The sequence below is a fragment of the Gastrolobium bilobum genome, unplaced genomic scaffold (genome assembly GCF_033153095.1).
Source record: "Gastrolobium bilobum isolate Gb01-03AN ecotype WA unplaced genomic scaffold, APGP_CSIRO_Gbil_v1 utg11595, whole genome shotgun sequence".
NCBI lineage: Eukaryota > Viridiplantae > Streptophyta > Magnoliopsida > Fabales > Fabaceae > Gastrolobium > Gastrolobium bilobum.
The window spans coordinates 288,720-348,859 of NW_026898316.1; the positions used below are offsets into that span (position 1 = coordinate 288,720).

The 60,140-nt window shown below is 32.2% G+C and overlaps 4 protein-coding genes and 1 long non-coding RNA gene across 10 annotated transcripts; 2 read left to right on the forward strand and 3 right to left on the reverse strand.

Moving 5' to 3' along the window:
* The first annotated feature begins 7,574 nt into the window (after positions 1–7,574).
* Positions 7,575–8,869, forward strand: LOC133314833 (protein UNIFOLIATA-like). The gene is made up of 2 exons (XM_061516360.1): positions 7,575–7,991; positions 8,504–8,869. Exons 1-2 carry the CDS (start codon positions 7,575–7,577, stop codon positions 8,867–8,869), a joined length of 783 nt encoding a protein of 260 aa, XP_061372344.1.
* A 6,766-nt stretch (positions 8,870–15,635) lies between these two features.
* LOC133314821 (ethylene-responsive transcription factor ERF113-like) lies at positions 15,636–18,325 on the reverse strand. 2 transcript variants are annotated; one of them, XM_061516351.1, is made up of 3 exons: positions 17,787–18,325; positions 16,259–16,627; positions 15,636–16,177 (listed from the first exon to the last, which is right to left on the reverse strand). In XM_061516351.1, the coding sequence occupies exons 1-3, from the start codon at positions 18,121–18,123 to the stop codon at positions 16,038–16,040; spliced, it is 846 nt and encodes a 281-aa protein (XP_061372335.1). In that variant the 5' UTR covers positions 18,124–18,325; the 3' UTR covers positions 15,636–16,037. The 2 variants fall into 2 exon arrangements, with proteins under 2 accessions (XP_061372335.1, XP_061372334.1); XM_061516350.1 differs by having other exon boundaries at positions 15,636–16,627.
* On the forward strand, positions 16,297–17,886 carry LOC133314822 (uncharacterized). 2 transcript variants are annotated; one of them, XR_009752011.1, is made up of 3 exons: positions 16,297–16,403; positions 16,808–16,853; positions 17,608–17,886. It is a non-coding gene; the product is annotated as an uncharacterized LOC133314822 (long non-coding RNA). The 2 variants fall into 2 exon arrangements; XR_009752012.1 differs by having other exon boundaries at positions 17,763–17,866.
* Positions 18,326–20,919: 2,594 nt separating the features above from the next.
* LOC133314806 (protein BONZAI 1-like) lies at positions 20,920–31,032 on the reverse strand. Of its 2 annotated transcripts, none has more exons than XM_061516328.1 (16): positions 30,791–31,032; positions 30,643–30,690; positions 30,307–30,455; positions 30,163–30,211; positions 29,263–29,319; positions 28,600–28,785; positions 28,370–28,504; positions 24,756–24,817; positions 24,578–24,656; positions 24,363–24,477; positions 22,948–23,024; positions 22,736–22,873; positions 22,489–22,653; positions 21,587–21,700; positions 21,368–21,464; positions 20,920–21,287 (listed from the first exon to the last, which is right to left on the reverse strand). In XM_061516328.1, the coding sequence occupies exons 1-16, from the start codon at positions 30,938–30,940 to the stop codon at positions 21,193–21,195; spliced, it is 1,716 nt and encodes a 571-aa protein (XP_061372312.1). In that variant the 5' UTR covers positions 30,941–31,032; the 3' UTR covers positions 20,920–21,192. The 2 variants fall into 2 exon arrangements, with proteins under 2 accessions (XP_061372312.1, XP_061372311.1); XM_061516327.1 differs by having other exon boundaries at positions 24,557–24,656.
* A 13,579-nt stretch (positions 31,033–44,611) lies between these two features.
* On the reverse strand, positions 44,612–53,680 carry LOC133314803 (protein MEI2-like 4). Of its 3 annotated transcripts, XM_061516321.1 has the most exons (16): positions 53,295–53,680; positions 53,089–53,185; positions 52,166–52,335; positions 51,902–51,953; positions 50,608–50,937; positions 49,861–50,273; positions 49,594–49,752; positions 49,287–49,403; positions 49,052–49,188; positions 48,638–48,720; positions 48,150–48,557; positions 47,048–47,681; positions 46,551–46,635; positions 46,392–46,460; positions 46,079–46,258; positions 44,612–45,277 (listed from the first exon to the last, which is right to left on the reverse strand). In XM_061516321.1, the coding sequence occupies exons 3-16, from the start codon at positions 52,241–52,243 to the stop codon at positions 45,131–45,133; spliced, it is 2,892 nt and encodes a 963-aa protein (XP_061372305.1). In that variant the 5' UTR covers positions 52,244–52,335; positions 53,089–53,185; positions 53,295–53,680; the 3' UTR covers positions 44,612–45,130. The 3 variants fall into 3 exon arrangements, with proteins under 3 accessions (XP_061372305.1, XP_061372306.1, XP_061372304.1); XM_061516322.1 differs by having other exon boundaries at positions 48,150–48,551; positions 53,089–53,680; XM_061516320.1 differs by having other exon boundaries at positions 53,089–53,680.
* Between the last annotated feature and the right edge of the window lie 6,460 nt (positions 53,681–60,140).

Sequence of the window (60,140 nt, forward strand, 5' to 3'; positions counted from 1 at the left end):
ACAAAATGGCGCCGTTGCCGGGGAACGGTGTTTGATTTAGTTTCTTTTTAAAATTCTGTCTTTTAGTTCTTGAATTGGTTCTCTTTCATTTTCATTTTTAATTTTTCTTGAACTTACATTTTCCTTGTAGATTTTGCAGATCAATAATTTTTTACTATGAAAACAGATTGATACACTTAGCATTCTGCCAAATCTAAAAAAAAAAAAAAAAAAAAAAGTTTGGTTGTTAAACACTCTACAGGGGGATCACAATGGCATTGGCAGCTCAACTCAGCTTTGCATAACACAATAAAGGATTTGGTCATGGTTACGGAAGAATCCAAGCAACCAGCACCTACTCCAATAGTTGCTATAGCACCTATATGCTCACTTTGCTATGGTGCTCATGCCTTTGAAGAATGTCCCAGCAACCCAACATCTGTTCGTTATGTGGGTGGCTTCAACTACAATTACAACAACCCCAACCAATTTGATCAGCAAGGATGGCTGAACCAAGAATGTAATTTTGCCCAAAATCAAGGCCAAAGTTACCTATATCAGCAGCCTTATCATGGATGGCAACAATCATTTGAACCGGATGAACCTTACTCACCTTGTTTTGTGCAGTCTCTTTTTGTTGAACAGCTAGAGCAACATGTTGCAGAAGCTCAACCTCCAAATGAGCAGTGGATGAATCAAATGCTACAAAACCATGAAGCTATGCTTCAAAGTCATGGAGCTATCTTGAAGAGCCTTGAGAGACAAATGGGACAGCTTGTTTCTTCCCTTAGTAGCAAATCATTGGAGGCACTACCAAATGACACTCAGATACTAAGAGTGGAAGGAATGGAAGCTAGTAAGACTCTCCAATTGAGGAATGGCAGAGAAGTTGATCAACTTGAGCCTGTTATAAGGCCATCTACTATGAGAAAATTAATGGAGAAAGAAGGGAAACAAGAGGAAGATGCACCTTCAACCGAACCATCGACCATTCAAACTTCACATCAAGAAGAAGAAAAAGAAGAGGAAAACACTGCTGAACCATTAAGGGCAGCATTGAAATCAAATGGATTAGACAAGCCTATGCACAACATTGAGGCTCATCAACCTAAATCAAAGGCAAGACAGATCCAGTTTCCTCAAAGACTCCAAGAGCAGCAACAAGAGCATTGTTTCTCCAACAATTTGCCACCCAAATTGCAAAATCCAGGTTCTTCTTTAATTTCAAGTGCATTATTAGATAGGTCACTTGCACACCATGATGGAAAATTAGAGAACAAATCAGTGCAAATTTATAGGTTTATTTTTCTTACAAATTTCATAATAGTTGATTTTGAAGCTGACAAGGATGTGCCTATTATGTTGGATAGGCCATTCTTAGTTAAAGAGGATGCTATAATTGAATTTAAAACAGGAGAATTAACCATGGGAGTTAATAAGGAAAAGATGACTTTTAATGTCTTGAAGGTCATGGATGAGGATTCTAATAATTGTTCTGCTATTTCTGTTTGGGATCATCTTGTTAATGATCATGTGTTTTTAAATAGAGAAAATACCAACTTAGAAGAAGGCAGCTTCAATCATATAGAGACTAAACCAGACAATCCACTCTTGAAAGATTTGATTCAAAAGAAAATAATCAAATGGTTGGATACAGGACAAATTGTTCTAAATTTGAAGATAAGAATCAAATTATTTCCAAGTAAGGTTAAATGGCTGAAGCACTACTGGACAAGGCATGTGAATAAAGAGAAGATTTTCATTTCTTTACTAGATGCTGGGTGAAATAAAAAAGGAGTTTAATTGATTAGTTAGTTAGTATATGTACTTGTAGATGTTGTAGCTTAGGTTAGTTTAGTGTGTGTAACTGTTGATATGTTTAGTTTTAAATTTATGAGTAATTTTCAACTTGTTGTGGTGTACATGCTACGTAGGAGTCTAATATTTTTTCCACTGTCATATGTTAGTGTTGTCTTCTTAAAACCAATGAGAATTGTTCTGTGAAATAAAAAAAGAGGGAGTTGACTGACGAGTTAAAATGGTCCAGAATTGCTATGAGTGACTTTGAGAGTGTGCAAATCACTAAGTTTGGGGTAAGTGTGAGCTACCTCTGTTAATTTTTTATTTTATTTTTTTCAGTTCTTGGCCCAGTAAATTGCACGTGCCTTGATAAAAAAATTTGTGCACTAAGTGCTGACTTTTGAAAAAAGGATAGTTTAGCTGAGAGGGTGTCATAAGTTTTGTTAATGTTTGTTCTGTTTACCGTCCATATAAAAATAAATTATATATGTATAATAGAGTGACTATCGTCACACACTGTGTTAGTAATTATATTTTTAATTTAATTTAATTTATTTTATTTTATATTTTATATTTTGTTTTTATCTGAAGGTTAACATAATTATTTTACAGTGAGGTAGAATTTTTGGGTAGGAAGTAGAAGTGTTGAATAGCGGGATCTTTTAACTTGATGAGCCCAAATTTTTTTTTTTTTACGGTGAATAAAAGTGCTTGTGCATTGAGTTTCTATCAATTAGGCCCAAATAAAATAAAACACTACAACCATTGAATGAAATAAATTGGGCCATGCTTATTCTACCAGCCCAATTATATTCAATCAATTCTATTTTTACCTAATTTATTAAATTATTTTAAATCTGATAATGTCAGAATTTTTATTATTAATTTTATTTATTTATTTATTTTTCTTCTCTTCCTCAAATCATCTTCTTCTTGACCAATGAGCTGCACACAATTGGATTTTTTTTACTAGTTTCAATCATTAAATTAGCTGAATAGAGATTGCAGAAGCTGATCCCAACCATTAATGCACCTCTGAGAAATTGAACAGCAGGTAGTAAAAAGGGGACTGCTCATAGAGTGGCGATATGACTTATCCTGCTTTAGTCATATCTCATTTACTTTTTATTGACCAAATAAAGGGCTTGCTCTTTTTAAAAATAATTCATTTCCCCTCGTAGTCTCACACAACGCTCAGCAAAGCAATTTTCAGAGCTGGTCTCTTTTTCATCATCGTCTCGCTCAGAACCCTAGTTTATATTTTCCTTTCTCTTCTCTTGCCATCTAATCCCTGTGCACCGAAGCTATTTTCTTGTTTTATAGCTTCGAACTCTACCAGTAAGCTGATCTCCCTCCTCGCCGCTGTTCTGGTCTGAAAACTAGTCAAGCTTGGTTCGCTTATTTCATACTTAATCTCACCGGAGAACCAATCAACTCAACGCGGTCGAAGAACCACCGTCAGGCTTCGTTTTCGTCTTGCCCTCAGTCCACACATTTTGGGGTTCACCACTAGTAGAGTTTGAGCGTGTATCAGGTTTGATTTATGAATTTTATATTTTATTTACTTATTTATTTTTATTTTTTATTTTGCAACCCTCATCTTTCTCTCACCACTACCCTCGCCATACCCATGTATCGTTTGGTGTTCTTGAAATTAGGCTAGGGTTTTGATTTGAGAAGTTGGGGATAGTTAATTTTAATTTATTTTATTTACTTATTTATTTATTCTTTGTTTTTTTTTTTTTCGCACATTCAAATCCCTTGGTTGTATGTTATTATTGGGTGGCTGAGGCTATTCCATTATGTTGTAGTCCATCTTAAGGAATGTGCATATATTTGTGAAGATATATAAAAAATGCTGTACAATTGATTTTAGAAGAAGTTAAATTTTCCTGTTGTTATCTCTCAGGCTTTGAATCAAAGGACGACCATTTACTATTGGCACATGGAAAATTTTGTGTTCTGCCAATCATATAAAGCAAGGAAAATGGAATTTACAAAAAAAAAAAAAAAAACAAGGAAAATGGACTTTTCTTCAGATGGACTTTCTATAATTTTCCGTCTAGCTTTTATTGGCAATTCTTGGTTTTAATATTATTTGAAATTCTGTACTAGGAGTTTTTTTTATTTTTATTTTTTTTTTTTTTTTAATGGGTGTGGATAATATGGGTTGAATTGTCTCTGGTCCTCTGTTCAGTTTATTTTACTGAAGTCCAACCTATGGCGTGCTCAATTATTGAAGGTCTATTGGCTATTATATATATGTAACAAATCCTTAATAGATTTCAACTACTGGCTGGAACTAAAATAACATGCTAATTAGAATAATCTTTAATTTAGAATAATTCTCTCAAAAATGGTTGGCACTTCTGTAAGTAATGTTATTGCTTCCCTGTACTAGCCTATATTTTATAATTTTGGGCTTACTATACTGATTCTCAGTTAGTATTTTGTGGGCAATTACTGATATAATTCCTAGAATTACACTGTCATAACACTGTAATTATTTTCTTTGCTGACATTTATGGGTACTCATTTGTTGACAAATTTACCTTTATGTTTCTTTTATTCACTAATTTTTAATCCAGTGTACAATGGCACCAAAAGGAGGACTCATTCTCTAATGACTGAGACTCCTTCTCAGCTGACCATTTCATTGTCACCCAGGTTTTTAATTTATTTATTATAATTTATTTATTTATTTTTTCAATTTATTGTTTTTATATATATATTTATGTTCTGCTGTGAGGACCCAGCTTGATTTTAAGTTTGGGGTGATTATTTGCTGTAATTGCTGTTACCATTACTTTGCTGATTGGTGCATAAAAATGATAAAAATTTACTCTGTTTTGTATGCTTGATTAGCTGAGTAGTAACTTGGATATGATTTATAACCTTATGTGTTTAACATCATCATTGCTTAAGTATAGCCAGATTTAAATTAAATTAATTCCTAGTCAATTAAGGATCTAACTTAGTTGATCAATATTTATATAAGCTGAAAATCAAATTACATGCCATAAAATTTTTTGTGATCCCTGATTTGTTGATTCACTGATAAACCACTGGATTAACAACCCATGTGAGGTATTTGAACCTAAACACTATATTCCTTTGTGAGTGGTCATTGTGCATTGGTGCTTTGAATACTGCACTATGTTTGGATGACTAATATGCTATTTCTGTGTGATTGGGGCATTGTTTCTGAATGTATAGCCTAGAGCCAAAAGCCTCACCCGTTAATTATATCCCTTGGTCCCTATATTTGAGCCTGAAACCTTTCTTTTCTGATCATGTACCTTGATATTATAAGCCAAATTCCTTGTCCACCCTATATAGCTATCTTAGTATTTAGTTAATTCTCATTAGCTTAGAAATACAGTAAGCTACATAAGGCAAAGGGAAATTGGTTGTAAAAAAAAGAGAAAAAAGAAAAAAAGAAAAGAGGATCAGGAGGTAAAAAAAAATCGAAGAAAAAAAGGAACAAGTGATTTTATAAAAAGAGTTCTCTGTTTAAAAAAAAAGGGAGATCTTTGAGCTTGCCGTAAAAAAGGAAAAGAGGAAAAAGGCAAAAGTAAAAAAATTGTGAAGGTGCTCAATAATAAAAAAGAAGAAGAAAGAAGTTATAAAAAGGGAAAGAGAGTTACTAATTTCCCTTTGTCTTGTTTAGGCAAAAATCAGAAAGAGCTAATGAGGAATAGTTAGACACTAAGGGTTAGCTTAATTAGCCAAGTGACTAGAAAAACAAAGATCCTAGCCCTGCCTCATTACAAGCCTTAAAGACCCTTTGATGGAGATAGCATATTGGACTTCAAGTTTCTAAATGGTAGTGTAGGTTGAAAGCATTCATGCATAATGACAATGAGTGACCTCCCTTATAAACAGGAGAGAGTGTGAATGATTGAATGTATCTGGCAAGGAATTCAGTGGAATTTCAATTGAATCATTTTAAGTTAAGGGTTGCAACTAAATGAATGAGCATGAATTTTTGATTGAATGTTTATGTAATTGTTGATTGACTGGAGTTGGGTGATTAATTGGTTGTAGGAATTGGTTGACATTAAACCTGGTCAAAGCTTTAAGAAGAGTGATGTTTTGCACGATGGCTGATTTAATTTAACTAAGTTATTGTAATCATATCTGTGTTGATATCTAACTTATGAGTCAAGTTTGTCTGATTACTTGAGGGCAAGTAATTAATTAAGTTTGGGGTATTTTGTTAGCTATCAATTATGACTAGTTTTAATGGCTTAGTTTTTATAATATTTGAGGTGAAGGCTGGATATTAGTGCATGGTAATGGGCCAAATGAGTACCAATCAACCCAAAGGTAAAAAAGAAAGAGAGAAAGAGGTAATTTGATGATTTACTATTCTCTTTTGTTATTTTTACTGCAGTTTGAAAGCAAGATCAACTTTTTGAAAGCAAGATCAAATCTGAACCATTGGATGGACAAAGAGATGGATGGACAGCAATGCATTTTGAGGCAGCTTTTTAGTTTTTAGTTAAATAGAAGTCTGAGTCATTTAGGGTCAGATACCGTACTTTTAGTTTCAGTTTACGTTTAGAATTTTGTATTTTCTCTCTTCGAATCTGAGTGTTTGTCTTGAAAGCTGGTGCATGTTCTTCAATTCTTGATCTCGAAGTGCATTGACAACGCAACTTCAAGGAAAGGAACCACGGATCTGCATACGAGCTCCTGTTTTCACATTTCTGATCTTTTTCTTCCTAGCTCTAGTTTAGGAACTTTGACTCTTGAAGAACCGGTTTGTAACTTTACTTTGAGTTTTCTTTCATGAATGTTTGTGATGCATGTTTCTTTACTTTTAGATTTGTAATATTTTTGAATATGGGTTTCTGATCTTTTCCTTTCTGGGATTCACGATGATTGGGTGATCTTTTATTTTTCTGAATACTGTGATGGTTTGCTTTAGTTTCATTTGATTAACAAGATTTTGATTTTAAGTTCAAGAACACCATGGGAATGGGTCTTGAATAATTTTAGCATAGCTATGATTGGGAAATCAGGTTATGTCCCTTGTTAATTGAACCCTTGAGGTTAGGGATAATCCAAGGAGGTCTTTGATATAATTTTTAAAGATTTAGAAGACTTTGGGAAAAGATCCTTCTAAAGATTAAAATCTGGAACTGGGAAGTTTCAGATAAAATAGCCATAGTAATTCGAATTCTGATACTAAAGTGCCGTAGCAGTTATAAAACGCAGGAATGCGAAATTTTTCCTTCATCCATGATTCAAAGAATTCCAGAACCTTATAATTGTTACATTTGTGATTAGATATCTCTCTGTTAAATTTTGTTTAATGCAAGTTTGATAAATACCTTGTTTGATTTAGAATTTTCTTAGTTTTAAAAGATTGATCACTTAATTTCAAGAAATTAGAAATAGGAATTAAAAAAGGAAAACTAAACAACCTGTTCCCTGAGAACGATAACTCTTTCTTTTGAGAAAAATACTACCCAACAATGTACCATATTTATAGTTTCAATTTCAAAGGACTATTTTACCATAAACTAAAGGGGAAAATAGCGTGTTCAGTTTTAACTGTTATATTAAATTGAACTATAGCAAGGGGAAAATTGAACTAATTTTTTTTTCTTTTTTTTAAAGTTTGACTAAATTGTGCTACTGTTATATTAAACTACTGTTGTTAAAGTTAGCTCTTATATTTTAGAGTATGTCTGTAACTATATGTAGTTCTACCATGATTATACACGTAAGTGTATACATGAAATTGAAGATAAAGTCAACAAATAAAAAAAAAAAAAAAATTGTCGATGAAAAGAAGCTATTATAAGATTTATAACACATACATAAATATAGGGTTGTCTGAGGAGCCGGTGGTGCAACAAGAAAAAGAGGTGGTAGGGAGTAGAGAAAAGAGCACGATGGAGGCAGTGGATGAGAAGGGGAAGCAACAGCAGAGGAGGAGGAGGAGGAGAACGAGATTGAAGATGAATTATCATCATCGTGATCTTGATGAGAATGAAGACGAGGAAGGAGAAGAAGATGCCGATGAAGGGAACAATGAGAGGCAAAGAGAGCACCCATTTATTGTAACGGAGCCTGGTGAGGTTGCACGTGGCAAGAAGAACGGCCTCGATTATCTATTCCACCTCTACGAGCAATGCCGTGAGTTCTTGATCCAGGTTCAAAACATCGCCAAGAACCGTGGTGAAAAATGCCCCACCAAGGTACATATATTCATTCATTTCATTAAATCTCACTTTTTCTCTGAGTTACTTAGTTCTTTATAATTTTTTATTCCCCTTCCCATTCTAGATAAAATCTTACGATTTTAACTACCTTATTCACGAACCGTTGCACCAGCCAAGTCCAACACTCGGTCTGAACCTGTCACATTGTTATACAAGATATGTATGATGTTCCACGGAACACGTGACAGGTCAGGGAAGCATGTTCTTTTAAATTGGAAGTTTGTTATGGTACACACAGCAGTGAGGTGAAGTTTAAAATAACAAGCTATGTATTGTAGAAGAACTTTCTTGGTCCCCCAGTCCAAACTAAGCATTCCCATCCACGAGTCAAAGTAACGCATGTTCCCTAATCCACCTTTCAACCACTGAATACTTACATGTCCTCATAAAAATCATATAATTTACTCGTTCTCCCTATATCGACTCGTGTCTACGAATATTATTCTCTTAATTAATTTGATGTGATCAGTGGATTTGTGTTTAATTAGGTGACAAACCAGGTGTTTAGGTACGCCAAGAAGGCAGGAGCGAGCTACATTAACAAACCCAAAATGCGACATTACGTGCACTGTTATGCATTGCACTGTCTTGACGAGGAGGTTTCGAACGAGCTGAGAAGGGCTTTCAAGGAAAGAGGAGAAAATGTTGGTGCGTGGAGACAAGCATGTTACAAACCCCTTGTGGCAATAGCAGCTCTTCAAGGTTGGGACATTGATGCCATCTTCAATGCACATCCTCGTCTTTCAATATGGTACGTCCCAACCAAGCTTCGTCAGTTTTGTCACGCCGAGAGGAACAGTAACACTGCTTCAAGTTCTCTCTCTGTCGGCAGCGGCCACCTAATTCCTTTCTAAACATATGTACTCGATCTCTTTATATATATTATTAATGTATGACCTAATTAAGCTACGAGGCTTTATGACTTGGAGACTTAATTAACGATAAATCAAAGAACATATATATATGAATTTTATGTTTATCATTTAACATAATATAATTTTACTTTTCTACACACACATTAAAGAGGTGGGGTCCACATGTTTTTCTTTCTCTTTTATCATTCCACTTTTTCTCTCCCTTTTGATGTGAGAGTTGAAAACAAAACTTACATTATGTTACATAACACTAATAAAACCCTATATATATATATATATATATATATATATATATATATATATATATATATATGTGATCGATTTAGGGAACTTATTAGTTATGATTTATGAAAACATGGATTACGTATTAATGTGCCTTATAAATCACCTTCCTTAGCTCTACTTTTGTTGTGTTCATCATTTATCAGTTTGGCGATAATTCCTCATTTTCATTGAATGCGAGGACCGATTCTGAAAAGCTTTTTATTGGATTTCTGCCATCTTTTACCTAGCTTTCGTACTGTATCTTTCGTGTACCCTTTACCGAATCTAGAGCTGAGACAAAACTACAATAAATAGATTGGTGGTATTAATTAGAAAAAACAAAAATGCTAGTTCCACAAGTTATGTACACCATATAATGTACTACAATTAATTGAAATGTGTTACATGTAGACATTTGCTTAACTTTTTTAAATAAATGACATCTTTTTTCTTTTCTTTTTTAACACATCTCCAGTTCGGATGCCTTTTCCTCTTTGATAAATTTTTAGAAACATTACTTATTATTGGTTTTATTCAATAACATTGATATGGACAAAGGCATTCTATATATAAATATTTAAGTAGGAAAGTTTCCGAAGCACATCTGAAACACTGCATTATCTTGACAATGGATGACCGTATTGTTAAACTTTTTTTTTTGGTAAACATTATTAATTTTAATATCATCATGTTTTGTGATTAATTTTAATAGTTTAATAATAGATTGACAATTAACAATTAAGTTAAGCATTTTATCTTTTCAGTTTATAATTTTTATTACTAAAATTATATTCATTGATATATTATTAAATTATTGAAATTTATCATAGAATATAATCATGTGAAAATTAAGCATAAGAAAATTTACTCCCACATTATCATTTTCAAACCGGAGAAATTTTCAAGCCTTTGAAGTAAGAAGAAAGCACACTTAATAATCTCTCCTCAATCTCGTTATAAATTTTCTCTCATACTCTGCATAAAAGAAAGAGGACTGCTTGTCCAATAAAAAAACAAAAACACTTACCAAAATAAAAAAGCAGAAAAAAAAAACTACTGTATTTGGTTGCTATCATTTTTTTCAGTGAGTCCGGGAAATATCACGATTTATAAGAGTAGCATTTTTCAATGTATCTATCTGACTGTTTTTCAGTGTCATGTCTTTCCCAGTTTTACAGTTTACCAGTGTCATTGTTAAAAAAAGAAAAAAAAAGAAAAAAAAAAAAGCACCGCTCAATTTATTTTGGTAACTTTTTTCTATCTATTTTCAGAATTTGAACTCTAAATTTCTACTTAATAGGAAAAAAATTCAATTATTTTGATTATCTTCACTCTCCCATTCCCGTAACTAATCAACAAGTGTCTTCAATTCTATGTCCTAGTTTACTATTTGATGTTTAAAATTTCTCTACTAAAGGTAAATTGTGTTTAATGTATATTTTAAATTTTAACAATACTTAAAACTCTGCAAAAAAATATTCAATAGAAAAAATAGTCTTGTATTTAAAAATTGTGTAAAAGAATTCAAAAAATAAAAAATAGAGAATAAGTATTTAATAAGATTTGTTTTTCATAATATGTTATTGTTATAGTGAATGATGTCAAAAATAAAAAAATGTATTGAAATAATATAAATCATCATTATTTTGGTAAATTTCTAATCATTGTTAGTTGCAATGTGCAAATTCGGGGCGTTTGGTACATGAGAAATTTTTATTTGTCCGGGAATCTCAATTTTCAAAAATATGATTTTTACGTTCAGTTTACGATAATATCTGAAAATTTAAAATTTAGAAAAATTCAGTTTCCCGGGAATCCTTCAAAATCCCGCGTACCAAACGCCCCCAGAGTCGAAGTGTAAAAGGTAGAGTTGAGGCGATGACGAAATATTGTGACATTTTGCTTGTCTATAAGAGTACTGTTATTTATCTTCTTAAAAGAAGAAAGACTTTGGGTAACAAGGCCTGGCCCAAAACTTTAAACAAGCCAGCAGCCCAATAGCAAATGAATGCAGAGCCCAAACACAAAAACAAAACAAAAACAAATAAATAAAAAAATCATTCACTTATCTACTTCTGCGCTTTCTTTCTCCCTAAAACAATTGAGCTGCGACAAATTTATAAACGGCATGATGCTAGGCTTGTCTTTCTCTCCTATGCTTTTGGCTATAATGGTCCCCAAAGTACATGTTATCATGTATATGTAAGGAATTTTTTTTAAATCATATATAGGAGAAGCATAGCTCCCCTCTGTTACAGCAAATTATTTAGTCACGATTTAAATAATAGTTATTTATGTTTTTATTTGTTTTTTGAAGTTATATTTAGTATGATGTTAATATATAGGTATATAACTTTAAGGCGTAATTCATAAGTAAATAAACATTTATGATTATAACTTAGACATTACTATTTTTAATATGAAAAATGCTTCATATATAGAGGTTAAAAGACGGCTGAAAGGATTTGAGAATCATTAAAAGCAATTATATATAATTTTAAAATTAAAGTTGAAGAAAATATGAATGAGGTGAGGGAGGCCGGAGCGCGCACGCTGTCCGTTAGTATATCAATTTGTGAAGGATAATTTTATGTATACACATATATATTAGTTTATATTTGTATAAATTTTATTATTTGATTATAATTAATTTAATTATATTTGACTCTATTACACTTTAGTGTGTAAGATGATCTGCCCTAAATTTGTTCAACTGTGAATTTGGATACCGAAATGTAATATATATATATATATATATATATATATATATATATACATAAAAGGAATAATAACAATGTGGGATGTTTACAAATTTTTTAGAGCAGCCTTACTTGACTATTTGAAAAAGTTATAGGAATATTAGAGTGTTATCTAATAATTTACTTGTAATCTCTAATACGTTTACAAATACACTAGTCTATAGAAATTTGAACATTCTATAAAAAATAAATAAAAATCAACAATATTACAGGAAAAAAAAAGGCCAAAAAATATAGTTATATACTTAATTAAAAAAAGTACAGTTATATACTAAAAATTGAAAATTGAAATATTATTTTTCTAGAGAATTAAATTTTTATAATTAAGTATTAGATATGATATTGTTACTATCAATTAGTGTTACTATCAATATTACTATCAATTTATTTTACCATTAGATTGATTATATTAGTTTAATAGGTATATATTTAATCTTCTAAAAATATTCTTTTTTTTTTATTTAATATTTTATTTTTATTTTTATTTTGATTTTTATTTTTATATAATTATTATTCTTCATGTTCAATGTTCTCGGGCATCACAAGTACAATTTACTCCCTTTACCTAATAAAATATCAAGGTATCGATAGTGGTTCGTTGAAAATTGGTATGAATTGTGAAGCTGTGAAAGGGGATAATGGATGGCCGCAATAGCCGCAATATTTGACATTAGCGGAATATCTAACATATCGAATGTGAAGACTTGAAGTCGGCGATGACGAGCACCAAAGTCAAAGAAATAGACCAGGTGATGTTGAGTATATCGATTAATGACTTTGTCACTTGCAAGAGTCGCACCATATGACATAAAAAAAAGTTTTTTACACCTATAATATTTTATAGGACTCATATTTTTTGAAACAAAAAAAAAAATTGTTATCAAAAAAAAAAAAAATTAAGGCACACAAAATAAATCTCTGTAACATTACACAATCATTTTTCCTAAAACATAACTCTTATAAAACCCCTCAAAATGCTGATACAGGTATATATTATCTGAATTTTTTTTATTATGACGAAGCAATAATAGAAAGTGTATTAACATTTCTACAAAGTCAAAATACGAAATATGTGCATAAAAGTATTATATTGTTCATTCCGAATACAAATGTTGAAAAATATTAATAACAACGGATGAGTTGTTTTACTTATTATTTTTTTTGCCTATCTTTACCTATTATCAGTGGCGGACGCACGTCTACGCAAATGTCCGCAAGTGCAGACATGAAATTTTCGATTTTAGTTTTTTTTTTTTTGGTTGTAAGTCATTATTTATATCTTGGTTCAATATTTATATTAAGAGTAACTACTCTTTTAAGTCCCTAATAAAAAATACGATCCCCACTTTAGTCCTTTATAAAAAAAATTAATCTCGAGTTCCCTGAAAAATTTAAAGTGGATCAATTTAGTTAAAATCTTGATCCTCAAAAATTCAAAAAAGATACACATTAGTCTCTCAAAAAGACTAAAATGGATCTACTTTGAATTTCATAGTGACCAATTGACTAATTTTTTTTTATAATGGACAAAACTAGAGATCAAATTTTTTGTTAGGGACGAAAAATGATATTTATTCTTATATTAGTTAGCAACGTAATAACGTACAAAGATCATTAAAACAACGTAGTAACGCAAATTGATTATAGAGAAGATTGATTGCAGGTCTAACATTATCAAATAAGTTAATCTCTAGAGACGAGATGACACGTGTCAACACATGATGAGTGACGTCTAAATTAGGTGTGATTGGTGCTTGAGTGACGCTTAAATTGAGCATGATTGGTGATGCCCAAATTAGACGTGATATTGTGCAATAAATATGTAATTATTTTCAAAATTATCATAAATTCATAATTTTTTATTTAAAAAACAATAAATAAAAGTTTACGACAAAGGAAGATTTTCCCACAACTCAACGAGTATTCATACCTGGAAGTCAACTTTCTTGGTTGCATGTATCTCTTTCTAAATTGTTGTTTTGAGGCTCAACAATAAATAAAAGCCGACATCATTATGACGCGGTTTCCACATCCTTTGAAACTTTCCAGGGTCAGAATTAATTGGCGTATTCAAATCAACTTCTACTTTCTTATATATATATATTTGATGGTTTTGAGACATGCAGATGCCTAAATAAGATGTGCTCTATTTTTTTTTTTTTTATTTTTCCCTGTCTTCTTCTCTGTCTTTTTACCTTTTCTTATTCGTCCGCTGCACACTTTGGGACTTGAAATCTTTAATCACGGTCGAAATCAATCGAGATTACGGGTATGACAGAGTGGCAAAGAAATATACTTACAAGCTAGCTACTTCAACGCTCTCGGGTTAAGTAAGGTACAAGAAGAATTAAGATTATGTAGTAGTCAATGTATGCTACCCTTCATATATATATTAGAATAATTGCTCACAAATAGAAATTTCCATTGTTTAGATTGAGAATAGATTAAGCAGTTCCTTGGGAGCTTATGCTCTCTGACTTAACCTGCATCAGTTTATTAATCAATAAGGCCAATAATTTGTTTGAAGTTACCAAAAAGTTTTTTGAGGCATGGAATTGGTAGGCCGGCCTAACCTATTTGAGCGTGCTCGTGTCTGCATAGATATTATAATATTTTAAAATCATATTCTTATTGATACATTGAAAGACTTAGGTAGTGTTTGGTTGAAGGTTTATTTTGGGATTGATGGGAAAGTGTAAGGGGATATTGAAAAATACCACGTTTGGTTCAGGTTTTTTCAAGAAATACCAGGCAAATAGGATAGATGGAAAAATAACTTTTGTGTTGATTTTTGAATGAAATTCACTGTTACAGAATACCACTTGAAATGTGGTATTTTGAGATAACTGGGAAAGTGAAAAAAACAGGTGTAAAGTTTCTCCCAAACATAGATTTTGCATATTTAAATAAATTTCCCTTGTAATATTTGGGTCAACCAAACAACTTTTTTTACATTTTCCTACCAAACTCACTTCCCAGCCATTTCCTTGTCAATTACATTTTCCTAGTAAAAAAAATTTTCTCCCCAACCAAACACTACCTTAAGTTTATTACATAAAAATTTAAGCATTTTAATTTATATAGAGGTAGGCCTCTTAACCTCTTTAAAGACCTTATTAAAAAAATAAATCTTTAAATAAACTTTTAAGACAGGCCAGAAATTAAAAAGAAAAGAAAAATAAATCATGCTTAGATCTACTTGGTGTGTGAAAAACAGCCTAGAACTTTTCACCCAAAACGTTTTTTACATGGATATATAGAAAAATTTCTTTGGTACAACTGTTGTACCAAACTTGTTACACTATTTTTTCAAATTGAAATTTTTAAATTTCATTTGAATTTAAGTTTTTTTTTTCATATTTTCCTTCAAATTTAAATTTTATCTTTAAAAAAAAAAATATTTAGTACAGTAATAATATCAAAGAAACTCTCGATACATGTGAGTCCTGTTTCCTAATATTCTATAATAATCTCTCTCGATAAATAGCCATATAGGGGTCCTCTTACATGATTTAGTAATAGAGTTATATTTATCTGCATACGATGATAAATAAGTTTCTTATACACACCAAAGTGAAAGTAAATTTTTTTTTTCTCCTTTTACATGTGAATCTCACTTATAATTTTATTTCTATAATATAAGATAACTATTTTCTTAAAATATGAGATAAATATATCCCTAAGTAATATACTATTATAATATCTGGCACCAAATTCGAGATCTGATAACAATTTATAAATCCTCTAGAAGGGGCATTTATCCGAATTGTCTTAAACAGCCAAGTCCTAATCAAAGACATGGTATTTCTCCCTATTAAAATATTTGCAGCTTCATTAATATTGATTTGATGGACACTGGAACGATAATAAATAAATTATTTACATGCAGATTTGATAGAAGCAATCAATAATTGTGAAAACCTCAATTAAACTATTAGCAACATGCTCAAATGCTCTTGAATCTTTTTCTTAGGCATGCTGGGTGACATAATTCTCAAACAAACATTAATTTCCTTGAAAACATATAATAAATAGACTCTAAATTCGCAAGCGTCATATATATAATCAGGAAAAAAAAAAAAAGACCTTGAGAGCGACTATGTGTAAATATATAGTCTTCAACGTCAACCATTCAAATCACTTGTCCCATTCCTAGAAGGCTCAGAAGTAGAAGAAGAACCTCCAAATTGCATCGAAAGCTGTTCTTGTTGTTGAGAATATTGATCAGATAGTTCAAAAGATGGCGATGAAGACGAAGTGGCAGCTGATAACGGACAAGACAAAACAAACGTGTCACTCCCATAGGAACGAGGCATAGCATTATTGAAGTAGTTGTTGTTAGTACCACTTTGATGAAGTTGGGCATATTGAAATGTTTCTACCGAAAAGTGTGGATATGGAGATGCAAGAGCATTTGGGGTATGCGTTTGTTCATTATGACCGCCAGTGCTAGACATCACATGGGATTGATCATTGGGACGATTTGTAAGGTAACCAAATTCAGAAGTACTGAGTTGAACCCTTTCTGGAAAATTAAGCTTAGCTTTGTTTCCTTTAAAAGTGAGAGCTGCTTTGTCATATGCAAGTGCAGCAGCCTCAGCAGTGTCAAAAGTTCCAAGCCAAACCCTCGCTGCTTTCTTAGGATCGCGAATCTCCGCGGCCCACTTGCCCCATGGTCGCTGCCTCACTCCTCTATAGTGCCTTTTTATGTTTCCTTCATATATATACACACACATACACATTTACATACATTACCACAATCACATTAATTTCTTTTAGTTATACCAATTTTTTCACCACTTTCTCTTTTAAGTAAAAGAACAATATAAATATAGTTTTTAATATATACTCTCTCTCTCTCTCTCTCTCTCTCTTTTTCTTTTCAAACAAGCAGGTGTAACTAAAGCGATGTCAAAAAAACATTCCGCACACATTAAGAGGTACTTTCTTCTTTCTTTTTGATCAAATTAATTAAAGGGAGAAGCCCAAGAAAATAATTAAAAATAATAATATTATACATACACCAGTACACCACAATTCTATATGTATCCTTACATAAGTTCTTTTTTAGTAATTAAACAAAAATATTAGTCGCATACAATTTTTTGTTTTGTTTTAATTCCTGATTTCAGATATCATATTGAATTTCAACTAATTTAGAGCAGAATCAGGTGAGATTATATCAAGAAGAAAAAACTCTTCCAGCACCTGGCTTTTTTTTATTATTATTATTCACAATATCGGAATTCAATATCTTGCTTATAGTAGAACCCACTGCATCACTTTTCAATTTAGATAGTAAAATAAGAAAAAATACAAATTTCAATATAATCTCTCACTATCTTTTTTCTTTCTTTTCTCAAACAAGAAAGTGTGAAGGCTAGTAGGAAGAAAATGGTGTGCAAGACAAATTTCTTTTTTAAAAAAGAAACGGTACATAACCGGTCCTTTATATTCATTATTATCATTATTTTAGTACTAATGAGCCGGGTTACTTTTTTAATATGGTGGATTTTATTTATTTATTTTTTCATTTGTTTGAAATAAACATTTGTAATACATGAATCATGTATGATCGAACCTCAGACCAAATAAGTTGCAGGGGAAGATTATGATGATTTCGAGAGAGAAATAACGAAACCCTAAAGATTGCATTAGCTGTATATATGAGGTAACATGAAATATCATTTTTAGGTTTGAACCAGGATCCGAAAGGAAGAGAGAAGAACATAAAAGGAAATAAGAAGACTTAGTCGTGCATCAAGTCATCAACCCTAGCTAGTCCTTAATTACTGCTTAGATCGAATTTTAAAGCAATATATGAAGAAAGAGGCATAATTTTCTAGTAGTGTGACTATGACATAGGCACATACCTTGATTTTGTGGTGGTTGGAGTTGTTCATTCTCTGAAGCACTGGATTGGGACGCTGTTATTGGATCTATATGCACTGGATTGCCACCAATGACTTGAACAAGGGCCGAGACAATGGCTAACGTGTCTTGATGGGACCGAGTAGAATAAAACGGGAACGGTTGCTCCTCTTCTTTCTCTTGCGCTTCTTCGAAAGGACGTGACCTCTTTCCATGTTTTGGATCCACTTTAGCAACTGCGATATCGATTACGCGAAAGCTATCAAGTAGGTATTTTGTTAACTTTGCCGTCGTTGTGTAATGATTCTGAGTATCTTTCTTTGTGGTTCCATTGATCATGAACCGGAGTGCGTGCAAAGTGCCAACATAATTGAATCTAACAAAAACCAGTACGTGGGTGCTATGTGTTTGGATCGATTGAACGAACGTAAAGCAGATCAAGGAATGGAAGAAAAAAATAGAGCTTGGATGAGAAGAGAGGAGAAGAAGCTAGGGTTTTTCAATGAATTCTTTTGGGCTATAAACAGGATAAGGGAGACAAAAAGTCTTTTGTTTTTTACTAGTATTCTTTTTCCTTTACATTTCTTATACTTTTTTAATTTAAAACGGGACCTAATTCTTTGAGAATTTTGGAGATGGAGTATAGACGCAACAAGATCCTCACATAAATTAGTTGGATTCAAACTCGCACCCTTACTGTCTTCATAACCTCTTATCTTTATTTTTTAAAAACAATTCTTGCACTTTTTAAATTCATATAGTATTTTACATATTTAATTTTTTTTATGGTATGTTTTATTTATATATATATAGAGAGAGAAAGAAGTTAGCTGATTTGATCCCATATTTTGCTTTGTTTCTTACCAAAATGCTAGAATATATATTAAAATGGTGTAAAATGTACGGCACAATAATAATCTTCAAATATCAAAGTTGTTTCTTGTTTTAATGTTATGCAAGGGACTTTAATCCTTCAATGATCCTTCATGTTCGACGGAGTTGGTCACGGAGATTCACTCTTTCTTTCTTCTCAGCAATATTTTGGGATTAAAAATAGAGCCAATAATGGATTCATTATGGAAATAGGGGAGAGCCTAATCCTATACCCTCAAAAAGGTAATTAGAGTATGTTTCCAAAAAAAATAAAAAAAATAGAGCCAATAACTTTAAAATGAAATCACTATAATTTTTCTCAAATTGCTTCCATCTCTTGTACGTGTTGTGTTAAAACTACATGGCCTCATGTGTTAGTATTTAGAAAAATTAATTTTTCAAAAGTTTATCAAATGATGTCGAGGGCACATTCTTAAGATTGCTCGGCAAGTCTTGATTGACACAGAAACTGGCATGAGAATTTGTTGTTCAAAGAAATAAAATTACATTACCTCTTCTCTGTACAAAGTATAACATAAAAAAAAAAACTAAACATGTTTCTCTTAAATTTTAAAATTAATTATGTTTTATTTACCAAAAAAAAAATTAATTATGTTTTAATCACTTCAGTTCATTCATTTAGTTGCACTGTTCTAATGTAAAAGACAAAGTATGTTTTGCTGATTTAACATTATGTTTTTCAATATTCCATAATCTCTAAACTTGTAGTTGGGTTTTTCAACTATTAAAGGCACATATATCGTAAATTATCTTTGGCATATTGCTTAAAACTAATTTTCCATTTTAATAATGACAAAAATTCATCATAAGATATAAAAGTTTACTTTCAGCTCAAAAATGAAAAATAAAAAGAAAAATCATTTGATTGATTGTTACATTAAAAATTAACTTGTTGCATATGAGTTTCTTATAGTTGTATGAATTAACACCTAGTTTCAAAGATATGACGAGGAAATAAAAAATTCATATCAAAAGGTGAAGAAAAATATTTTTATAAATAAATGTGAAAATGTAATTATATTAAAAACATTTAAAATAATAGGGTATAATTGATCACAAGTTTTAAAAATGGAACAATGCAACTCAAATTTTTCTGGGTACAATAATATTTAAATCCATAACCTTATTCAAATCCCTAATCATTAGGCATTAGCACACTCATAACAGCTTGCCATGATCCTAATTCAAAACAAGCAAACCAACGGGAACGGTTGCAAAGCATTAATTTTGTTTAAATCCTTCACCGTTATCTTCAAACCAACGGTCAGAAAATCTATTACCATTGTCCTTATAAGTCAGTCCACCACAGTTTTGCAACGCAGTCAAATAAGCAAACTTTCAATATCAACTATATATATACCCAAACCCATTGAGAGCGAAACTCACCACCGTACTTAGTGAGTGAATCGAATTTGAAGCTCAATTCTCATAATTGAATCCATTTTGATTTGAACGAGTGAGGTTGCGAGAGGGAAAGAGAATTAATGGAGCCACAGATTGTTATTCTGCTCGCAGGTGAGGACAATATGGTTAATTTGAACAAATAATACAAATAAAAATCTTTTATGAAATAGTTGTCAACTTGTTGGATAATTAAAAGTTGGGTTAATCATTTTAATTTTGGAAATAAAAGTGCAAACCGAGTAATTATTTCTACATGGCATAGTAAAGGGAGCAGGGAGGAGTAATTTGTTCTATTAGTTATTTTTTATTATTTTAATACTTATATTGTGCAAAGATAAGGCTGCGTACAAGAATTTCCTCTATCCCACACTCACTAGCCGGGTTTAATGGAGAGTGGTTTTTTTTTTTTAATACTTATATTAAACATATTTTCTGATTGTATAAAATAATAAATCAATTATAAATAATCATTAAATAAATTTAACTTAAAATATTCACAGATGTAGTCTTTAGTCTTTTTCTTGTGAATAAGTTAAGATTTTAATCCCCAACAGTAACAGTAACAGTAACAGTACAGCTTGAGATCGGGTTGAGCAAAACAAATTCACCCCAATGCCAATCCCATCTTTCTGAGATTAGTTAACTAAATTACTGAAATTATGAATGCAGACTCGACTTAAATTTTCCATCTAAAGACATCCGCAAATTATTGACTTGCATTAAAAATGGTATCATAAATTTTCAATAATTATATTGGATTTCCAGCTTTAATGTAGACAGTGAGACTAAAATTTTGCACTCCCAGCTAGAAGAAAACAGAAATTTCCATTTGTAGTATATTTTTTTCAAGCCGAACCAACTAGAAAACCCCAAAAATATGAGCACGAGAAGAAAAAGAAATTCCATTCATAAGGCTTGATCGGACAGATCTCAAGATAATGCAGCTGCTGGCGAACCCTTCTTGACTCCTTAATTGGCATTTCGCATAAAGCATGAGTCCTCAGCCCTTAAGCCAAATTTATCTATTTAAGATATTGAAAATGGAAAAGGCCTCGAAATTGCACAATGATGAATGAATACAACATTTTTATATATACAATCTTTACATGACTAGAGACTCGGTTGGATATTTCTGCTCCGCACGTAAGTTAAAAATTGAGTAGGTAATTCTGCTAGAAGTGCTTGAACTACTGAAATTTCACCACCTGCAATACGTGGAAGTTAACAAGAGATTGTTAAGTAAGAAGTCATTCGACAAAGTTATAATTTGCAAACTGATACCCACTTTGAACATCCCGAAATGGAACAAACTGGACTATATCACGCGAAGCAACTCGTCCAGATGAACTTTCAAGCCTGTCTCCCTTGTCTGCATCTAAAATCTGTGACATTGAACAACAAAACTACATAAAGCCCTGCAGTGGTATAACATCATAAGCTCAACGTCTCAGATGCCAAACAATAATAACTCCTATGTGTAAAGAACAGATGTTGAACTTGATACCTCCATTTCTTTGAAATCAGCTCCTCCTACACCAACAATAAGGATTGATAATGGTAGGTCAGATGCTTTAACGAGAGCATCTTTTGTTTCTTGGAGATCCGTCACTACTCCATCCTAGGAGGATATCAATTACACAAGTTGATGCAAAAATCTTTAAAAGTTCTCAGGAGTAAGGATGCATGATTTTTGTGTGTGCAAGGCAAGGGTATGCTTTGTTATGCATAATATGGATACATTAAGACATGCTACAAAATAACAAAGGTTAGCTTTTTAATGTATAATGTTTGAATTCAATTTTAATAAAAAAAAAAGAAAGAGCAAACAATAGTTTAATTTGTTAAAGGAAAGTAACATGAATACAATATTTTGAGAAATACTCCGATACATTTCTTGATATTTTCATTATGCTACTTTGGATGATAATGGCGTTTCACAATATTATATTTTTAAGATTTTTTCAATATATTTATAACTCATTGTTTAAAATTTAAAATATTATGTGGGCATTTAAAATAATTCTAAGACATGAAGGGCAGGTTAAAAATAAAAGAATTTTGAAATCATATATTTAATAAAGGGTAATTAATAAATGTCATTCTATAAATTAAATGAGGGAATTCTAGGAAAGAGAACTTAAATCTCATTCCAAAGAGCATGGAATCACCAATCCCACCTCTCTCGGAAGGAATGGTGATTCTTGGTTCCATAGAGTAAGCCAATTCCATTCCATGCTCTTTTTCGCTAATAAACATAAGAATGTTCATTCCAATCAATCGACTCAACTGAGCCAAGAATGGAATCACCATTTGATGTACCCAACGTAATATAAAGTTATAACTAACATACTTCCATAGATAAAAAAAGAAGCAATGATATCCAAAACAGCATATTCTAATACTTACTGTGATTATTAACAAAACAAAGTACTTTCTGCCACCATTTAATACAGATTGGCTGGCAATCAGCGCTGCATTGGTTATGACAGGTCCAAAAAGAGTTGGTCCTGCAAGAGAAACATTAAGCAGGGCACTTGTGTATGCCATCATAATTCCTTGGATCCCTTCCACCTGCAAATGACAGAAACTTACAATTATTAAAGAATTACTTAAATATGACCAACAAAAGTAAGATCATATTTAGCATTTCTACCTCACAGTAATGACTGCTTCCGTTCAAGTTGAAACAATGGGAGACAGGACCATCAATCGGTCGTGCTCCAAATCCCCACGTAGGAAATCGCTTGTCTGAATCATAAAACTGTAACACCTCCCCAACCTCAACAATTGCCTATAAAAAATATTCTCACAACATGGATCAGTAACACATAAGTTGTGAAATTCAAACCAAGATTCATTTCTCACCCTCTGGTATGCATTTAGCCGTCCTGAAGGATCAATATAATGCAAAGAATCTGGAAGGCGTGGATTTCCATTTGATGCTGGCAAACAAGAGGAGGTTAGTCCATAAAATTACATAGCATCCTTGCAACCCATACATAACCAGCACGTTAGATGGAAGTGAGAAACTTGTCTTATAAAGTTTGTCTTCTATTATAATCCCAAGGAAAAGGGTGCTGGCGGTTGGGAAAGGGAGGATGAGGGGGAAGGTCAACTCATATCAGCTGTGGACATGGACAACAGATGCCTCTAGGGATTAGCATTTTGGGGAAACCACAAATGCTCCCTCAAGGCATAATGGACTGGACACAGCCTCACTCCTCCACCCAACCAAGCACATTAGTGGAAACTAGAACCTAAGCATTAGTGACGACTGAGGAGGATGAATTTCTAATTATTAAGCCACTAGCATGCTGATGAATTAAGAGGGCGAGTCTGAAGTAGCGGAAAAGCCACTGCTCCCTCAAGGCATAATGGACTGGACACAGCCTCACTCCTCCACCCAACCAAGCACATTAGTGGAAACTAGAACCTAAGCATTAGTGACGACTGAGGAGGATGAATTTCTAATTATTAAGCCACTAGCATGCTGATGAATTAAGAGGGCGAGTCTGAAGTAGCGGAAAAGCCATTGCTTTATGACTGTAAGAGTAAGGCTGCGTATAAAGATTGCTTTCACCCCACCCTTGCTAAACGAAGTTTAATGGGGGGTGATTTTAGCATGCTGATGAATTGGATGATGAGAACAAAGAGTATATTAGCTAAATAATAGTAAATTTATATTTGAACTTCAGGCTTCTAAGATTATTGTAATATATTTTAATGATAAAAAATTATTGTAAACCTCACACCGTCAAAAGAATGACTTTGCAAGGCCAATCCTATGATGCAAGTTTATTGGAAAAACTACGACAGAAAATGTCATAATATCTGCAGTGACTAGCTGAAAGGTCAAAGAGCAACAATCCATGTTCCGGTATAATACTTCAGAAGGAAAATTTCTAAGTTAAATAAATGATTTTATATCATTAAGTTTTCCCAGAAACAAAAACAATAAATTTAGCTATGTTGACAATCTTAGTGACGTAAAACAGAAAAGGGAAATCAAGAACAATATCAAAAACACCCCAACTTCTTATGAATAAATTCTAATGGCAAGACTGAACATCAATAGATATATAGGGGATTCAAATATACTTAGTTCTACTAAAAGTAGCCTAAACTTAGACTCTAATCATCCAAATCCAAGACAGGAATAAGATACACAACTTTCAACTAGTAATAACATAAAGACCCAAACAACTAAAAACACTGATGAATACATCTATTGGAATCCAGAAATTAATTAGGTATAATAAATTTGAGTATATGTGGTGTACCAGTAAAATCAATGGCCACCATGAAGTTCAATTCAAATCCCCCAGCCAAGTAATCCAGGAAAGTATATTGGACACTTTCAGCAAATTTATCCACAAATAGCCGGCTCTTTAACACCTGAATTATAGTTAAATATGCTTTTAGGGAAAGATAGAGGAATTCAAGATTGAAATAAACTTATTTAACATAATAAAACCTTATGAGAATCATGACCCACAGCAGCGGACAAAAATAAATTTTCTCCTTGGCCACCAGAATGAAGCTTCTCCAACTCCACCAAAGATCTCTGCAGTTTTCTGATAAAAACAAAAATAAACAACTCTAATATGCATTCAAGCCTTGAAATAGATTTAAGGGACAAAGGACAAACAGACGAAAAAGTAACTGCTGATTACCCCATCAAATCATGTTTGCCATTGCTATTAAAGTTATAGCACTCTATTATCAAAGGATTTTCCTGTATATAATAAAAAGGAAAGTGAGATAGTTTCCACTATGTCAGTATGTCTACACCATAAAGTCCAAAATATTACCAAGATAAAGTCAAGTGAAAAAGTATGGGCAAATTTCCATATTATGGTAACAGTAAATGCAGAGCGTAACCCTTGCTGCAATGGTAAGGTTGCTGCACACTGACTTGGTGGTCATGGGTTCTAATCACAGAAACCACCTCTCCCCTTACATGGTAAGGCTGCGTAGATCAACCCTCCTATAGTGGTGGGAGTCTCATGTACTGGGACCCCCTTATGATAACATTATATGCATGCTTTCAATGAATCGTTTTCAGTATAATAATACCAGCATATCTTCATTATAATTAACACTAAACAGACTATATTAGTGATAATAGGCATTGAGATGCAAAAAGAAAATGACTATTAGATATAAAGTCATTCATGAGCCTCTACCTAATAGCTCAAGCTTTTAGGAGAGTTAATTGTTGGACATCTATCGAAGTCTTTATAAAAGTTGAATTTCAACACAAGATAAAATAGGCCTAATCATTGTTCATGCTTCATGTGCAAAGAGCTATTGCATGAAGAAAGGGATGAGTTAGATCTAAAGCCATTCATGAGACTCTAGCTAACAACTTAAACTTTTAGAATAGTTGGTTATTGAGTCGTTGATAATGACAAAAGAGCTATGAAGTACCAATACTTCAAAAACCCTGACGTGTTGTATCCGACACTCTCCGACACTCTAACACACATTGCAGAGACTAAAAAAAGGATTCAGAGATTGCGTTGCGTTGCTTTTTTAATTCTAACTATTAAATTCTTTGGATTACGATTACCATTTTATTGAGTTTAACATAAATATCTAGGATATCTTATGTTTTTTTGCAAAATTGATTGGTATTATAAATTTAGCTTCATTTTTTTTGTTAAATTGTTGAATATTAAATATAATATACTCAACATAAATTAAAAATGTTATTTAATATCAAAACGTATTCTAACGTGTCGAAATCTAATATTTTTTAGAATTAACATATCAGAATCTCATGCCGTATCTCATGTCCCGTGTCGGTATCGGTGCAACATAGCAAAAAAGTATTTTTAAAAATACACTCTTGTTTTAATGAAGAAAAAAAAATGCCCTTTTTGAAACATAGTGCAACTTGAATCAGTGACCTTCCAATTTGAGGGAATATTCAAAAACAAAAAGAACATCATATGGCTCTTTACTTTTTAATAGGCAATCAAAGCTAGAAATATCTACGCAAAAATATAGCATCTATGCCAAATCTTTTACATAAAAATGGTGGCTATACCAAATGAATTATTAGAATATTAGGATTGTTATTGTGTTAACAGTCTTATTTTGTTAGGCGTGTTATTGGGTTGTACTAGTTATGTTACACCTGTTAACATCAATAGCACCTTTAACTCAAGTTAATTGGGATCGGTAGTAGATGAACCCAATGATAGATAAGAGGACATTAAAAAATTAAAAAAATTAAAAATTAAAAGATAAAAATAAATAAATAATAACAATAGAATAAAATATATAAATAAAAAATAAAAATATAAATTGGGGAAGGGGGAAATAAGATAAAAGACAAGAAGGGAAAAAAAAAAAGAGGGGATTGAAGAGGAAAATGACTAAAAAGGAATCATCTGGAACATAGGTATAACAACGGGTTTAACCTTCCACCCTGCTTATAGCTTTTCTCCATTCCGTCCTAAGACACACTGTCCGACAATCTATATCCCCCTCCATTAAGTCTTGTTTAACTACCTTTCCCCAGGTAAGTTCGGTCTACCTCTACCTCTCTTTGTGTCGAGCTCTTGGTAATAAACTTTTGTTCTTACAGGAGTATCCAGGGGCCATCTTATTATATGCCCAAACCCTAAACCCTAAACCTCAAGTTATGTTACACCTATACTTGACCTAAAACATCAGTAAAAATAGGGGTACTAGGTCAGTGTTTTTACATAACAACATCAATGTTAATCAGAATAATCTCTGTTCTCTTTTCTTTTCCATCAAATCCCTAAATTTAAACATGATGTTTTGACCTGTGTCCATGGTTGCTTCCACTATAGAGATTCCCAAAAATGAAACTCTTATATTTCCTATATGTTTCTATGATAGAACTGTCAGTTCCCTCCACAAGTCCTCATGATTGTCAAATTTATTCTTCTAACCTACGGAGTTCTCCTTCCCTGTTGATTGTGCTTCATCTTTGGCAATCCAAAACGTAGTTATTAATACCGCAGTTATTGCACACAATCGTGCTATATATGTGTGTAGCGGCCCCACCCGCCGCATTTTACGCTAGCAACGCAACAATTTCAAGTAGAAGCCTAAATGGGGGCCGATCATGCGCTACAGTGAATGAAGGGAAAATCTTATATTTGCCCCCGTGTGAATGGTGTCCCATGCACCTATTAAGGGAGTATAATAGACTTTTAACACCCCCCCCCCTTTTCTGACAATGTTATCATTCGAAATTTTAAACCCTATCTCTCAAACCCTGGTTCTTGACCCACTTTCTGGCAAGCCCATCATGCTTCTAGTGGTTTTCCAACAAGCCATTGAGATTTTACTATCTCCTTCAACTCAGTGCGCTCTCTCTCTCTCTCTCTTGACCCACTCCTCTGTTATGCGGCTTGGGTGATTATTCGACTTGGTTGCAGCAAGACTCCTTACCTCTGTTTTCTCTCAACCCACTCCTATATTTTCTCCTCTGTTTTGAATCTTTCAAGCAAGAATCATGAGGTAGAACAAGCCAACTATTTTTTCCACTTAGAAGATGGTAGAAATGATGATTTTGATAAGTTCCTTCCTTGAATCCGAAAGTGAGTATAGAAATTTGAATTTGACAATATTTATATCCTTCCTTTATGTTCCTTCAGTTTTGTTACTTTAGTTCCTTTCAATGAATTTCTAAATTTTGTTGCTTTTTTTATGTTCCTTGAATCCTCGTTTGGAATGAAAGTGACAACAGAATCAATAATGAAAGTATTTAATTTGGGATTTTTTATTTTTATTTTGTGCATTTATATATGTCAAATAATTTAGTATAGCATTTATGTGGACTTTACTATAGCGCTTATATTGCTACCTACTATAACACTATAGCGTTTTTGAAGTCGACTGCTACATGCCGTTATTCGTGATTGATAACTATGAATGGAAAATCACAAATTGGGTGTTATTCGTTAGCACAAATTTTAAATTTGTTGGTGCTTTATCTTTGTGTTTTTCTGATTTGTTCAACTTTATGCTATTTTCACTTTTCAGGCCTTCTTGTCTAGGTTTGTTTTGTTGTAAATGGGAGAGTATTAGACTACTAGAATTATCATTAGGAGTGCTATTAGTTTGGGCTTGTCCTACATATACTCTATTTGACCCCAAACATTAGTGTAAATAGGAAAATTACGTTAATGTTTTTACACCACATTTATTTAGAGTCCTATTAGTAAACGATTCTCCCTTTTCTCTTTTCCATATACTCCCAAATTTTATACAGACAAAAAATAACTGCATGTAAGTTTTATACCTTGCTTCCTACTTGTTGAATATTCAAGAACACTGGCTTCCATGTTGGGTTGTGATCATTCTTTATAACTTCTGTTTTGCAAATTGGAATATGGTTACCACCTTCCACAACTTTTGATACCAATAAAAAGGGATCCTGCAAGACAAACAAAAGCATGTCTTATATGATAATTGGTGTTCCTCATGATTCCTAACCAAAAAAATAAACAAAAAATAAAAATAAACACATACACTTTTTGAGAAAAGATCCCTATGTTCCAAATCTGAACACCTTAGTATCATCTCTATTGTAGTCTTTGAGCTAACACATTCCTCAGCATGCACCAAGAGCTTTCCACAGTTTTGGGAGTGGGTAGATCTGATAGAATCTTCTTTGTGTAAATCTAATGTCAATGATCGACCAGGCTTTGTAATTATCTGCACAGGCCAAATTGTTACAGTTGATGGTACAATTGTTGGGATAATTTATTTTCAGTAATGCATAGGGCAACATAATGTGATTATTCACTTCTTGGAATCCAAAACTTATAATATGCTTGGTGAAAATTTAAGCATTTTCAAGCATCATATATGGTATAGAAGCATTTAAAAAAAATGCTTTTATAATATACTTTTTTTAGAGCTGTTTTCAGAAGCTACTCTTTCTAAATTCAGAAAAAAGCACAAAACTACTTGAAAAAACTAATATAATTATCATAATTTTTTAAAAATGTTTTTGAATTTAAAATGCATTTTTTTCTTTTAAGAAAATTACAAACAAATGGGTATTGAGAAAAACAATAGTAGTGTCAGAAAGTGAGTAGTCGTTAAGATACGGCTTAATTGAGAGTGTTACAAGTTTTCTTCTATTTCTCAGATATCAGTCAACAAAAAGTTGAACAGACTCTACATTACCTCAGATAAAGCACAGGTTGCCTCACCTAGAAATTGCTGCTCCTCTAGCTTAAGCATCTGCATAAATCAACCAAGTAGTTACAATCTCGACTTTTATACTCATGCTCTATCAAGAAGTTGTGACATCTAATGAACAAGCAAGTAAAACGGTCCACATAGCAAATTAATATCTTGTTAGGGAAAGAACATGGAAATGATTTTTGCACAACCTTACGAGGAGAATTTGCAGAACCTAAACCATTAGGAGAAAATTCAAGTAGTATTACGTTTTATCTAGTGGAGCACAAAGAAGGCTGTGACAAGAGTGCGAGGAATCTGATTGTGTAAATAGCAGCTACCAAAAAGTCTCATCCAATGATCCATACTTATCAAGCATGCACAAAATTTTACTTCTCTCCTAAAATACCGCAAAATTGTAAAATTTGTACATCCATAAAGAAGGGTAGCACTGCAACATATAAGACGTAAATTGTCCTCACTAAATAAAACCCTGAATTTTTTTGCTTAAAAAAAAAGACAAAAAAGTGAATGCAAGAGTCTCCAAGGTAAAATAATGAAACTGTAACTGGACGAGCAACAACATATATTGAGGCATAAAATTTTTTTGAAATCTAAACAGTTACATGTGAAATCTCAAGCAATATGATATTGAAATCTTATACTCTTTGCGTTCCCTAAGTTAATACAAATTAGATTACAAGAATCTAATAATCACTGGGACAGTCTTCCTGGGAAAGTCTAGAAACATTTTCCGAAACAGGAAGTGGTAGTCTATTATCTTCTTTGATGATAAAAATATATATTAGATCCATATCCTACCAAAGAAATTTAAAATTTTAAGACATAATAAATACTATACCTTTACATCTAGATTGTGAAATTGAGTAATGAATTCCATACCTTTACATCTATATTTTGAAATTGAGTATCGACATCATACACACGAAACCTGTGATGAAAGAAATTTTACAGAACAATTCCTGGTGAAACAACAAAATGCTCATATGACTTGTTAGAAGTAAAAACATCAACATTTAAACTTACACTAAAACCTGAACAACCTCAAAATGATAAATGAGTGTGTGTTTAGCAATCCATGTAGGATTCAATGAATTCAGAACTACTTCGGTCCGGCCAATTTCCTCAAGTGCTCCATTTTTTCCTCTTGCATAAAGAACCATCATTGGATCACTCTACAGCAAAGAACAGTTACACAATAATCATGGAATGGAATGATGAGAATATTAGCAATTAAAACCATAACATTTTATTTTAAAAATGACAAATTTTATAACCAAAGGGACAATTGAAAGTAGCATCATTGGATCACTCAGCAGCTAAAACGATCTTGAGATTCATGAAATGCTTAAAACGACAAACCTTGGAGAGCACATCCCGATCACGCAAGCCTGAAGCAGAAAACGACAACTGCGAGAGAAAAAAGAGAGCACCGTTACAGCCATAACATGAATTGAAGTCGTAGCGTAGTGAAAGAAGATGGAAGAGAAGGTGGAGATAAAGTGAGAACCTCGATCTGAGAGAAGAGGCCGTGGTAGCCGCGAGACCTGAGGAAGTTATCAACAGCATCGTTGGGAGCGTGGGCTGGATTGAGAAGATTGCCGGCGGTGCCACCGATGGCCGCGCGGCCTCCGGCGACGTCGGAGCAGCAGTTGCCCATTCGAATTCTCAGGCGTTGAAGGTTAGTAGTGTAGGAGGTGGCCGGGAAGAGAACTAACTCAGAAAAATGAAATGAAAGAGACTAAAGAGACAAATTAGTGCATCGAGAAAACACACACACACTGAAATATCCTATTATTTTATCTACTTTGCAATTTGCGTTACTTTGTCACAATTTACGTTTCTTTTTATAAAGATATTTTAAAGAAACAAACAAACAAACAAACGCGTTTTAGCCTCTTTTAACATTTTTTTTTAATAAAAAAGATCTATTAACTAAAATCTATCAACACTGTTTGAGGAAAATTACTTCTTCTGGAAAAAAAATTCGGTCAAATTCAGGAATATCTTCCTTTTATAATGGAATCTATTTATTGTTATGTGACTCTGTGAGTAGAAATTTTTTTTTTAACAAAAGTAGAAACATTCAAACTTTGGAAAAAATATTTCTGCAATTAATGCAGATAAGTTATCTGCATTTATTTTCAAAACAACGTCGTTTTGGTATTGAAATCTTAAAAAATTATAAATATAAAGACTATTATAACTCTGAAATAAATTAAAATTATAAAAACACCATGATTTTCGCCCAAAACGATGTTGTATTAGGCTTACTGCAGATAACTTATCTGCGCAGAAAAAACGAATCCAACTTTTATATATATATATACATATGGTTCACTTTTTCTATGTAGATAACTTATCAACAGTAAGCCCAATTGAATATTGTTTTGAGACAGAAATCAAGGTATTTTTGTAATTATAATTTATTTCATGGTTATAATAGTTTTTTTTATTAAAATTTTTTAATTTTTAAACTCGAAACGACGTTATTTTGAAAGTGAATATAAATAACTTTAAAAACATTAAATCCTATATTATATATATATATATATATATATATATAAGAATTTTGTTGACCTTAATCACATCTCGAGTTCAAGCCAAGAAAATAATATTGGGAGAACTATCCTTTATAATGAGTTTGACACTACTCAAACTAAGTAGGCGGGTAATGAATAGATTGGTGGATATATTTAAAAAATTTAAAAATTTAAAAATTAAACATAAGGTAGAATTAGATAGAAGGAAGCCATTAGGAATGTTATACTGATGGGATTTGGGTATATTACATCAGGTTATGTTTTTATTTTTCACTTCTATAAAAAAAATCGTAAAAGAATTATATAGGCAGAAAATTAGACTAGCTTGCCAACGATAACTATATATTCACCAAATTATTTTTATGTAATATGAAAAAAAAACTAACCCATTTTCATTATTATTATGTCAAAATCATATCGAAGATTACAAAATGATATAAAAAAGAGTTATCATGACATCAGGTTTAAACCTATAGTCTCATGCAAACTATCCAAATTTCTAGACCAATCTTAATAGTATAAGAAGAATTTAGTGAATTGCTTGTACAGCTTTTGGGTTTGCATTCTGTGGTTAATTAGTAATCTTTTTTAGGTAATGTTTATAAGTTTAATAAAAAAAATGATGGAATAAAAATAAATGGAATGAAATATAATAAAGGAGATGAATTGAATAGGGTTCGTTAAGATGATTAACGATTTAACGATGAAATCAAACTAAAAAGTCAAGGAAAAGGAGAGTGACGAAGTCAAAAAAGAGACATGGTTGGAGCAGCACCTTCTACCTTCTTTTTTCCCATATTATTTATTTTAGCATGTTCATATTAGGTAAATACATGATGACACTCGTATTTTTCTAAAAAGTAACTGACTCCTTAGAAAAGAGTTAAAGGACTGCAGGAGAAATTCTTATATATTTACAAATTATATTGTATATTTTTGGGAATGTATTTCTAATCAAGTTTATGCTCCGAAATATATAATTGAAATTTGTAAACAAAAAAGTTTGTAAATAAATTTTTTCTCATTTTAGATATTTTTTAAATTAAAATAATCACTATTTTATATTATTTAAATGTATCATTTTAATTATGAAATTAAAAATATTATTAAAACAGGAGATTGTTATATTTTTTATGCAATATATATATATATATATATATATATATATATATGACATGATCATTTAACATCGGTGTCAAACTAAAATGTTTGACATCAAATATTAACCGTTATTTTTTCATTAATCTAAAGGTTATAATTTATTAAAAATTAATAATTAATTAATAAGTGTGATTCAATAATTATAGCTATTTTATATATATATATATATATATATATATATATATATATGGGACAAGATCTTTTGACACCAATGTCAAACTTAAAAATTTGACATCAAATCCTAATTGTTGAGTTCGGCCAATCAACGGTTATCATTTATTGGGAATCAAACTTAATAATTAATTATTAATTCTCAATAAATGATAACCGTTGATTGACGGAAATTAACGATTATGATTTAGTGTCAAATTTCAAAGTTTGACACCGATATCAAAGGATCTTATCGTTATATATATATAGAGAGAGACATGATCCTTTGACACCGGTGTCAAATTTGAAATTTGACACCTCATCTGAGAGTCGTTAGATCAAAAAAGATCAATGGTCTCACATGCTTACAAATCAGAGCCGTTGATCTTTTTTGATCTAATAGCTCTCAGATGAGGTGTCAAATTTCAAATTTGACACTGGTGTCAAAAGATCCCACCCATATATATATATATATATATATATATATATATATATATATATATATATATATATATATCAAACACTTCTAACTAATTAGATAGCATCCTCGTAGTGTTTGGTTGAAGGTTTATTTTGGGATTGATGGGAAAGTGTAAGTGGATATTGGAAAATACCACGTTTGGTTCAGGTTTTTTCAAAAAATACTAGGCAAATAGGATAGATGGGAAAATGACTTTTGTGTTGATTTTTAGATGAAATTCACTGTTACAGAATACCACTTGAGATGTGGTATTTTGATATAACTGAGGAAGTGAAAAAATAGGTGCAAAGTTTCTTCCGAACATAGATTTTGCATATTTAAATAAATTTCCCTGGTAATATTTGGGTCAACCAAACAACTTTTTTTACATTTTCCTACCAAACCCACTTTCCAACCACTTGCCTATCAATTACATTTTCCTAGTAAAAAAAAATTTCTCCCGAACCAAACACTACCTAACTTCTAAGTAAGCCAGCTTATCCGGATTCGTATACAAGCATAAACTCTGATGATACTACTCTTTATTATTATTTTTGCTAATATCCTCTACTGCTTTGAACACAAAAGCTTTATGATAAAAGTGATGATTATGCATATAAGAAACTTAGCCCAAGAGAAACTAAATTTGGAATATTTAGTACAAAGATCGAATTCTAATAAAGTTGAAGAAAATTCTATATCAAACGAAACCCAAATCCGGCCCTCTATCGTCCCTAATAATGATCAATGTCTCCACTTTTTCTTAAAAAAATTGAAGCAATTCATACATTTTATTACGTTCTTTGCACGTTTTTTCCATAGCGGTTTCTGCAAGAATGAGGTTGTTTATTGTGCTTTCCCGAAAAAGCAAATTCCTGTTTTCACCTTCGATTATATGAATTTTTTTTAACATTGAGTTGGGTCTCAGTACTAATTACTAGGTGTTATCTGATATTATTACGATGAGTTATTTTGTTATAAACATAGAACACGTTGTTTGCTTCTGAAAGCAGTGATGATCAATGCATTCACACACAAAAAAAAAAAAAAAGTGATCAATGCAATCATGTTTCTCATATAGGTAGCTAGTAGCTAGTCGATCGGGGCCAGCACATAATGAAGTATTTAAAACTAAAACGGCTAAAAGCACTAAGGATTTTCCCCCACACCAAATGGAATGTACTATATATCTATTTAGACACCATCAATTATTGTTTTCCTTTTTATTTTCCAAAGAGCTTTGGATTTAAATGGTACTAGTATACATGGAATCATAGGTCTACATGTCTCTACGGTTAAGCAAAATAATAGATGTGAAAGAAAGAACTTGCTTCGTCTTGGGATTTGTGATATTCACATACTTAAATACCGAGCAAAAAGAGAGAGAGCAAACAGATCTAGACAAGTCACAAAAAATTAAACTGTCAGGAAGAAATTTGGCCGTGCATGTTTGCAGCGAAGGAGCATGCATAGGTTGCAAGGCTTGACGTGCTTTTTATTGATCCCCTAAAAGTACAACAGCATGCATGAACATGATCCTAATCTTCTTCTTTTTTCCATGTTCATTAACGCGTTCGTTAGTTAGTGCACCCAACGTCCCCACCCCACCATTTAGCATTTCCTCTCACTGTCCCACTCCCACACCCACACCCACACCCTCCCTCCTTCCTTTCATTTGTTCTTTACTCGTGCTTACCATCTCTACTCACTAGTGTTTAAAAGCATAAAAACAGCACGCGAGGCCACACTCAAAAAGAGAATGTGGAGATCCACTATTGTTGTTAAATACCAAGAATTTGAATCAATTGGCATGTTCATCCAGCTTATACGGTTTTCTCGAATTAAACTGTATTAAAAACTTTACAGTTAAAGTTTTGTTGTACTTAATTATAATCCTGATTTGAACTGGATTAATTTTATAATCAATGAAGAAATCCAAAAATCTGTACCGATCCCATCAGTATTAAATCTTCGTACCTGCTATACCAAGAATCATCTTACATTAATAATAACATGTGGGTCAAATAAATGAGATAATTAGGTGAATTTTATTTTCTTTTTTCTTTTTTCTTTTTTGTATTACACGGGAATTGAACACACACCACTATACTATAAAGTACAAACACCTAACGCACACCCCACACCACTAGGCTAATCCTAGTGGATGGTGAATTTTATTTTCTAATTGTAGTAAATTGTGTACCGGTATTCGTTTATTTCTATATATGGTCTTTAGTACTATTTACCCTAAGTATTTAATATTTAATAAATATTAAATTCATAAAAAGAATTCTTTTTAGTCTTAAAATAATTGTTATTTTAAGGTTATGTACAAGGTTTAAAAAAGTATTAAATATTTTTTATTTTCAAAAAATATAAGTTCATTTAATCATAATAAATCCCCTTATTCCATATTTGTTCTCTTACTCTACTTAATAAATATATCAAAAGATCGATAGCGATAAAGTTACAAAAATTAATTGCTATGTTCTCAGTTTTTAAAAATCACAGATAATTTGAAATAAATCAAAACTGTAAAAATGAGTCAATGACAATCATTTTAGAATAGATGAAATATTTAAAATTCTATAAAAAAAAAACGGAAATCAATGAAATATTTAATGGATACCATAAAAAAATACTAAAACAATGTCCAAAAGTTTGACCGGTGAATCAAAATCTGCGTCCTAAGGACCGGATTAATTATGCCAATCAGACTGATGATCATGATCTGGTCTTCTAACCAGATCATCTCCTGTATGGGACAACTATATGTTGATCCATATCATAGCAAAACAAGACCTTTGACCCATCATATACATGCTTATCAGGTTTGAATAACAAAGAAATCGGAATTTTCCGAGTCCTTAGAAATATTATTGCGAGAAAGCGTGTTGACAAACGTAATGGAAGTATGGTCTCATTAGGTGATTAGTAAACCAAAATTAATGTCACCAAGTCAACGTGCAAAAATGGTCATGGAGTCAACCACTAAACAAAGGATGCATGATAGTGACCGGCACGTATAGTCGGACAAATTGTTTGGTGGACTTTAGATTTTCAAAGTACAAATTATCAAATATATATATATACGAGTTCGTTTTTTCTACCGTCAATGTAGATATTTTACTTACATTATCGAGGCAAAAATCAAGGTATTTTTGTAATTATAATTTATTTCAGGGTTATAATAGTCTTTTTCATTATAATTTTTTAATTTTTTAACCCAAAACGACGTCGTTTTGGGAGCGAATGTAAATAACTTATCTACATTCACTTTAGAAACATTAAAGCATATATATTTATATATATATATATATATATATAGAGAGAGAGAGAGAGAGAGAGAGAGAAAAAAATATATTTTTGCGGCAACTTGAGATAAGTTTATCTCTGGCTACCCCAAAACTACGTCGTTTTGTTTATTTATTTTCTTATATTAATTGATTCACCTTTAAATGGTTATGATTCCTTTTTTCTCTCTCTTCTTTTATCACTGTTGATACATCTTTGTATGTTATGATTTAGTAGCCGGAGATAAAATATCTCAAGCAGTTTGAGAAACGATAAGCCCATATATATATATATATATAATGAAAAGTTATATTTACAAAAAATTTGTTTACAAACTACACTAAGTATGACCGGTCATACTTAGTGTAATTTGTAAAAAAAATTGTAACCCGATCCTTCCCCATATATATATATATGTGTGTGTGTGAGTTTTATTAATCTCATGTTAAAGGAGATAGTTGTCTCATGTTATAGAGATAAATTTGTGGGCTCCATCACCTGAAAAAAGAAAAGAATAGAAAAGAAAAAGGTGGCACAGTTATAGAAGTGTGTAGGAGAAAAATTTTATCTCATGTAATATGATAATAGTTTTTTCCTATATATGTATATATATATATATATAAATAGAAATTAAAAAAATATTATAAGAACTTCTCTGCATTATGTAACTGGTTCGATTTTCATATTAGATCGGCTATGTTATAGAACCGGTGTTATATGTGATTGATTAGTTTTTGTAAAAATCGATGACCCGGTCGGTTCAACCAGTGACCCGGTGGTTCATAAAAAAAATGGTTTATTCTCATCAGTTGACACCTTTTCTTTTTTTTACTTTCACACACAAATGATTTGTTTTCTTTTTTTGAAATATTTAAGTGATCTTTAGCTTATTAACTTATATAGATTATGTACCTACAACACTGATATTATCTTGGTTATGCAATATACAAGGAATTTTGATTTGATTTATAGTTAAAGATGTCGTCTACTGAACTTAAAACATCAGTATTATAATAGCCCTAACATAACTAATTAGTAAATTACATGTAATTAAATAATTAAGCATGTATTAGTGAGTAAAATTAAGTATAGGGCCTAATTAAGTGAATTGGAGTCACTTTGGAGGTAAAAAGTGTACTCTGTAAAAATTAAGGGGTATAAGTGAGTGTAGGCAAAAGTACCCAAATTATAAAAATGAAAATGAAAATATTCCTAGAAAAATATTCCAGACTTTTGGGTAAAGTTTGGTAATTATTGGAGTTGAATAGATAGATGAACCAATACCCACATTAAGCCACTTAACTAAAGTAAGTGACTTAAAATGAGAAGAACCCATTCATTCCCTCCCATTTCCCGTCGCCAGAAAAGAAAAGAGAAGAAAGAAGAGAAAAGAGAGGAAAGAAAGAACGCAGGAGAAGGAGAAGAGGAAAGGTGAGGAAAACCCTAGTGTGAGCAATCCTTAACCGTTTTTGTTGATTCAAAAGCCTAAACCACTTAGATTCTTCCCCTCATCCTTAATCAAGGCTTAGTTTTGAGTGGGAGTCTTTGGGAAGAGAGATATTATCCCTCAAAAATTTGCCCCTTTTGTGAAAGTGTGGGGTTTTGGGAGCTTCTACCTCCATGGAAGCTTGAGGAGCAACCTTGTAGGGTTGTGTGACCCATTGGTGGTAAGTTTTCACTCTCTTTCACACAAAATTTCTTGATTTTGCATGAGTTAGGGTTTTATGAATAGTACTTTGGGGGTTTTATGAAATGTGAGTAGATTAGCTATGTTCTGGGAAGAATGGAGCTTAGTGTATGTTATGAAAAATGCTAGTAATGGCATTTAATCAATGAAAATGAGCTTAGATAGTCATTGGTTAATACTTTGAGAATGTCAAAAATGTTATGCTTGGAATTGTGGAATTTCTTGCATTGTTGAACCATTGCTTGGTTGGTTATTGATTGTATCCTTGTGTTGTCTAGGATTGAGGCAATTGGACCAACCTTAAGTGATCAGCCATTGGAGCAAGCGATGGAGCTCGATTAGCTCCTTGGCATTGGTGTTGGTTTTGGAGTAGAGTATTGTTGAGATTGGTGAAGAACAAAGGTTGAACGGAAGCTTTGAGGTAAGCCTTCGGACCTTGGGTGTAATTCTCTTGATTGTTCCACCAAGCCCTGATTGGGTAGTGGTTGTGATTGTGTATATAAATGCAATGAAATAGTTTAATGCTTTGTTATACGTATGTGTATGCATTTGGTGTGGCATAGGATGGTGTTTCCCTATGTTGGTATGTTGCATGACGATGCGTAAATCATACTTAGTAGTTTAGCTGGCCAGTAGGACTATTTGCATCTGAGTATCCTTAGGACAACTTGAGAGCTTGAGAAATTTCTCCTAGAGATGTTATTTACACTTTGCATAGATATGTATTTACTGCATTGTTATTGTTATTGCTATTACACTGTTTTTGGAACTATGGGTGGAGAGTTGCTCCAAGGATCCCTGATTTACTGGGTATATTCGTATATCTCACTCCGTGTTATGGGGACCCCCTTTCAGGAAAGGATGCTGCAGGAGCCACCAGTGGCAAGTGGCCGTATTTGGATTAGTGATGCATGAAGATGTTGCACTTTTGGGATTATGTATATGACATGTAGAAACATCATGTATAGGATTTACATTTGAAAGCAAATCATCACATATATATCATGCTTTATTGGATGGACTTAGCTTATGCTCATTTCTTGTGGTATCTCTTTGTTGTTGGGAACTAAGGTGATGATCATAGTATTTTGAAGCTAAGTCTCATTATTCTGTAATTAAGATGTGTTGTAATATTGTAAGTGAAGAAGACATATGTATGCATGTTATTTTGGAGTGAAAGTATCTTGCAAGAACTAAGAATTATTTATTGGAAATTTATATGTTGTCAATTAGGTTGATAATCCATGTAAAAACAAAGATATCTTGTCTGGTTGACCAATTTTCATACCCTATATGATGGAATTGGACCTTGATGTCTATGGAAGTTGTAGACATTTCTCTTAGCTTTCCATAGAGACCAAAATGGTGTAATTTGAGTGAGTGTAGCTCAAGTTATGGGGTAAACATCATAGATAGATCAAATCATTTTTTTTGGGCATCCAGCCCTGTGGGTGGCGCTTGGGGCGCCAAAACCCACGCTGAGGGCGCCAATTGGCCAGTCGAGACAGTAGCATCCACGCTTGGGGCGCCACTCCCACGCTGGGGGCGCCAACTTTCTGTTTGCCCACGCTATGGGCGTGGGGTCCCGGAGCTTTTGCATCCTTTTTCTTAGAAAATGCATAACTTGGCTACGGTGCTCCGATTTGAGCGCGGTTTGAACCCACGCGTAGCTAATGAAAAATCCTATAACATAGTAGAAGATGAGAATCACAAAAGGAGTGTAGAATTAATTTGATAATTAAAGAGATGAAGACATTTAACGACATATTGTCAAATAAAATGGGAATATAATATTAAGTTTAGTCCCACTATTCCGCGAAGCATATATGGTTATGATCACGCACTTGGTTATTTTAAATCCGGCTTGTTTAAAAAGGAAAAATTTATCCAGATTTCTAATTGAACCAATGTGATTGTAACTGCGCTTAATGTCGTACGTAATGATAACAATCCGGTTCTAGAACGGGGTGTTACAAGTATCACAAGTATTATATGTTTGATTGATCTTTTGTTGGACAATGATGTGTAATTTGTTATTTTTCATATTAAAATATTTGAAAATGCATGGTATCATTTTTTATCGGTATTTAAGTATATTTATATGAAAGATTTATATATACTTATCGGGTCATGCGCGCGATTGAACCAGTGATCCAGTACCTCAACTGGATCAATAATCGAGTCGGGTTTAATAACATTGGTCCTTATATTTATTTTCATCTTTTTAAGTTCATAAAATAATATCAATTGTCATTTATATATATAAATTTAAAAAAATAAATATTATAAGAATTTCTCTGCATTTCACTCCGTAAAGTACTTAAGTCAATGAAAAAGAACTGTCCTATATTTATTTACATTGTAATTTATTTTCATCTTTTTCCCCCTTATCCTTAATATAGTTAAGTTAGCTGATATTATTTTACAAATTACAGATTAAAAGAATAAATAATAAAAACATGAATAACAATTTAAAATTTTAGTTCAAATGAATAATTAAGGGGGAAAGTATTTCTCCGGTTATTGGAGATAAAATTTTCTTCAGTGAATTCAAAACGATATCGTTTGTAGATTATAAGATTAAAAAATTATAATGGTAAAGATTAAAATAACCCTCCAATATATTATAATTATAAAAACACTTTGATTTTCGTCTCAAATTGACGTCATTTGGTCTCACCGGAAATAACTTATCTCTATTGACGGGATAAATCCTTTACCCATAATTAAAATTAAGAAAACAAAACTAACGGCACTGTGAAAAAGTATAAACCATATAAATTAAAAGAGTAACCTTATACTAACAGCGAACCAATTTCATAATATAAATTAATGAATAATGATAAGAAAGGATATAGATCGGATAATCATATATTATATCTTGTATTTGATATGTAATGATAAAAAAAGATATAAATTGGATAAGTATATATCATATCTTGTATTTAATATGCACTGAAATATTAGTATGATAGGATTATATTATGTTATTATATCATGTGTTTGAAGTGAAGAAGATATTATTAGGATATGATATAAATGGACTATAAGTCTATAATATCCTTCATAAAAAAATTTGTAAAATCATTAATGATAATGTGTTTTTTTAAGAAGTGAGAATGAGAACCAGAAGCCTAAAGGGAAAAGAAAAAATTCACTAGGGTTTTTTTCATATTTGCTTCCATTGTTCGTCAATTAGGATTATTGAACGCGACTTCCCCTGATTCGATTGCAAATCTGTGTTTTCTATTTTTTATTTGTTAGAGTTAAAAGTGCTGAAAAATTTAAGATTTAATATGAAACGGGCAAGAAAATCGAACAAGATGGATGAGAAAGAGTTTGGCTTACAAAAGAAAGCTTTCATTTTCTAGGGATGAGTTGAGAAATAAAAAAAATAAATTTTACTATTATATTTTATTGGTTTCTAACCCAAGCCCCTCTCCGAATAAGTTATCAAGTTTTGGACATGATAAAATAACTCAACTTGATGAGCTTATCTTATCTTTTAGGCTCACCAAACAAAGAATAAAATAAATTATAAAATAAATTATCCTATCATATTCTTTTTATCATGTACACTAAAAGGGTCTTTAATGCTGATGTGGCTGCATACAATAATTCCTTTTCAGAATACTCCTGAGTTCTTGTGAGATAACTTTATCTCTGGACAAAAAAAGCAAGATAATATATATTTTTAACCGCACTTATATTTAACAAATTTTATTAAATGAAGGTTTTTTTGCCTAAGTAAAAATATGTGCTTTTTAACCGTAATTATATCCGAAAAGTAGATAAAAAAACATATTCATATATTTAATGAACAACTTTAAACTATTAAGTTAATTTTAATTAGATATTTCTTTCTATGCTCCAAAATTCATTTTCTTTGTTGCTTCATTATAATAATTTTCTTTTGATAAAAGTATTTTATATACAATTATTCCCTTATTACTAGTCGGGTTTTTTTCTTAATTTTTTTTAATATTTCTCTTGTGCTTCGGTATATATTTCAGAATTTTCTTCTATACATGGGATGTACCCACTTGGGTACATCTTTTTTTTAGAAAAACTAATTTTTTTAAACCCACATTTTTATTTTTAATCCATCTCTAGCTCAACTTTTTTGCTTTTTTGGGACCGATGCATGGTGCATCAACAGCACCAAAGGTTTGCTTGTTAACAAGTTTATTAGTTTACTTACTAGCACGTGGTGTTATTATGTGAACTCCATGTATAGTTTATTCCACAATTTCTTTTATATTTACCTTACCTACCATTCTTTAATATTATTATATCAAAATCTCTATTAGTCTTTTATCATTTTTTTCTCCTCTGGAAATTCTGATGTAACGATATACGAGAGTAATAGATAAAGTAGGCATAAAAAAAGATAAGTAGAATAACATATCTCAATTTAAATAGGAACTTCAATATATAATTTACGGGATAAGTTATTCTACCTTTTTTCTTATGCCTATCTTATCTACCACTCTCCAACAGCATTAGGTCATAATATTAAGAGGAGAGAAAAATGGTAAAAGTTAGTTGAAATTCTGATCTAAAAGTGTTAGAAAATAATATGTATGGTAGATATGAAAAAAGATAGGGAAACCTATTTGTGCTTTAAAAAAATATAGGAAAAACTTCAAAAAAAAACCCTATGAGTTTTCTTAATTATCACTTACCCCCTCACAAATTTTTTGAATCATTTACACCCTTGTTTAGTTTTTTTTATCACTTATCCCCTGACTTATATTTTTTTTATCATTACCTTCCTCACTTAGTAGGCTAAATGATAAAAAAACTTTAAGTCAGGGTAAATGATTCAAAATTTTGAAAAAAGAGTAAATAATTATGAGTAAAGTTACAGGGGTGTTTTTGAAGTTTTTCCAAAAATGTAAGTTGTGTCCTTTTAATTTTTTTACTCTATGTACTCCCGATAATACATAGTTATAACATGAAATAATACTTCTTTTTTTCTCCTCAGTCACATCAGGTAACGTAAAAAATAAAAAATAAAATAAATTTTTTTCATATTATAACTATATACTACTACCAGGAGTACATAGAATAAAAAACTAAAAAGATGCACAGCTTACCTCCTTTAAAAGGAGACACATTAAACCCAAAAAATAAGTAGAAGATATTATCCCATAATTTACTCACTTTTGCAGAAATGAAAACTGAGTTCTGTATCAAAAAAAAAAATTGAGTTCTTCCTCTCACTTTGTAAGAATTTCTTAGGGAGCATTTTGATACGCGGATTCTTCAAGATTTTCCAAAAATCGAATTTTTCTAAGTTTGAAATTTACGAATATTATCATAAACTGAATATAAAAATTATATTTTTAAAAATTAAAATTTCCGACTAAAAAAAAATTTCTCCTCTACTAAACGCTCTCTTAAACATTTTACAAAACTATTTAAACTTTAAATTACGGATAAGGTGCCCACGATAAAATTATCAAAAAATATCTTTTACTCTTTTTTTTAATTTTGGACAAAAATGGTTAAAAATTAATTTTAATAAAAACAATTTATTTTTAAAAAATTGTATTTGATAAAAAATCATAAAAAAAAAAATTATTCTTCGTTTCCAAACACCAGAATAGGAAGAAAAAAAAAAGTATTTTTTTTAGTACAAATAAAAAAAAAGTATTTTTCTTCATAAACAAGATCACAAAACAGAATATTTGTCATATATACCCATAATAATTCAGGATATAGGCATAGTTACCCCCAAAAGCATTTAAAATAATGTAAAAATGATAATAAGAACACTCAAACAATAACTAAAAAAGAAGAAGCAGCTATTTTTAGTATAAAAACTAATCAACTTTTTATGCTTGAACCAAAACATGTTCTAGAAAACAACAGTTTGCACTATTTACAGCTGAGAGACAAATAGATCTCGTAAGCGTAATAGATTTGGTCGTAACTCCGTAAGAATTCAGAGATTGCAAGAGAAATAGCAATATCTGAAATAGTAAAGCAACGTAAAACTTTCAACCAAAAAAAAAAAAAAAAAGTAACGTATTACTAAAATGCTGCAATTAAATCTCTTTTCTAACAAGAGTCACTTCTACATACAAAAACGGATCATAGTCACTTCTAAAAACGAAAGTCCCGGAACTAAAAAAACAAAACAAAATTACATATGAACAAGAAGACAACAATAATGAAAAACTAAATCAGCAAAGTCCCCTTGCACCCCACAATGACGAGAACTTATGCAAATTATGACATCATCCGTTCACAGCTAGCCAAAATTTTGAGCTTCAGTTAAGCCATTCTCTAAACTTGAGTTGGTAGCAGGACTCCGTGTAAAAATTTAGCAAAATAAAGAAAATACTACAAATCAGTGACGGTTATGTACCTTCTTAGCCTCTGAAAACTTGTGTAAGGCTCCTCTATAGGCAAAAAATTGTGAGCCACTTTTCCTCCCGGCTCTCAAATAAAAAACAAAATGTCAATATACAGACTTGGGGGGTTGATATGACATTATGGTGCAACATTGAATAGTTAGTGCCCCATGCTAAATCAATCAGAGTTTCTTTAAGTGCTCAATGAAGAGTCTATTCCATTAGCAGACTCTTCTCCACCCAATGTTGAAGGACTCCCTTGGCTGCGATTCTCTTCATTGCCAGAAGTACGAGATTTTCCAGGTTTCAATCTAATATTGGCACCCAAGGGGAAAGGCTCCTGTGGAGAAAAAAATAGGTCAATTTTGTCCCAGGGGTAAGGATAGGATATCACCAAAAGAACTAGATATCAAAATGAAATTTCTGTTATCCCCCTCTAGTTGGAACCATGGCATTTTAATGGAAAGCACAATCTGTACAGGTGCACATCATGCAAGAAAAGGTTTAAACAGCCGAAACGGATTGCATCTTATTGCCATCAAAACAAGCTCAAGTACGCTTTAGTTGTTACGTGCAAGACATAATCATCTAAAGATTATTCCCACAAGAAGCTGTTTCTAGCAGGAATTATTACCACTATACTTTGGAATTAGTTTAAGCCTATCTAACTATATCAAATGTCCTCTCTGTTGTATATGAAATACTACCACTCATGAATTAAAAATATAGGTACCTAGTGTGTTAACATTAAATGTCGGGAGCTAGTTTAAAGGTGAAAAGATTTGGCATGTAAATGAGAAAGCAAACATTTTATTGGGGTAAAAGAGAAGCCTGTCATGTGATTTGCATTTTACTTCTACCAGCGCAACAAGTTCCCATAAACACTATCCTTGGAGAAGATTACTATCCTTTTTTGTTCAAAAAACACCACCAGAAATATTTTTTTTTCCTTTTCTCTCTCTGTTTTACCCATCTTTTTTTTTTTTTTTTTTGATAACATGTTTTACCCATCTTTAACTCTGAAAACTCAGACCCATTTCTGGGTTCGTAACAGGGAAGCATAGAGGTAATGCAGTAGCTCTGATATAAACTGAAGTTAGCAACTGGAAAACAAGTTCAGCTAAAGAACAAGCATGTTTACCGGATCACCAGCATTTGGGCCATCCGTATGGAAGAGAATAGGGCGGCAACGTTTATCTTCATTCATCAGGCTTGAATTCTGGAAATGAGCAACAAGAGAAGTCTTTCCTTGAATCCGGGCATATGCAAGTGAGGCTACCTTTTCACTGTTAAACTTCTCCCATTTTTTCCCATTAAAAGCCTGCACAAGTTCTTATTGTTTAGTTCCATCAATTCATGAAGAAGCAAAAGAAAAAAAGAAAAAGAAAAACTCAAAATTCATAGCACATAGATAAATAACTCAAATTAATGTTATGTAAGAACTTCAAAATAACCTGGTGGAAAGGAATAATTTGACCAGGATCAGTCATATTTATGAAAGCATAGCCAACATTACATTTATTCTGCAATCATCGTAGAATTGAATTAGAAACATATTTATGATTTCTTCTCAACAGGAAAGAATCAGCCAACCAAAAAACAAAAATACTTGCCTTGAAGTCAATTGGTAAATACAGGAAATCATAAGTTCCGCGACATTGCTCGTCAATGGCAGCAAGAAGCATCTTTGAAGTATACCTATCAAAAAATAACAAACAAAATAGACAAATAGGTCAAATCAAGAGACCAGTGCACAGCAGTTTGAATTCTTTACTGCCTCTAAACACTGATTGATCAATATAAAAACAAAATGTCAAATGTGCACAGGCATGCATAAGTGTCCACCGAAGTGAAAGCAATCAAGAGTTCTAATGCTTCAAAATGAAAAAGGCAAGAGCCATATGCTCAATTGTCAACCTGGATAAGACCATTAAATGTAAAATACATATTTATGTTAATAATTCCAGATCTTAAAACTATCTATAAAAAATAATGGCCTTAAGGTAACTAACAATTTTACCAGTTCAAAATTAAGTTGTAGTCAGAAAATGAAAAGATAACACAGTAAACAGCAGAAAGATTCAAAAAGCTAGGGAGACAATTGACATACTTGTTGGGAATATTTTTTATCATAAGTGTAGTTCGGCTGTCTTCCCCACGCAATATGCGACCTAGGTCAAGTTCATACTGTTTTTTATCAACATTGTTGGTGTTTGCTTCACTTCTACGGTGATATAGGTTTCTCATTCGTTCGTTGGTAGAATCAAATTTTGACATTGAAGTCATAGGATGTCTCCCAGGGAAAACATGTGACAACTGCTTAGGAGAGCTCTGCCCAGCATTAGATGTCAGTTCAGTGCCATTCCCGCCAACATGAGAAAATATGTTGTGAGAAGAAAAATCCAGTGGATGCAACTGCCAGGAACCATGAAAACCTCCACTTCCTAGAGAACCCAACCGAAAACCAGAAGCCTCGGGGGACTCTCCCAAGTAAGAATGTTGCCTCTCCCAGGGTGAGGCTGTAACAACTGGTGCTGATCCAACATGATGGTCCATATGTGGAGTTCTCAGCATTTGAGGCGGTGTTCTAGCAAAGCTTGGCATCTGTGGAAGGCATGGAGCACAAGCACCATTAACAAAGGATGGTGCTTTCTGCCAAATCATGGTACTTGATGACCGTTGCTGATGCAAATTGGAGCTGTTCCACATATGATAAAGTCCATGATGTGGGCGGATCTCATTTCCTGATGACCCAAAATAAAGCAAGGAATTCATACCAGGATTCAAATGTAAAACTATTGAATTCACATTACAATTATGTTCAGCCTACAATTACCCATCTTCAATTACCTAGTAGTTGGTACAAAAGCTGATTTGAAAACCCATATTCAATTCAGAAAGCTTAATCACAAATAGCCAGGCAACTCTAAATTCATGCACATCGTTAGTTTGACTTTTGAATCCTAATTAACATTGTGTATTACCAAAAAAGAAAAAATAACTTTGGTGTTATTAAAAACTCATGGGAAGAATGAAAACCTTATGCATCTTCATTAACAATCAAGCCCATCATTATAAAGTTTTAAATTGCTAGGATGCCATTCAAGCAAAAAAATTTATTTGCTGTAATAATTTATCTATTCAAAACTGTTGCACAAAAAGAAATGTTAGACATGAAGCTTTCTTGGCACATAAACATCTGACGCACTCACCTCCTACATTAAATTCTGCTAAGTTCCCAGTTGTGCTCATTCCCTGAATATGCACGCCATCAGAGGCTTCTGTTGCTGGAGTACCTATATTGCTAGTCATGTTGCTAATGGTGCTTGAAAAGTTATAAGGACTACCATTAGCCAAACTATCACGATACTCAGGTAAGGAATGAGGATGAAAGCTCGGACTAGATGCAAATTTCATTGCATCAACAAAGTTACTGGACTCACAAATGCCAGACACTTTTCCAGCAGATGCCCCTATCCCAGTGTTGTGAATGCCAGAATTCACATGAAAGAATGCATTATCAATAAATGCATTCAAAGGTTGCCGCATTCCAGATTGAAATCTCTGACTATATCCATTTTCCAAGCAGCCAGATCCAATTACTCCAGAAGACACTGTTGCTGTAAATGATATCTAGTGAGACCAAAAAGAGAATTTGCTTCCTGGGAAAAAAAATAAGATGAGGCAGATAAAGTCTTACCCTTCTGTCCTAATGATAAGTTGTCAATAATACTTTGACCAAGATCTCGTTCATCTTGCCCCTTATAAGAATGCTGCATCAGACTACAAAAGCAAGGTTTCCACGGTAGTTAACAGAAGAAAATAATCTTAGAAGGAAAGTGTAACTATTTTTCCATCAAGGTTATCTATAACAACTTTGCATTCCATTAACCACTAAAAAAAAAAAAAACTATTAAAGGAGGTAAAAATTAATATGCATATCCAAAATGTTCACAAAAAGTGTTCTACATCAATGTTGCTATTAATGTACAAAACATCATTTAGAAAGGCACACATAATATGCAGAAAACAGTTAACAGATCTACAACAAATTAGAGAAGAAATCAAATCTAAAAAATAAAATAAAAGTGGGTATAGCCACCATGTTGCAAACCTAGGATGGCAAGGTTCAAGCTTGATCTGCTTCCCTGAAATGTCAATCCTGTTCAATGCACGAAGAGCGGCTTCTGCAGCTCGAACATCATAAAACTCTATAAATTTGTGATGATTCATTTCTGAATATTCATAGATCTGCAATTAAAGACATAGTATTTATTTAAGGAATCTCGCATTATCTTCATAAAACACAAGCAACTAAAATGGGTGAATACCAACAATGAAAAACTTACTTCTTTAATTTCTCCATAAAATCCAAAAATCTTTTTAAGCTCATCATTTAGAACAGATGAATCAAGACCAGATAGCATCAGCGTACCATGGCCGATATCTTTCTCTGGAGCATTGACCTAACATGTCAGCAAGTTAAGATACGTCTATAAGCAAGGCATAAAACAGTAGGAAAATGAAGCAATTGAAAAAGCAAAGCACATAGCAGTAATACTAAGATGATAAGAAGAGCAATAGCACAAACAACTTAATCCAAATGACAGTAATGGAAATGGAATATGCATACAAGACAAGTAATTGGGAATATACCTTTGGAATTGAATAGTGTATATCAAGTTTCCTAGACCTCAATGGCCTATTTTGAAGTGCTTGCATTGCATTTTGTGCTGCCCTTAGGTCATAATAAGAAATCATAACAAACCCACGATGCTTACAGGCTGTGTAAATGGTTCGGATATCTCCATATTGCTGTCCGAACAAATATAATAGTCCATTTAAATAATATGATTAATGGTATGAAATGCTTCCTGAGAATTCCAAAATAACATCTAGCAGCAAAGAAGAATAAAGACACACCTCAAAGAGAGCCTTCAGCTCAGAGTCTTCTACATTGCTATTAATGTTTCTAACAAAAAGTGTTCTAGAAGGCTGTTCACCAAAAGGAAGTTTTCCTTTAGAACCTCCCAAGAAAACACAATCTCCATCCAGACCACTAGTACTTTTGCCTGAAGTCAAATGTTCATCTCCTTCTAGCTCCATGCCTCCACCACTGCTAAACAGATCAAAATCTTCGAAGTCATCATTTGTTCTGACATGAGAACCATATCCTAACTCATCAACAACACCAGAAAACAGATCATCTTCATCAGGAAGGAGATTCCCTATAGTGTCAGCCTCCATTTCTTCAAGAGATTTATACGGTTCTTCCTCAGGAAGGGAACCAACAGTAATGGGCCGATCAGACAGAACATTATTCCTCGGTAACCTCACTGCACCAAGATATGCATATAAACACACAGATAAGGACATCAATTCAACTAAAGTAAGATCAGAAAATCTTAAACAAATAAATATAACTTTTCTGAGTGGGTGAGGTGGGGGTTGGGGTGAGGTGCCCTTCTTTTTTTCTGCTACATTGAGCAATAAAGCAAACATTTAAGCTAATACATCCAATGATGATACCCAAGCAAAGTGATGCAACAGAATATTGTTTCCAAAGTATTAGAAAGATGAAACTATGAAAGGGCATCAATACTGATCACTTAACTATGCTGTAATACCCATTATACATGCATTCTCAGGATGCATGAAACAAGTTCTTACACTTTTGGTTAAAAATCTCAGACAGTGAGCTTGAGAATAGACTACTTTCACAAGGGGCAGCATTGGTGACAATCTTGTTCCCAATTAAACCATATGAGGTAGGTGCTGACTGCATACACACATCAGACCACGATCTGGGATGATAATGTAACGATTCCTTCGAATCCTTCAAAACATCAACATTGTCTTCTTCTCCACCAAAACGTAGTTTTTCTATACTTTCCCGAGATAGACTAGTCTGCGACATCAGCAAGCCAGATTTTGCATTTATTTCAAGGGATGAAGAAGCATTCAGAATGTTGCCAGGCGATGCTACCATTCCATTCTTTCCTGATAAAATGAATATAGCATAACTTACTTATCCAGCAATTAGTAGCATGTTTTGCAAATAAAGTAGATATTGATACACATGCATCATGAACAAACACAAATACGGATGCACACTCAAAATTTGAGGGGGATATTACTACATTCAAAATTAGCATGATAAAAAGCCATGAAATCACAACTAACATCAGTACCAAAAACACGTATATGAGCTTCAATACGGTAGAGTGCAACTGCAGCATCTATACTCATGAAACCACCATTATTATCCCAGCTAATAACTATACCACAACTAAAAAGTTGCAAGAACATAGTGGACACTTATCATGCATTATTAAGGTATTATTTCAGACTTTCAGTAAAAATGGTAGCAATTAGGTATTTACCACAAACTGAAACAAAAGTATTAGTTTTTGGCTTTACATCAACCACTCATTTTCAAAGTACTTACTACATTGATAACCAATACTCATTATATCAGGAGCAACAAAAGAATTATGTATTGTTGAAAGCAGAAAGTGAGGAGAACATAGACTAAAAAGTCCCAAAACAGTAAAGTATTATCAATTTATCATCACAAACGGAAACACATATTATTTGTAGAATTTGACAATTACTCATTAAGGCTAATTGCTAGTTACATTGATAATCATTTAGTCCGTGTGCACCCAAACATTTATAAGAAATTTGGAACAGGATGGAGAGAAATATTGGCCGAAAAGTCCAAAAAATGGAAATGTAAAGTGAGGTATCATATAAAGTATACAGAAAGATATACATACAGACAAATGATCCAAAAAAAAGTGACTAGTCAATTACTGAACTGAAGCTTGAATAGCTCATTAAATGTCTCGATCATAAATATTTGTTAGTTAAAAAACTTGGGGCATTAATGATGGAATTAGCAAGCAAACCAGTACAACATATAGGACTATTTTGGACAAATAATGGGCTGATTGGTCCTCACCTTTTGGGTATTGGTCATGAATGGATTTTGGCTTCTGCAATCCAACATTCCTCTGCCCAAAAAAAGTTCAAGACAAGTTCAGAAAACCAACAGGTCATAACGGCAATAGTATTTGAGTCATAGAGAAGTTGAACAACATTTTGAAAAAGAAGACCCCGAGTCTAAAACTATACAATGTTTTATGGAACTGATGATCATTAAATTCTTGGGGTCATGTTATAGAAGTTCAGAAATCTAAAATGAGACAGACAGGATAATAAATACCTCAGAACGAAAGGAAATGTCATCAAAAAAGTGGGATGAGGCAGGAACGTCCCTCGGATCCATGATTTGAAAAGGCATCCTGCAGCTCAGAGTCCAGAAAATCTGGAAAAGCAAAATATTGCCGAAAAGCTCCTCACTTGCTAGCTACGTTAGACTCTACTCATCATCATCTGTTGGAAATTTAAGGTCATTTGTTTGACAATGGAAACTGCAGATGACAGTGAATATAGCACTCCAACCAACACTGTTATTGGTGACCCAAAAAAAAAACTAAAGGCCATCTCAGACCCAGAAAGCATATTTATCTTAAGTTCTTAACTATTTCCCCCAAACAAAAAAGAGAAGAGGGGAAAAACCAACTAAATTAAAATCTGCTACCTAGATTCTAATTGCGAAATTCAAAGAGATTGATACAAAAACTAAGCCGAAAATAGTTGCATCTTCAACTAAATATCACCGGAAAAGGGATGATATTTGGAAAAGAAGAAAGCTCGTTGCTCACCTACCAACGACCTAATACAATTGGACCATTTGGTTGCCAAGAAAATGCAGTAAATTGAAACGAAACCATCCATAGAAATTAGGAAATTCCCATTCAACTGTACAAAAAGAACAACTGGCAGCTTTCCTTTTTTGCAAGAAAATTAAAAATTAAAAAAAAAGAAGAAAAAAGGCATCTAGCTTGAGTTTACAATAATCTAACTTGGTTTTCGTAAGGAGACAAGGGAATTTCACAGGAAAAGCCTTGAACATCAACAGATCAAGTTAAAAAAAATCTAGTTTTTCAAAGAAAGAAACAGTTATGAACACAACATAAACTTCAAAAGTCAGCAGCACCAAGAGAAAACCAGTTCAAAAGAGATGGCTTTTTTTAACCAAAATAAACAAAAATTATAATATGTCAAACCAGACAAAATTCTCACCTCAATTTAAACACAATCTCTCTCCAGCACAAAAAAAACTCCAAAACTCTTTCTTCCTCTGTTCCTCCGCAGAATTCAACAAACTTCTCATAGGCAACTTGAGAATAAAGAGACAGAAAAAAAAACAAGGAAAAATATTGAATCTTGTAGGAGGTTTACAGCATAAAGAATTCAGAATTAGGGGATCTCAGATATTGTTCAAAAACCTCATCTCCTCTCTTAGCATTGCTTTCTTGATAATCGCATCCCACAATAATAGAAGAAAAGCATGACAGGTGCAGACGCAGAATTTATTTTTTTTATTTTTTTTCCTTTTTGATTATTTCTAGGGACCCGAACACTGGCAAGAAAACTTGCTAGAAAGAGAAAGGAACCGCAATTCGGAACTCAAATCAGAAAATGGAGATTCCGGCCAGCGTAGGGCAATTTTCCGGCGAGATTAAGCTCGCCGGTTATTCTCTGATTGAGAAAGAGAGAGAGATCAGACAACGAAACAACAGAGACTTGTGACAGGGAAAGAAAGAAAGAGAGGGAGAGAAAAAAAAAAGCGTGTTAGGTGGCTTTAATTAAAATATTAAAAAGTAAATTGTTAAAATCAATAAATACTAAATACGCGCTGGTTTTGCGCCGTATGTATTTTTTTTGGGTTTGTATATAAATCTATAATAAAATGAAATTGAACAACACACACATGACTCGAAAACCTTGAAACAGATTTTGAAATTCGGACTCTTACCCTATATATACGTACAAGCAGCATATCTCTTATCTTGTGTTTTGATAAGACGTAACCTGTTTGTTTTTAATGAACCCACGTATTCCTTTTTGGCTTCTCTTATTTTTTTCCTTTAGGTGCCGTATGCTGTAAATTGGTTTGATTCTTTTCTTTTCTTGTTAGATCAAGTTCAACTTAGTTTCATACCTAACTTTGTTTATACAACTGGCTTTCCGATATTTTCTTATTTGGTAAAATATTTTATTGTAATTTTTAATATAAAATAGAGCGCCTAGAAAATTTCTATATACATGATTGTGTAATTTACCTTTTGTGAAAAAAAAATGATCGTGCCATCACGTAGGGTTGTAAATGGGCTGGGCTTTGGCCTTTTTGGCCCTAGCTTACGTCAAAAAAATTCAGGCTATCTAGCCTATCAAAGGCTTTATATGTAAGCCAAGCTCGGCCCATTTTTTAAAAATAAGAAAGTCTGACATGGCCTACAGCCTTGTAAGCCTCCCACCGTAGATTCTAAGCAAAAAAAATAATTGTATAGAGCAAAAAAAGTTCCATTCATGCATGCACTAGTACTGCTCATAAGAAAAAAATGACAAACAAGAAAGAGTCAACATAATACTCAGCTCTAGAATGTATATCACAGAGGAATAGAGTCAAAGAAATGAAGAAAATAAGAAAAATATAATTACCAGATGCTGAAATAAAGTCTACAAGAGAATGTCATTTATCTAAAAATCTTTTAAACCACCCTCAAGACAAGGAAAAGAAGAGTATTATTAAAAGATCTTCATCAGTAACATCATAATCCAGCAAGGTATCCATTACTCCATGATATTAAGCTGCAACAGCATGTGAAATTTGGAGACATTAGACAAGCTTTCCTTTCATAAAATAAAATAGCACAAAAAGTAAGAGATATTGATATTTGGTACTTTGCGTCTTTGCCACATAAAATAAATATTATTTTATTATCTTATTTTAATAAATTAAATAGGCCAGCCTACAAGGCTGTAGGCCGGGTTTGACAAAATTGGCCTATGGCCTATTTCTTAAAAAAAAAAAAATTATAAGTCTAAGCCTACTCTACTTTTCTGAAAGGTCGGACCTGGGCCGGGCTCAATGTAAGTCGGGTCATAGGCTGGGTTGGGTGGCCCATTTACACCCCTACCATCATCACGGTTTCCTTTTTGTTTTTTTATTAATTAGTCAATTGAAACGAGCATGATTTTAAGAAGTTTTGAAAAATTATACAATAAATTATGAAAATAAACACTTTTCTTCAACTTAGGATCTCTTCTGATCCTTGTTGCATATCCCAATCTGCATCAATGTGAGTATCGTGTACGGAACAGCTTTGCGTTGGATCAGAGACCACAATTTCTATACTAATTGTTTATTTTGGGTTTAGACCTGTTTCAGCTACACTCCAATAAACAATTGATTTTTTTATTATCTATTATTTAATTATTTATCAACAGCTGAATAATTGATTTTATTTATTTATTGTAATTGATTTTATTTATTCAATGAACAAACTTGAATCTGAGGATGTCGCCTCTCTCTTTCTATTGGGTGGTGTGTGAGTGTGGATAGTCTCAAATTGTGTACCTGCTTGTTGCCACCAATCAGCAGCTACTTCTCGGTCATATACCCAACCACATGGCCAATCATTTATTCTGAAACTCTCATTCATTATTTTATACTTATTATCATGATAAATAAATGTATCCGCCCATGTTCGTTTACAATTTTATAATGTGGACTCGTCGGAATACTGAAAAGAGCAATATTTTGTGATATCATATAATGTGATGTATATTAAGAGATGTGCTACTTTGATTTATTTTGTTATCATTTCAATGAGATTTAAGATAAATTTTATATGTTTATAAATTTAGATATTACAACTTTACATGAATTTTTCCTGTAATGCAAAAGCTTAACTAAAACTACATTATGATACCGGTAAATGTTTATGCTCAAACAGAAATTGAAACACGATGTGATGTTTGAAAATTAAAGGGAAAACTTCAAATACTCCCTTATAAGTTTCCTCAAAATCACTTAACTCTCTCTAAATTTTTTAATTATTTATCTTCTTACTTAAAATTTCTTTATCATTTATCTCCTAATTTGATAAAGAAATTTTAAGTAAGGAGATAAATGATTAAAAATTTCGGGAAGGGAGTTAAGTGATTTTGAGGAAACTTTTAGGAAATTTTTTGAAGTTTTTCCAAGATTAAATTACAACTGAAGTGTGTATATTGAAATAAATAGTTTTGATTTGTTGTTGTTGAAAAAATTTAATATTATGATGATAAATAAGTAAGAACTCATTAAATAATGTGTTATTGAATAACAATGTAGAATATTATAAACTGAAAATTAATTTAAAATAAAATTTTAGTATTTACCAAAAAATTGTTTATTGAATGTATAAGAATAGCATAATATTTTTTAAACACCTCACATATTTAATAACAAAGTTTGGCTGCGTTGCACCATTATTTTTTTAAAATAAGGTATCTTTTCCCTCTTGTCTTTCTCTTTTGTTTGTTATATTTTTTTATTCTGTGATAATCAAAACATTTTGTGTTTAATTGGCTTTTTATTATTTAGCAACAATAGTTTTCATTTCTAAATTTTCAGACATGACAACATGACCCTTATAGAGTTGATTAAATGTATACGGATTTGTTGACTAATTTTTTTTATTTTTTTTTACATGTAGCAATTGATATCCCGAATCCAAGTGCAAATACAAAATTCCACATTATTTACTAAGAATAGATTTAGTGAATATCATATAAATAGAAGGATCCAATGCTTTAAAATTTTGAAGTAATAGGTGATGTTGAATTCAGTTATTATGATGGATGGTGGCTTAGCCTATTAATAATGGTCTCTTGTCACTCCCCTAATTGCATAACAAGTGAGTCATAATTTAATCTCTTATCATCTTTAAATTGAAAATATATTGTAAAAAAGATTGAGCTCCAAAAGAGAGATAATGGTTTGAGTTTTAGATATATAACTGTATTATTTCATGCTTAAATAGATTGCTGAAAAACAAAAGAAAAAGGAAAAGTCAAGAATAAGTTAAAATCACATGTCTTTTTTTACCCAAAAAAAAAAAAAAATACATGTCTTTAAGGTGGCAATAATAGATTATTAATGACATTCGAATATGCTTGCGAATAAGAAATATTCTTTGGTGTGATCTCCATACGAAGTATAACTCATTTCTTCTCGCACTAGTAAATCCCTAATTTTATGTTAATATATATATGCCACTTTCAAAGGTTCGTTTTGTATTCCCATATTCATTGCTTTTTGTCACCAATTAATATATTTATAATTTCCAGATATATAAACCCCAAGTTCGGATGAAGATTAGCTTTAATTAATTGCTAGTTTGTGCATTTTACACCATGAATGAATCCTATGGTTTTATCTATTTGAAAAACATTTAAAATATTTACTATAAGGTGAAAATTTGTTTTTACAATAATGAAAGTGAATTTGTATCATAACAACATTTACAGAGTGTTTGGTAGAAGATAATATTTTGAAATCATATAAAAATGAGATTGAGAATTCGATTTACTCACTATTAATATGAGGATTGTAAAAAAAATTTCAAAAAAGTCGAATTCTCAGGATTCATGTTTATGATAAAAAAATTATATCTTAAAATACCACCAAATAGGTGGTATTTTGAGAATTTAATGTGATGTGAATATTTAATAATTTTTTTGGGACATAATTAACATCAATCCACATTTTTAGCAATATTTTACGGGGAAGGATATACTTACCACTAAATTTTTTTTACCACATTTACAAACAATCTAATCACTGTTGATTTCTGTCAATCTAACGGTTATAATTTATGAGAATTAATAATTAATTAATAAATACGGCCCAATAATTTCTAATAAATTATAACCGTTAGATTGACAGAAATCAATGGTGATTAGGTTAGTTGTAGAAATTGTAAACTTTTTTAGTGGTAAATATATATTTCTCCATATTTTACAATCAACCAAACATAATATCAAGAAAATTAACCTAATATTTTCGTGAATATTTTGACCTACCAAACAATTTTTAGATAACATTACAGGAAAACTCATTTTTCCATCATATTCTTTGGAATTGTGATTTTTAGATAAATTTTATTTTTCCTCTACCAAATGCTTCTTTATAATCCTAAAATATTGTGAAGGTTGAGCTGGGTTCAACAGTTACCAACTTACCATTTTCCCAAAATGGAACATTGGGATTAAAATGACACACATAAAAATCGTGATGTAAAAGATTGTTAGGAAAAAAAATGCAACGTTATTAGAATGGGGATATTGTTTGCAATAGAAGTATGGATTGGCATGCTCTGATATGCCACCAATCCACCAAAAATGGGGCTGGACAGGTTGGCCAGCTTTTGAACGTGGGTTCAAAAATTTAACTCATTCCGTTTTATGGTAGGTCAATCTGTTATTTAAAAATAAAAAATAATTAAAATTTAAAAATTAATTATATTTTATAAATTTTTAATATTACTTAATTTCATTTCATATTTTTTTTAATTTTTTTCAATCTCAATTTTAAATGTATATTAATATTCAGTCAGATATTTTCTAAGAACTTATTTTTATTTCTATACAGAGAGAAAACCTTGCAGTAGATACATGCATACTAAACTTGTTTCTTCTCCAATACTCGACCCGACTTATCCTTTGCAGTACATCAGCTAAGTCAATTTGTTTCTTCTCCCACTGAACTTCACATGACAGCTACCAATCGTATTCTCCGGTATATCAAGGGTTCCCCTAGCAAAGGCCTCTTCTTCTCATCTTCAAACTCTCTGTTGCTGACAAGATTTGCAGATAGTGACTGGGCTTGTTGCCCAGATACCAAGAGATCTGTTTCAGGTCTCTGTGCCTTCTTAGGAGATTCATTAATCTCTTGGAGATCGAAGAAGCAACACACAGTTTCCAGATCATCAGCTGAAGCTGAATATCGTGCACTTGCTTCTATGTCGTGCGAAATCCAGTGGCTTCGACTCTTACTTCAGGATTTACAGGTCCTTTGCTCCAAACCTGCTTCTGTCTTCTGCGAAAACATTTCTGCCATATACCTTGCAAAGAACCCTGTTTTTCATGAACGCTCGAAACACATCGAGATTGACTGTCATGTTATCAGGGAGCGCATTTCTAATGGCACCATTCATCTCCTTCCAGTTTCGACATCAGCACAACTGGCTGACATCTTCACCAAGCCTCTTCATCCTCGTCCATTCACTTCTCTTGTTACCAAGCTTGGTCTCCGCGATATTCTACGTCCCGCTTGTGGGGGGGTATTGGATATCAACACAGAAGAAGATTCATCAGAAACTGGCCAGCTCAGCAAAGCTGTTAAGCAGTGCCATGTGGATCCTTTAATCACGGAATCACCCACGTGACATAGCTTTAAGTTAGTTATGAAGTTATGATTAGTTGATTAGTTGGTTACACTTATATAAATATGTATCTGATACATTGAAAACTCAGTTAATTCATTTTTTCATTCTCAGTAATGAATTCTTCTAGATTTCTCTCATTGATCTTTTGTAATACTGCAAAGGGACCCCATATATCTGCGTGTAAAACATCAAAAGCTTTATTACTTTGGGTGTTACTAACAGTAAAGGGTAATCTGCGTTGCTTACTGATGTGGCAAGTGTCACACGGCCTTACATCATCACAACAAATGAAAGGAAAAGACTTAGACATTTGTCTTAAACATTCAAGAGACAAATGACCTAATCTAAAATGCCAAAGTTTGGCATTATTAATCTTTTGAGTTACATGAATCGAACTCTTATTAAAAGAATTAAAATTCTTTGAGTTTTGCTGTGGACTTTCGAAAACATAGAGTCCTTCTCTGACTTTAGTTGTACCAATCATCCTCTTTGTATCCACCTGCTCAATAAAGCGTGAGTTCTTGGAGAAGGTTAGGCAACAAGGCATTGAGTTAATCAGTTTCAAAACAGAAACTAAATTCACCTTGAAGTCTGGGACATATAGTACATCTACTAATTTTAGTGAATCAGAAAGGCATATTGTTCCACAAGTAGATGTGGTCACTCGAATACCATTTGGTATCATTATTGAGATTGGGGGAATTTTCTGAATCGAACTAAATATTGAGATCATAGAACATATATGATCTGTAGCTCCTGAATCTAAAATCCAATAAATAGAGTGATTACCTGAGGATGCATTAGTGGAATCTACTGCTGTAACCATATTGCTCGAGTGAAAGGATGATTCCTCAT

Bases quoted from the DNA above. Each gene is read 5' to 3' on its own strand.
- LOC133314833 (XM_061516360.1), top strand. From the start codon at position 7,575: ATGAAAAGAAGCTATTATAAGATTTATAACACATACATAAATATAGGG. The intron at 7,992-8,503 runs GTACATATATTC...GTGTTTAATTAG, and splicing joins GTGAAAAATGCCCCACCAAG to GTGACAAACCAGGTGTTTAG.
- LOC133314821 (XM_061516350.1), bottom strand. From the start codon at position 18,123: ATGATCAATGGAACCACAAAGAAAGATACTCAGAATCATTACACAACG. The intron at 16,628-17,786 runs GTATGTGCCTAT...ATATATATGAAG, and splicing joins CCAACCACCACAAAATCAAG to GAAACATAAAAAGGCACTAT.
- LOC133314806 (XM_061516327.1), bottom strand. From the start codon at position 30,940: ATGGGCAACTGCTGCTCCGACGTCGCCGGAGGCCGCGCGGCCATCGGT. The intron at 29,320-30,162 runs GTATGGAATTCA...TGATTTATGCAG, and splicing joins TTCAAAATATAGATGTAAAG to ATGCTTAAGCTAGAGGAGCA. The intron at 24,657-24,755 runs GTAATCAGCAGT...TGTTTTTATCAG, and splicing joins GGCAAACATGATTTGATGGG to AAAACTGCAGAGATCTTTGG.
- LOC133314803 (XM_061516321.1), bottom strand. From the start codon at position 52,243: ATGCCTTTTCAAATCATGGATCCGAGGGACGTTCCTGCCTCATCCCAC. The intron at 49,189-49,286 runs GTAAGTTTTTCA...CTTTAATTGCAG, and splicing joins TTTATGGAGAAATTAAAGAA to ATCTATGAATATTCAGAAAT. The intron at 48,721-49,051 runs GTTTGCAACATG...TTGCTTTTGTAG, and splicing joins CTTGAACCTTGCCATCCTAG to TCTGATGCAGCATTCTTATA.